General features: G+C 39.8%; 1 long non-coding RNA gene across 1 annotated transcript; it reads left to right on the forward strand.

The window, feature by feature from the left end:
* Positions 1–1,175: 1,175 nt before the first annotated feature.
* LOC149124973 (uncharacterized) lies at positions 1,176–24,785 on the forward strand. The gene is made up of 3 exons (XR_016212537.1): positions 1,176–1,384; positions 23,192–23,287; positions 23,376–24,785. It is a non-coding gene; the product is annotated as an uncharacterized LOC149124973 (long non-coding RNA).
* Positions 24,786–72,089: the final 47,304 nt, after the last annotated feature.

The following is a 72,089-nucleotide window of genomic DNA, read 5'->3' on the forward strand; positions in this document are numbered from 1 at the left end:
AACTCTGCTGCTTTCCCAGGCACATTGTAGGGAGCTGGATCAGACAAGGAGCTGACAGGACTTGAACCTGTGTCCATACACGATGACCACATTGCAGGTGAAGGTTTAATCTGCTACACCACAACATGGGTCCAGCAATCAACAGGATATATTTTCCCACAATATTTCTGTTCACTCATTCTCTCCTGCTTCTCTCTCTGGACCGCTACTTACATTTATTCAGAAGTCTAAACTATAGAACTTAAACATGTAAGGTTAACTTGTATCATTTCTTCACAATTCAAAAATAGCTAATTAAAAAAATCTGTGTAAGCAACAGCATTTCTTTTTTAAATTTTTTATTTATTTGACAGAGTTAGACAATGAGAGGGAGACAGAGAGAAAGGTCTTCCTTTCACTGATTTAACCTCCAAATAGCCGCTACACCCGGAGCTACGCCGATACGAAGCCAGGAGTCAGGAGCTTCCTCCTAGTCTCCCATGCAGGTGCAGGGCCCAAGCACTTGGGCCATCCTCCACTGCCTTCCCGGGCCACAGCAGAGAGCTGTACTGGAAGAGGAGCAACCGGGACAGAACCCAGCGCCCATATGGGATGCCGGCTCCGCAGTCAGAGGATTAACCAAGTGAGCCACGGTTCTGGCCCCAAGCATTTCTGATAATACTAACAAGTGCTTGTTGAATAAGGAAATTCTTACTACCACATTCATATTTAACGTAACAGGCAGAACTAGTCCACATGGGAAAGAAAACATACCAAGAAAATAAGAACGCAAAGTCTAGAATCCGACAAACACCACCACCATCGGCTAATTACCTGAGGCTTACACAAAACTGCACACTGCATTCTGAACAGCCGAGCTGTTTTACTGTGCTCACACCGGAACGAATCTGCTCTTCCAGGCTGTGAGCAGAAGGCCAGCAGCGCAGACATGGCATCACCCCACACACAGAACAGCGTGGCCGACAGCGCGTCAGAAGCCAAATGCAGAAAAACGGCTCCGGGCCTCGATCCGAGGCTGCGGGAGGCCGCCCCACCGGGCCCGCGCAGTATGCGGCGCATGCGCACTAAGCCGGGCCACGCCACCCCCTGTGCGCTCACGCGCACCCCTCGAGGCCTAGCGCTCCGCCCCTCCCCCGCCGTGCGTCACAGAGCCCGAGTTTCTCCCTCCTCCGGGATTGGCTGCGGCGGAGCTGACCCGCCCTCTGCCGCCAGGCCCCTCAGGGGCCCTCTGGGAGATCGCCTCCAGGTGGGCATCGCGGCGGACTGCGGAGACGGCGCTCCCGGAGCCCGGCTCGGTCATCCACTCTGCAGCGCTGGTGTGAGAAGAATGCGTCCTGAGGCCAGTCCCAGAAGCTCCTCTGTTTCTCGCGGCCAGAGTCTACTGGTTTGTGCAAGCCCGGAGGTTTGGGCTGGGGAGGCGAGCGCGGCTGTTGCTGTGTTCACCTTGGGGTCCTCCCCAGGGCGCAGATCTGGGGTCAGCTCCCCTTCTCCTTTCAACAGTTGGAGGCCGGCGCCGCGGCTCACTAGGCTAATCCTCCGCCTTGTGGCGCCGGCACACCGGGTTCTAGTCCCGGTCGGGGCGCCGGATTCTGTCTTGGTTGCCCCTCTTCCAGGCCAGCCCTCTGCTGTGGCCAGGGAGTGCAGTGGAGGATGGCCCAATTCCTTGGGCCCTGCACCCCATGGGAGACCAGGGGAAGCACCTGGCTCCTGCCTTCGGATCAGCGCGGTGCGCCGGCCGCAGCGCGCCAGCCTGGCGGCCATTGGAGGGTGAACCAACGGCAAAAAGGAAGACCTTTCTCTCTCTCTCTCTCTCACTGTCCACTCTGCCTGTCAAAAAAAAAAAAAAAAAAAAAAAAAAAAAAAAAAAAAAAAAACAGTTGGGAAAGAGAACTAGGATTTCTCCTCGAGAGTACCCACTGATTTCAGCGCGGGGCTCGAAGAACCCCTGCCGCCCAGGTCTTTAAGTCGCTTACTATTTAGTTTATTCAGCGGCTCCATTGCCCATCTAATACGTGGTGCGGTTCCCGAAGGGCACGGGGGACCGCAGCTGAGCCCGGGCGCCCGAGCTTGAGAAGTGCAGATGCAGTGAGGAAATCCGGAGGACTTGATGTTGAGAGACCTTTGTCAGATGGGGAGGGGCTGGGGCGAAATCCCTGCTTTAATGCAGGAGATCGACACAGTGCACAGGCGATCTGGGGACTTGTGCGGGGACATGGCGTCTTATTTGTACTTTTATCATGCTTGACTTGGTTTAAATGAGAATTTTTATGGACCCAAACGTGTTAAATTGATGATATATTGGTAGGACTCACATGTCAGCTAGCCCTACACATTTATTTCAGCTTTTTAAGTGATTTCTTTGCAATGTTAGTAGAGAAAATTATTTTTAGTCCTTACTATGAACAAATCTCTGTTGTGAAGTTTCCTATGTTATGGCGTACATATTTCCAGGGACCAACAATCATTGCATCAGTTCACCTTGATAAGTGGCAAGTAGGTCAGTTCAAGTGGAGGTGTCTCAGCTGCCTACCTCTGCTTCCCAAACCAAGTGCTCCAGTTCCCACAGGGTCACTGAATTCCCAATCCTCCAAGAAGTATTTTTTGTTGTTCTTATTGTTTGAATTAAATGATCTCTCTTAGGTAAGGAAATGAAATATATTTATATATATAGTAATGAAAAAATTGTTTCAGATGGTGTTATAGTACAAAGAAAAAAACAATAAGAGCTATCAAAACTTACTAAGAAAAGAGTGGACGTTTGGGCTAGTGGTTAAGTGAATGGTTGAGATGTCCACATTTCTTATCAGAGTGCCAGGGTGTATTCTAGGGGCAAAAGTAGGTCCGGGCTGCCCACCACTAGACGGTTCATCAGAGATGAGAGTCAGTGAAAGGAACCAGGTTCCCTTAAGAACCAGGTTTCTTCAAGAAGCCATCATTCTTGGGAAAGAGCATATTTGGAATCAAAGAGGTCTGCTTTTACTCCGAGAATGCTGGTGTCTTAAAGCAGTGCACTTGCATCAGCAATCATCTCTGGTGTACTGGCTGTTCAGGGGTGAGCAGCCTGGGCCACATTTTGACTGGTAACAAATGGCAGTCAGCAGTAGGGGTCTAGTCCTCACATGTTACTGGGGAAAGGCAAGCACTGCTTGTGTCCTCCAGGCTGCTCTTGGGGAGCTGACCCCATGGTTGGGATTTCAGGGATATTCCAGAAGCTGCTGAGTCCATTTTTGTAGACTCTACTTTCTGTTCTTCTGTGACATCAGATGCCTATAAGCACTTTGTTGGTACATGGAAATGGTACTGTTTGGAATCCCGGGGCTCAATGACTAAGTTGAACACAGTGGACACTGGGGATCCTGTTTCTGTGCCATTTGTTTGGGCTTCCTGCCAGTTGGGCCTCACTAAGGTCATTTGTCCTAGTTCTGGTTGATGTGAGACAAGAATCGAAGACTCTAGTTAGTCCCAGTCTCAGCAAGAAGGATTTGGTTTCTGTGAGTACTCTGTGTGAGAATTAATCTTTGGTAAAATATGGGCAACTCAATTCACCTGAAAGTCCTCTGAGATATCCCAGCTGATTTGTGCACCCTATAATTATTGTTGTATGAGAACAAAATGGGAAATACTGCATGGTCTTATTATGTATGTAGTAGATTCTGAAGACTAAGGTCTAAGACTCCCTTTGTTCTCTTAAAGCCAGTTGGAGCTCCCCACAGAAGCCCCTGGTGCAGTTGCCAGTGGGGAACAAGAACCATAAGAATATGCCATAGAAAACATCTCTCTATTAGAGTGTCAAAGGCTCAGAAATTCAGATGCAGTATTCATTGCATGAGAAAATGTTCAGCTCCTTTGCTGGGATTAGGGTTTTTTTTTTTTTTGACATAAATATTCAAGTTACATTTTTCCCTCTGCATATTCCTGCTGAGGTGTTGATGTGATAGTTTAAAATCACTTTGTTTTTTAATTAAACACAATTTTTAGTGAAAAATATCATAACTAAGAGCAAGAAATAAATTAATTTTATTAAAAGAAGAAAGTAAGATTATTTATTTGAAAGTCAGAGTTACAGAGAGAGAGAGAGGTCTTCCGCACTGGCTGGAATTGCACCAATCTGAAGCCGAGAGCCAGGAGCCTCCTCTGGGTCTCCCATGTGGGTGCACAGGGACCAAGGACTTGGGCCATCTTCTACTGTTTTCCCAGACCATGGCACAGAACTGGATCAGAAATGGAGCAGCTGGGACTTGCACCAGCACCTGTATGGGATTCTGGCACTGCAAGCACAAGCGGTGGCCTTACCTGCTATACCACAGTGCCAGCCTCAGTAAAAGTTTTTTCTTTTTTTTAAGCTGCTACAGGACTGCTTGATTTTTCTTGTGATATATGTTAAATTATATACATGTTGTATTTTGTGTCTACTTATTAAAAATCCCTTAAAAATCCCTTAAGAGCTATATTTTAATTGGTTGATTGATATTACATATTTACACAAATTTAAAACTATTTAAAACATTTAAATTTAAAACATTAAAATTCAAAACATATTTACATACATTTAAAACTATTAAATTAAGCTGTGTGCCACAGGACTTCTATAAATCTTTGATGAATAGCTAAATTTTATTGGTAAAATAAAACAAAGATTTCTTCAATTTTGTTAACATGTTTGCCTATGTTTAGTGGCTAATTAGGATCAAAGTTATATCTGTTAGATGTTTAAGATAATAAAAATATAAATAAATTATGTCAAAATATAATCGTGTTCTGTGTCTCAAGGATAGCAGTTGAACTAGAATATGCTTGTCTGATATTTCAGTTTCCATAACTAAAGTAAAAAGATTTGTTAAATATAAATTAGATGATGGGGCTGGCACTGTGGCTCAGCAGGTTAACACCCTGGCCTGAAGCGCTGGCATTCCATATGGGTGCCAGTTCAAGAACTGGCTGCTCCACTTTTGATACAGCTCTCTGCTATGGCCTGGGAAAGCAGTAGAAGATGGCCCAAGTCCTTGGGCCCCTGCACCCATATGGGAGACCCAGAAGAAGCTCCTGGCTCCTGGCTTCAGATCAGCACAGCTCTGGCCATTGTGGTCATCTGGGGAGTGAACCATCAGATAGAAGACTTCACTCTCTCTCTGCCTCTCTCTCTGTGTAACTCTGACTTTGAAATAAAATAAATCTTTAAAAAATATAAATTAGATGAATGTAAGTATAATAAATATTTTGATATCAGTTTAATGTCTTGGCTTCTTAAATTGTATAAAATAGTATTTTTGGGTCTGTTACCAAATATGCTTATATACATTGTTGATATACAGCATATGAGGGAATTATCTGTAGCCTCATGTTTTTAGCAGCTCAATTCAAAATAGCTAAGATATGTAATCAACCCAAATATCCATCAGCTTTGGATTGCATAAAGAAATTATGGTATATACACATGATGAAATACTACACAGGCATAAAAAATAGTGAAACCCTGATTTCACAACGGAAGTGGATGCAGTTGGAGATCATTATGCTCAATGAAATAAGCCAAATGTTGTTTTCTCTGACTTGCATTAATATACAGAATTCAAAAATGTAATTTATATTAATGAAATTTACAGTTTTGGATTTGATGATTGTTTATATTCTTTATATTCTTTACTCCTGAGGAACAGTGATTTTTCTAACTACTTATTGAATTCTTTATTTAGTGGAAAGTTAATCTTGCAATTATAAAATAAATTAGAAGTATGTCATTATAGAAACTCAAATAAGGAAGGAAGAGGGAGGGTAAGAGCAGGGGAGGTTATGAGGGTAGGTGGGAAATATTATTTTCTTAAAAATGTGCAAAAGAAATACATGAAATTTGTCCCCTTTATATACATTTTAAAAATTTAATTAAAATTATTCATATATGACAAAGAATTCAAGACTGCTTCAAAGTAACTAAAGGCAAAATTTCTATATGTAACAACAAACAAAAAAGAAAAAGTAAAGCAAATATGAATTTAAAAAAAAAACTTTAAAAGGAAAACGAAAAATATATAAATTACAATAAAAAAGCTATCATACTTTTGTTAAAAATGTTTTGCGTGGGGGCTCCATGGCTGCACATCCCGTGGAGCCCCACATCTTGCTTTTAGATATTTTTAAGGGAATGTTTCAAATTAAGTGGAGGGGCCTGTGTTGTAGCACAGTGGGTTAAAGCCCTGACCTGAAGTGCCAGCATCCCATATGGGCACTGGTCCTAGTCACAGCTGCTCCTCTTCTAATCCAGCTCTCAGTATGGCCTGGGATAGCAGTAGAAGATGGCCCAAGTCCTTGGGCCCCTGCACATGGGAGACCCGGAAGAAGATCCTGGCTCCTGGCTTTGCATCGGCACAGCTCCAGCCATTGCAGCCAACTGGGGAATGAACCAGTGGAAGGAAGACCTCTCTCTCTATCTCTACCTTTCTCTGTAACTCTGTCTTTAATAATAATACAAGAAAAATTAAATGGAAGCATATAAAATATAAAAGAAAACTAGGTAAGGAGTTTTAAAAACGTTTTACAATTATAAAAATGTGTTTTTCATAAGTAACTATAGGATAAAAGAGACATATTTTCACTAATGATAATAATTATCCTAAAAATAAGGAAAAATATTTTAAAAGTTGGTAAAAAATGAAATCTCTTTTGAGAGATTGCATTGACAGAGACTAGATTAAAATGATTTATGTTTACAAAACCTAACATTTAGTAGTACGCTGACATAAAACTAAAATTTAGGGGCTGGCGCTGTGGTGCAGCAGGTTAAAGCCCTGGCCTGATGTCCCGGCATCCCATATGGGCACTGGTTCTAGTCCCGGCTGTTTCTCTTCTGATCTGGCTCTCTGCTGTGGACTGGGAGAGCAGTGGAAGATGGTCCAAGTCCTTGGGCCCCTGCACCCACATCCGAGCCCTGGGGGAAGCTTGGGGAAGCTCCTGGCTCCTGGCTTCAGATCGGTGCAGCTCCAGCCATTGCGGCCAATAGGGGGGGTGAACCAGCGGATGGAAGACATCTCTTTCTGTGTCTCTGCCTCTCTCTGTAACTCTGTCTTTCAGATATACAATTAAAAAACCCTAAAATTTAGTCCCCTGTGTGAAAATAACAAGGTTTTCTTAAAACATTTTTAGTACTGGGGTAGTCCTGGTGTAGCAGACAAAGCTACTGCCTGTAATGCTGGCATCCCAAATGTGTGGCAGTTTGAATCCCAGCTGCTTCACTTCAGATGCAGTTCCCTGCTAATGGCCTAAGAAACAGCAGAAGATGACCTAAGTGCTAGAGCTCTGCCATCCACATGAGAGACCTGGAGGGAGCTACTGACTCGTGGCTTTGACCTGGCTGAATTCTGGCAGTAGTGGCTATCTGAAGGGTAAATATCTACAGATGAAAGATTCTCTCTCTCTCTCTCTCTCTCTCTCTCTCTCTCTCTGTCTCTTCCTTTCTTTGTAAGTCTGCCTTTCAAATAAATATGTAAGTCTCTAAAAAAACATATTGTTAGGAAATATTTTAAGAAGTCTTGATCTTTAATTTTAAAATAGTTGTTAATACATTTTTAGCCATTTTGTAAACTACAGCTTCTTCTTTCTTAGTTTTCATTTCATTGTAAACTCTTCCCTCATTTATTCATTTATTTGAAAGGCAGAGTTAATGGTAGAGAGAGGGAGAGACAGAAAGATCTTCCGTCTGCTCATTCATTTCCCAAATTGCTTCAAAAGTTGCAGTTGGGCAGATCCAAAGCCAGGAGACAGGAGCTGCTTCTGGGTCTCCCACATGGTTGCAAGGGACCAAGGACTTGAGCTGCTTTCCCAGGCACATTAGCAAGGAGCTGGATCACAAGTGGAGCAGCCAGGACTCAAACTCACTCATGTGGTGTGCTGGTGTTGCAGGGGTGGCTTTCCCTGCTATGCCACACCCCAGGTCAAAAGTCTCTTTGATTTTTAAAGAGGAATTTATTTATTTGAAAAGCATAATGACAGAGACAGATTTTCTATCTGCTGGTTCATCTATCTGCTGGATGGCCTTGACATCCAGGTGTGGGCCAGGCTGAAAGTAGGAGGCAAAAACATCATTTGGGTCTCCCATGGTGGGTGGCAGAGGCCCAAGTACTTCGGCAATCCATTGCTGTCTTCCCAAGCACATAGCAGGAAGATGGACAGGAAGCAGAGCAGCCAGGACTGCAACCAGCACTCTAATATTGGATAGAGACATATCAGGTGGCCTAACCTGTGGCTCGACAACTTCATCCCCTTTCCCTCAACTTTCTAGGCAGCTCTTGTGAGCATTTTTCTCCTCCCTGGTTCTGACTCTGTTATGGCCAAACCCTAAAAATGCTTATCTCAAAAGCCTTTGATAGTGGCTTGTGCTATGACACAGTGGGTTAAGCTGAGGCTTGGAAGGCTACATTAGCTTCCTGCTAATTCACCTTAACTTCAAGAGTTAAGATTATTAATATGTATTTTGAAAATTAGTTGTTTCAAATTAAGTCATTTGACCGTGATTTCCAGTTGGAAGCCCAAGAGTCCTCAAAGAATCTATCTGTCATTCAGTAGAGATGATTGCTAATTAGACACCTAGTGATATATATGGAGCATTGCTGAATTGTAGATTCATGCTAAATTTAAAGTTACTTTCACATAGATACATTATTGATGTAAGTGTTCTATCACATAGATACATTATTGATGTAAGTATTCTATAGGTTATATGACAATAATGTCTGGTAGTTCTGATATAATATTATCTTTCATGATTGTTATCTTCTTAATAAAAGACTGGGGTCTGTAAAAATCTTGGAGTTGCCCCTCCCTTCACAAGTATAGAGACCTCAAAAATTAAATAGTTTTGAAAACACTACTGTGCTTTAAAAATACTAAATATAATAAATATTTTAATACATAAAAATGGAAAATTGAAAAATTTCTAAATCTGAGATTAATCTTCTAACCAATAAGCTTTTCTTACTGTACTTATACAGACAGCAATAATATGCCTACAATTACATTGCTTTTTGTGTTTAAGATACAACTTGATTTGTAATACACTTGTTAGTTTGTTGTGTATTCTTGCTTTTGAGCATTTTGCCTGTCACCTATCAGAATTCTGCAAAAGAAAATTCACAACCAGATTATGCTGGCCTAAAAAAACATAAAAGAGTTTGTAAAAACAATTCTGTCTTTATCAAAATCCTATATACAATACATGTAACAATGTTACCTTGTTTTCCAGTAAATTGTTACTCAAATTTTAATTATGGTGATTTTAAGTTGTTTTTTTTTTTTTTTGCCATCCATAGTGCTGTTTCTTTGCTAAAAACATTTACAAACAAAAGTTTCTATCAAGTATTTATAAATACAGATTTCTGATGAAATGAACAAACTAAAAATTCTGATTAAAGAAAGCTGACAGATTTATAAAACTGTTACTATAGATCATACAAAAGAATAAATTCATAGAGACTTGAACTAGTCAAGTTGTAGGTTTCTGTTTATTTTACTTAGAACATTGCTTCTCTACTTAAATGTTTTCTCTCAAGTTTAAAGATTTACTGTGATTTCTAGAGTTTATAACACTCTGGTAGACTATGTTTTTATAAACAATAGTAAAGATATTTACTTTTCCTTCCCACTAAATTCACCCAACATTCAAAAACAACTTAATGAGAAGTTTTGGTTTACATAACAATGTAAATAGTTTCAAAAATTAATTTAAAAGTATGCTTTCATAATAGAACATAATTTAAACACTGATTAATATAAAAATAAACAAAAACGCCAGACTTCAAGTACTGGCATTTCAATGAGTAAATAAAATGATCCCTTCTTAATAGACCTTGGGGCAAGCATTGTGGTGTAGCAAGTAAAGCAGCCATCTGTGGTGCCAGCCTCCCATACCATTGCCAATTTGAATCCCAGCTATACAGTTCTGATTCAGCTCCCTGATTATGTGCCTTGGATAGCAGTGGGAGATGGCTCAAGTGCTTACGTCTTGCACCCATGTGGGATACCCAGAAAAAGCTAAAGCTACTGGCTTCAACCAAGCTCAGCCATGGCCTTTGTGGCCATCTGGGGAGTGAACCTGCAGATGGAAGATTTCTCTCTCTCTCTCTCTGCCATTCAGATAAATAATTCATTTAAAAATAGAAAAGTAAATTTTTAAAGATTTATTTATTTATTTGGAAGGTGGAATTACAGAGAGATGGTTGCAGAGAGAGAGAGATCTTCCATCTATTGGTTCACTCCCCTAATGGCTGCAACAGCTGGAGCTGGGCCAATCTGAAGCCATAGCCAGAAGCTTCTTTCATGTCTCCCAAATGGGTGCAGGGACCCAAGCACTTGGGTCAGCTTCTTATGTTTTTCCAGGCTGGAGCAAAGAGCTGGATCAGAAATGGAGCTTTCAGGACTAGAAATAGCATCCATATGGAATGCTGGCACTGTAGTCAGAGGATTTGTGCAATGAGTTGCCTGCCAGTTGTGTAGCTTAACTACCTTGATGGTAACTATACCTACTGACCACACTGGGCTTGATTATGAAACTACACTTAGACACATCTAGAGACTTTAGCCCAGGAGCAATATAATGTAACCAAATAGTGTTTGTGAGTATTCTACATTATGATAGGAGTCACTGTGCACCTACCCCCTATGTAGGATCTCTGTCCTTAATGTGTTGTACTATGCCAATTAATGGTAAAACTAGTCTTCAGACAGTACTTTATACTTCGTGTGTCTGTGTGGGTACAGTCTGTTGAAATCTTTACTTAGTATATATACTAAGTTGATCTTCTGTATAAGATAATTAAAAATGAATCTTAATGAAGAATGGGATGGGAGAGGGAGTAGGGGATGGGGTGACTTGCAGATAGGAGGGAGGTTATGGGGGGAAAACTGCTATAATCCAAAAGTTGTACTTTTGAAATTTATATTTATTAAAAGTTTTATACAAAAAGAAAACAGTTGAAAAGTTAAAAAAATGAAATTGACTGACGGTATTGACAAGGATGCTGGCATTGTTGCACCATTACTCTTATTCCACAAAGGGGATTTCAAAAATACATACTTAGGAGTCAGCATTATGGCACAGCAGGTTAAGTTGCCACTTGCAACACTGGCATCCCATATCAGTGAGTCAGTTAGGATGCAGTCTGGTGTGCCTCTAATCCAGCTTCCTGCTAATGCACCTGGGAAGGCAGCAGCAGTTGGCTCAAGTGCTTGGGCCCCTGACCCTTATGTAGGAGACACAGATGGAGTTCCAGTGTCCGGCTTTGTTCTGACCAGAACAGACTTGAGCCATTTCGGAAGTAAAACAGTGAATAGAAGATCTCTTTGTCTATCTCCTTCTTTCTTCCATTCTGCTTTTCAAATAAATATTTTAAAAATATATGTATACATATGTATATATGTATGTACAGACATACACAAAATTTTTTTAAAAAATTTATTTGGAAGGCAGAGTTACAGAGAGGCAGAAGCAGAGAGAGAGAGAGAGAGAGAGAGCACTTCCATCCACTGGTTCACTTCCCAGATGCCTGCAATGGTCAGAGTTGTGCCAATCCAGAGCCAGGAGCTTCTTCCAGGTCTCCCATATGGATGCAGGGTCCTAAGGACTTGGACCATTTTCTACTACTTTCCCAGACAATAGCAGAGAGCTGGATTAGAAGTAGAGAAGCCAGGACTTGAAGTGGTGCCCGTATGAGATGCTGGCACTGCAGGCAGAAGCTGTGCCTGCTACGCCACTGCTCTGGCCCTTACACAAAACTTTTAAAAAACACTTTACTGCGGTATGATTGATATAAAAATAGGTATTCACAGCTTGCTCTGTTGGTGATAAGCATAAACCTGTGACATTGTTACCAGCATTAAGGCCATCATAGGATTATTTTCTTATTTTATTTTTCAGTTTGTTTTTAATGTATAGAAATAGAAATGACCTTTGTGTGCTGATTTTGTATCCTAAAACTTACTGAACTTGTTTGTAAGTTCTATATATATATATATATATATATATTATTTTTTGACAGGCAGAGTGGACAGTGAGAGAGAGAGACAGAGAGAAAGGTCTTCCTTTGCCGTTGGTTCACCCTCCAATGGCTGCAACGGCCGGCGCACAGCGCTGATCTGAAGCCAGGAGCCAGGTGCTTCTCCTGGTCTCCCATGGGGTGCAGGGCCCAAGCACTTGGGCTATCCTCCACTGCACTCCCGGGCCACAGCAGAGAGCTGGCCTGGAAGAGGGGCAACCGGGACAGAATCTGGCGCCCCGACTGGGACTAGAACCCGGTGTGCTGGCGCCACAAAGCGGAAGATTAGCCTAGTGAGCCGCGGCGCCGGCCAGTTCTAATATATTTTTGATAGAGTCTTTAGAATTTTCTATGCATGAAACTGTGATATCAGCACACAGAGATAGCAGTTCTCAAGAGAGGTTTGATCATTTGAGTGCAGGCTCTATCTAACTGTTGTATCTCCCCTTCCTGACAATATATGATGATGCCTCCACATCCATGAGCAATGTCTATCCATGATGTACTATGGAGCCACCAGATCCTGTAGCCTCCAACCATAAGCTGAAACAAATCATTTCTTTCCAAAGAAACTCTTCTCAGGTATTATAGTTAAAGTAATGTAAAGTAGAATAATGCAAACCCCTGAATATTTGGATTTACTTCTGGAACAGAGTTAAATTTGATGGGGAAAAAATCTCCATGCCCACATGAGAGAAACAGGTATATTAGAAAGGTAATATGACATTTCATATAAGTTAAAATTAATTTTTCAACAAAATATATTGAAATAACTGGCTGCATTTGAGAGAAAATGTGGGTGGTTCTTCCAGGCTTTCTCCCACCAAGTTTTAGGCACTTTCACAAAGACCCAAATGATTGATATAAGAGCATTCCTGGCATATCTAATATTTTCAGCTTTGAGGCTTTAATAAAAGTGTTGAATGCAAGATGGTTATCTGTTGTCTTCTGTTTTTTTTTTTTTCTGCCCTCTGAAGTTCAGTTTCAAATTCCATTCCTGCTGTTCCAGTTTACTTCTCTACCTCATCAACCTCTTCTTACCAACTTTTCTTACTGATGCAGGATAAGTAAGAATACATCTCATTTACATCATGTAGTGCAATGTGTTTTAAGAACACACAAATGTGTTCACACAAATGTTGTAAATTGGGTGCTGGAGTAGAATCCCAGCTTCGTGACCCCCTGCAAAGTACTTAATCTGTGTTTCAGTGTCCCTGTCTGTGAAGCTGATAAAGCAGTGATCCTGTCACAGGGTTGTTGTGAAGCCTGAACATTCCTTTATTATTGAAGTACCAGGAATCTGTGCCTACTGAGTACATAAAATGGAATGGAAATGTAGTCCATTGTACTTCCAAGGACTGAACATTTGTGGAGTAGAGCATCCTGAACAAATGTAAAAACAATGATATCACTTCAAGGCAGAGATATTTCTGTATTTGTTTACTATTTTTTAAAGATTTAATTATTTGAAAGGCAGAGTTACAGAGAGAGAGAGAGAGAGAGAGAGAGAGAGAGAGAAGAGAAATATCTTTCATTCTCTGGTTCCTTCCCCAAAGGGATGCAAAATCTGGGACTGGGCCATTCTCAAATCTTGATCCTGGAACTCTGTCCAAGTTTCCCATGTAGGTAGCCCAGGCCCAAGAATTTGGACCATCTTCTGCTGCTTTCCCAGGTACATTATCAGCGAGGTGGATCAGAAATGGAGCTGCCAGGACTTGAGTGGATGCTCTTATGAGATATTGGCATCACAAGTAGAAATTGAACCCATTGAACCACAATGCTGGCCTCGAAAGCACAGATATTTAAAATAGAAATTATTGTTTTATTACAGGAACTTTAGAGGGAAAACACAGAAAGGAAGCCTGATGCCATTAATTTGGTTTTGGCCACTGTGTTTACTAACAGACTATTTGGACTTCATACAGGGTGCTGGTACCTTCAAGGGGAAAGTTAATACTGAAGTACAGATGGCTTCAGAACTAGCCATTGCTGCGCTTGGGGAAAATGGTGGTGGTGTAACTACACCCTCTGACCCAAAACATCTGGGTAAGCTTCGTGTCTATTTCTTTTTCTCCTTTCCCTCTTTGTCTCATATTGCCTGCTGCTTTTGAATTAGTTGGTGAATAATTATTGGTGGTAATTGCTTGGGCTGCATATATCACATGGGCTAATATGACATAATGAGTAGGACATGCTGCTGACAGATGGACCAAGGCACAAAGAGCCTCTAAACCTCCTCTCTATTCTCCAGACCCTGCCTGAACCACCTCCCACTGAATACCTCATACAGATCTCAAGCCTAACATTTCTGGAGTATCCATTTTTCTCTTTCACCTCAATGTGCTCTTGCAGTATTTTCTATCTAAATCAGCAGCAATTCTATATTTCTGGGTATTTTAGCCCAAAATGTGGTGTCCTCTGGACTCTCTTTAAACCGTGAACCCCCTGTGAGTTTTGTCTTCAGACTTTACTTATGATCCTCCTGCCTCTCTGGGTGCTGCTCTTCCCCACCCTCTTGCCTGAGGGGTGGTGGTACCTTCTAGCTGACCACTCTGCTGCACTCCTGTTTACAGTGGAGCACCATAGCTCTGTGTTCTTTCTAAGGCATGGACTGCCACTCTTCTGCACAGAACCTCCAGTGGTGTCCATGCCATTCTATGAGGTTGGATGTAATTTGCACCTCCCCATACCCCTTATATGCTTCCTTTGCTTGTGCAGATCTGTTGCTGGCTGCTGCCCCAGCCTTTCTCCACAGGCTTGGCTCCTTCAGGCCTCTGACCCTGCTGTTCCCTCTGCCTGGTGACTTGTCCACCTGTAATCTTCATGGTTCTGAGCCCCATTTTTCCAGGTCTCTGCTTATTACAGAGATCTTTCCTGACTATGCTAAACAGAAGAGAACACATAGTTGCACAAGCCCACACATGCACACACACACAAAGTCATTCTGCTCCCCTTACCCTGTGTGGTGTTTTCCCTGGGCAGCTATCACAAATGGTCTAAGTATGATTTTCCCTGTCTTCTGTTTGTTCTGTGTCTCTAATCTCATGATGATGGGGACCTTTGCTCACTGCTTTATCTCTAGCTTGGAGAGTGTTGCCTGATGTATAGAAGCGACTGACTTAAAATTTGTTGAATGAATGAACTGGGTTTTTATAAGCTACAGACATGAAAATCAATTGCAGCTTGTTGGCTAAATGCTTTTACCAGGATTTGAGTGCTCTTACATTCAAACATGAGTTAAACATTTCCGGATCAAACTGCCCAATTGAAAATTCTTTTTTAAAAGATTTATTTATTTAATTGAAAGAGTTACACATATAGAGAAGGAGAGGCAGAGAGAGAAAGAGAGAGAGAAAGAAGTCTTCCATCCACTGGTTCACTCTCCAATTGGCCACAGTGGCCCAAGCTGTGCCGATCTGAAGCCAGGAGCCAGGAGCCAGGAGCTTCTTCCAGGTCTCCCATGAAAGTACAGGGCCCAAGGACTTGGGCCATCTTCTGCTTTCCCAGGACATAGCAGAGAGCTAAAGTGGAGCAGCTGGGATTCAAACCGGTGCCCATATGGGATGCCAGCACTGCAGGCAGTGGCTTTACTTGCTAAGCCACAGTGCCATACTCTGAATTTTAAAAAATTCAATATATAAAAGGTAAAATGGACTGTACTCATTTTCTCTGAAAATTAAGAATTTGAGAAAAATAGCTACTATTTCATTTTTCTTCATAATTGGAAGCTTTCTAGAAATATTCACCATATGATTCTCATTTCACTCTAATTTATTATAGAGGCGCTTACTTCATTTGCTCCATCATTTACCAGTTTCAGAGTGAGCTGCCTCAAATACAAAGATGAATGTTTTACTGTAAAACAATCACAAGCATTTTGGAATGTCTTGCAATATAGAGTATTTTTGAAGTCATTGTCACCACAGTTTGGTAGTTGTGGTTGTGAAGCAGCCAATCACCTGATGTGACTGGGTGGGAGGCCTGGGCAGAATTAGTGCCCTCAGAATCTTGGGCTTGGTCCTCCTGGGCAGCTCTGCAGTCATCCTAGGAGGTATTCATTGAAAATCAATAAAACAAGCCTTACCACAGGCTGACTGTTAAGTTGTAATTTCACATCTGAATAATTTAGTTGGTTGTACTATAGGTTTCTGAGTTTTGGAAGAATTTTTTAAAATAGATTTACGTGAAAGTGTTACAATGCAGAGATCTCTCATCCACTGATTCAGTCCCCAAATTGCAGCAACAGCTGGAACTGGGCCAGGTTGATGTAGCTAGAGGCTGGAAACTCAATCTGGGTCTCCTGCATGGGTGGCAGGGACCTAACCACTTCCATCATCTGCTGCAACCAGGGTCTACAATAGCTACCAGCTGGGATTGAGAGTTGAGTCAGGACTTGAACCCAGGCACATTGATACATGATTCAGGCATCCCAAGCTGTGTATTAACCACTACACCATAGGTCCACCCTAGAAAAAATGTTTAGGGCACATTTTTCTTCTCTTTCTTAGAGGGCCAATTTCAGAATAAAAAGAGTTATTTATCTTGGATGAACTTTATGGAAGAAAGTTTATGCTTGGAATAGTCTATTTTTTTTTTTTGAGGTTTTCTACCTATTGTTTCAATGGGAAGATGTTGATATCAACGTCATTGCCTTATTTTTCAGCATTTATGTAGGATTCAGTAGCCAGAAGCACATTTTTCTCAACTTATTGGAGCTTTGGGTGGCTATAATATCCAGTGTATTTTGGACCTACTGAATTTGGAGTGGGTTAGTGCATGTGGTTTATTTGGTGGTGGTGGAGTGAAGCACACAAGCCATTTAGCAGTGGAACAAGGATTCCTCTCAGACTACCTTATTCCATTACACTGCACTTCTTTCTATGCTGCCTATTTTCCTTCAAAAATATTTTAAGAGAAAAAGGTGCTCAACTAAAGTGTTTCTCAACCTCCTTTCCTAATACTACTTGATAATAATTTCTTGCTGAGTCACGAACTGAAATACTGGGGCCAGAACTGTCATGTAGTGGGCCCAGTCTGCCTTCAGAGCCGGCATCCCGTAAGAGCGCTGCTTTGAGGCCCAGCTGCTCCACTTATGATCTAGATCCTTGCTAATCTGAGAAAGCACAGGAGGATGACCCAAGTTATACAGCCCCTGCACCCACATGGGAGACACAGAAGAAGCTGCTGGCTCCTGGCTTCAAATCCACTTAGCTCTGGCCTTTGCGGCCATTTGGACAGTGAGCAAGCAGATTGAAGACCTGTCTCTCTGTCTTTCTCTCTCTCTCTTTCTAACTCTGCCTCTTAAATAAATACATCTTTAAAAAAAGAACTGGAATATTGAGTAGCCCTGTTAAGTGAAATAATATAGGATTGCTTATCCATAGCCTCTGTTGGCTTTTGCTGGTTTTGTTTCTGTAATTACAAGTCTTGACTCCAGAAGACATTTTCCAGTTCTCATTTCTTTAGGTGGCTGTTTCTTATTTACCCTGTGTTGGCATTCTGCTAGAACATGAAATGTGCTAGAGTAACTGTCACATGCTTGCATTTAACAGATATTTAGTCAGTGGTTAGTGTTTGTCAGACACTGATGGTCCAGAGAGAGACTAGCTTGAGTTGTGAAGCTTTCCAACACAGATATTATATTTTGGTGAGTGTTAACATTTACCTTACTGAATTACAGGTACTGTGCATGCATGCATGAATTATATAGATTAAATCAGGTAGATTTCATAATGGCCCCATTAATGTATGTGCTGTTATATTAAGGTTCTCAGTAAGTTCTTTAATACTACTTTGATTTCTGTGAGCTGTTTAATATTTCCAGTTGTATGTAAGTTTGCATTGTTTAAAGCACAATAAGTAGGCCATCATTGTACTCATAGAGTTATTTGTTTGTGCACTAACCTCAACTAAAGACTCTGTAACATTGGTGGTATTTTGTGTATAGGACTTCTCTTACTACTTAAACTTAAGACATTTCAGGTAATTTAAAAAGTTTAAGGCCAAATCAGGATTGGTCAGCATCCCTCTGTTGGTTGCTGTCGCTAAGATATCGTCTCCTGCTCTTTGGTTAAGAGAATTCGTTTTTATAACTCGGTTTCTCAGAAATAATAACACTTCTTCATAATTTCCTTTTTTGAATAATTTATTTATTTATTTAAGAGATATAACTACAGAAGAGAGGGGTAGACAGAGAGAGAGATCTTCCATCTTCTGGTTCACTCCCTAAATGGCCACAATGGCCAGAGCCAGGCCAATCTGAATCCTGGAACCTGGAGCTTCTTCTAGGTCTCCCACATAGGGGCATGGGCCCGAGGTCTTGGGCCTTTTACTGCTTTCCAAGGCCTTCTTCAGGGAGCTGGATTGGAAATGGAGCAGCCAGGACTCAAATCTTTGCCTGTAAGGGATGCTGGCACCTCAGGCAGATGCTTAACATACTATGCCACAGTTTCAGCCACATTCCTAATTTCTTTCTTAAAAAATTATTTATTTATTTATTTGAAAGTGTTACACAGAGAGAGGAGAGGCCGAGAGAGAGAGAGAGAGAGAGAGAGAGAGAGAGAGAGAAGTCTTCCATCCTATGGTTCACTACCCAGATGGCCACAATGGCCAGAGCTGTGCCGATCTGAAGCCAGGAGTCAGGAGATTCTTCTGGGTCTCCCACATGGGTGCAGGGGCCCAAAGACTTGGGCCATCTTCTATTGCTATCCCGGGCCATTGCCAAGAGCTGGATGAAAAGTGGAGCAGCTGGGTCTCAAACTGGCACCCATATGGGGTGCTGGCACTTCAGGCCAGGGCATTAACCTGCTGCACCTCAGCGCCAGCTCCACATTCCTAATTTCTAAACTGGTGAGAAAGATTAAAAAGGGTTCTTGTGGTCCAGTATCATGACATAGCAGGCTTACCTGCTGCTTGTGATGCTGGCATCCCATATCTGATTGTCAGGTTGAATCCTGGCTGTTCTGCTTTAGCTCTAGCTCCCTGATAATGTGTTTGGAAATGCTTGGGACACTGCCACTTATGTGGGACACTATGATGGAAGTCTTGGATCCTGTCTTCATTGTAGCCCAATCCTGGACGATTTGGGCATTTTGGAAGTGACCCCATGGATGGAAGATCTCTCTGTTGCTCTGCCTTTTTAGTAGATAAAAATAAACACTAAACAATTATAACCATCAGTATGTAGAAGCCAGTATTTGCATTTTTCTTTTTATTTACCACCCCCACCTTTTAAAATAAATTCTATGCACTCTCGTTCCATTCTTTCTGTGTGGATGGCCCTTTCCAAATGCATGTTTCCACCTGGTGTCAAGTACTGTCATCGCCTGATAGATCTTGCCAAATTTCCTGAAACAAAACTTGAACTTACCAAGAAATATGGCTATATTTTAAACTGCTATCACCAAAGATGAACTCTTCTAAATGCTCAGTGCTCCAAAGGATTCAAGGCAGATTTTCTTTGATTTTGCTCTTGGATGGGTAATAAATATGTCAGACAAGAAAATCTTGAAATCTATAGATGAGAATTCCCTCAACTATTATAGCTTGCAAATTCCATTCCAAAAAGCAAAATATGGAAATTATATCAGAAAAGAGACCAAACCATACAGATTTCTCAATGAATTTTCCTAATGTGTAATTCTCCAAATGTCAATGTCAGTTTTCAGTGCAATTTTTTTATTTACATCTAAAATTAAAATAAACCTTCAGAATTGAGTTCTATCTCTGTTGAAGGAACACGGTAACCATTTTAGACCCTAAGACTATATGAGCTTTTCCCCCTGGGTCTCCTCTTGTTATTAAGGCAAGACAGAATGAAGGCGCAGTAGAATGGGTCTGATCTATAGGCTTAGCCAAGATTGGAGCAGGTGCTCATGAGTTTTTCAGTAGTCTTGAGGAAACTCTGCTGCCTGGTGTCAGGGTGGCAAACACTCAGCCATGGGAGGAAGGCTGCAGGCTGCGAATAGCTTCCAAGTAGCACATTTTCAGGCAACATTGAGGGGGTTAGGGAAACAAATTACAAGTGAATTCCTTTTCTTCACTCTATGATTAGACAATAATGATCAAACCAGTAACATTTTTTCTTGAAAAACGTTACATTCAAATTCTAACTGATGTAAGTTTGCTTGTGTCAGAGGTTGTAGACCTTTGTATTTCAGTCATTTCAAGTGATTTTTGGAAAATTGTTTGATGATTATAAAAGCCATAAAACAATAGGTATTTTGAAAATTAAACTTTGTTAATATAGAGAATTCAGCCATTATTAAGCTTAATTAAAGATTGATCTTAAACAACTCATGATAATTGTACCACAGTTGAAATAAAATGATTCCTTTTTTAAAAAAAAATATTTTCTTAAAGTTAAAATAGTGAAACCTACACAGGGGTAAATATTTAGCCTAGCTTTTAAGATGTCTGCATCCCATATTGGATTCCCTGGGATTGATTCCCAGCCCTAGTTCTTGATTACAGCTTCCTGCTAATGCAGACTCTGAGAGACAGTGTTGTTGACTCGTGTGTTTGAATCCCTGTTATAAGGGCAGGCTAGATAGGATTAAATTAATTAGATTCATGAGCTGGAAAATCATACCCCCTGATCTCATGCCCCTACTTGATATTACATGTATACATCCAACTGTTGATTAGATGATATAAGCACTCCCCTTTGTAAGTGAATAGAGGGTGTGGAGCATGCTGGGCCTGCCCCATGTTTTCCTGTGCCTCTAGGCCCATAGCCTTTTAGCCACCCCTACCCTGCTTTTCTGCCTATGGGCTAGCCTACTTGTGATAATTCCTAATCACATACTTTGATTTGTGCAGCTCCAGCTTATGAATTTCTCAAACATGGCTCCTGGCCTGATCTCTACCTGGTATTGACTTCCCAGCTCATGTTTCTAAACTCTTTCTCCCTTTCATAAAGCCCTCCTTTTCTTGTGTATTTTTCTCACTCTCTAAATCAAAGCTAAACTTATCATGTTGCCTATTTTCATCAAGCTGATATTTAGAATTCTTATCTGTATAGAGAGGTACCTTGTGATATTAATGATAAAATAGTTAATAATTTTAGAATACAGGTAAATGATTTCACCTGCCACCTATTTGTAATACCATGCTTGAGTTTGTGGTCCCTGGTTTTGGGCCAGCCAGTCCTGGCCATTGTGGGCATTTGGTGGGAGAAACATTGGAAAGGAGTACTCTCTCTCCCCTCTCCTTGATCCCAAATGAATAGAAAGTACATGTATTGGTGTAGAATTCATTGGGCCTAAACCTCCCATATTGGAGTGCTACATATAGCAAGTTAGATAATAAGCAATAACTTGGTTAGTTCTCAGTCTTAGTATGCAAAATGTTCTCATAGTGGTGTGGTGGTAGAGCACCAGAAACTGATAGAATCCTCCTGTCTCCCACTCTCCCAATCTGGAGATGAGTCTGAGGACCTGAGAAATGTCAACCAACATGGGGACCACTGTTATGGCATAGCAGGTAATTCTGCCACTTGCAACATCAGCACTTTGCTCCTGATTTGGGCCTGGCTCAGCCCTGGCCATTTTGGCCACCTTGGGCATGAACCAGCAGATGGAATGTCTCTTTCACTCTGTCTTACCCTTTTTCTCTGTATCTCCTTCAAATAAGGATTAAAAAAAAAAAAGTTCAGAACAACTATTTAAAAACATCAATAGCTGGGTGCTGTGAAGGATGTTGATATCTTGTGCTAGTTAACTATTATATTTGAGTCCACATCTCACTTTAAATCCTTCAACAATTTTTTTCAAATAGCCAGGTGCCCTTCAATTAGGTGCATATACATTTATAATAGTAACATATTTGTGTTGGATTGATCCTTTAATCATTACCTGGTATCCTTCTTTGTCTCTTGTGTTTGTCTCTTGTCTTTTGTGTTAAAGTCTATTTTGTCTGATGTTAGGATGACCACACTGTTTCTTTTTTAGTTTCTGTTATCTTGGAATATCTTTTTCCATCCTTTCAATTTCAGTCTGTGTGAATCTTTGCTGGTGAGGTATGATTTCTGAAGGCAACAGATAGATGGGTTTTCTTTTTTAATCCATTCAGCTAGTTTGTGTCTTTTAACTGTAGAGTTGAGACCATTTACATTCAGTGTGACTATTCTTTTTTATTTTATTTTTTTAACTTTTATTTAATGAATATAAATTTCCAAAGTACAGCTTATGGATTACAATGGCTTCCCCCCCATAACTTCCCTTCCACCCGCAACCCTCCACTTTCCTGCTTCTTCTCCCCTTCCATTCACATCAAGATTCATTTTCAATTCTCTTTATATAGAGAAGATCAGTTTAGCATATATTAAGTAAAAGTTTCAACAGTTTTCACCCACATAGAAGCACAAAGTGAAAAATACTGTTTGAGTACTAGTTATAGCATTAAATCACAATGTACAGCACATTAAGGACAGAGATCCTACATGGGGAGTAAGTGCACAGTGACTCCTGTTGTTGACTTAACAAATTGACACTCTTGTTTATGGCATCAGTAATCACCCTAGGCTCTTGTCATGAGTTGCCAAGGCTATGGAAGCCTTTTGAGTTCCAGTGTGACTATTCTTAAATACTGTCTTTTTCCTGCCATGTTTCCTTAAGTAGAGCTGTTTATGTATTTTTGTATTTGTATTTTAGCTGGGTCATTTTCTACATTGGTCTTCTTTTGTAGTTTAGTTCCTGTTTCTGTGTTTCTGCATGAAGCACACCTTTGAGCCAATGTTGTAGGGCTGGATGCAAAGATACAAATTCTTTCAGTTTCTGTTTGTTGTGAAAAATATTTATTTCCCCTTCATTCATAAATGATAGCTTTGCAGGGTTCAGTATTCTCTGTTGGCAGTGTTTTTTTCTTTTAAAACTTGCCTGTAAGGTTTGTGATGAGAAGTCCAGGGTGAGTCTGATTTGATTACCTCTGAATGTGATTTTTCATTTTCCTCTGACACATTTTTCTCTGTGTTTTTCAAATAAACTCAGCTTATGCACTACACATACATTCTTCTTTATTTATACACCTAATTCTTTGTGGTCAGGAAACACAAATCTAAGTATTGAGAACTGCAGATTTCTTCAACAAACCCCCCTGACAAGAGTCACATATTATTTTTCTGTTTTTTTTTAAATATTTATTCTCTTTATTTTTTTTTATTTGAAATGCAGAGTTACAAAGAAAGGAAAAGGAGGAGAGAGAGATCTTCCATTAACTGGTTCACTTCCCAACTTCCCATATGGCCACTACAGGAAGGACTGGGCCAGGTGAATACCAGGAGCCTGAATTTTTTTCCAATTCTCCCATGCGAGTGCAGAGGTACAAGCACTTAAACCATATTCTTCTGTTTTCCAGGTGAATTAGAAAGGAGCTACCTCAGAAATGCAGCTGCTGGGTCTCAAATTGGTGCCCATATGGGAGGACAGCATTGCAGGTGGAGGCCTAACCTGCTATGCCAAAATATTGGTCCAAGTTCTTGCTTTTTCTAAATATTTTGACTCTAAGATAGCTCAGAACTCCTGTTTTAGCTACTTTAAAAGTTACCTTTGGATATAGTATGGAAGAAGAGAGATGATAGGATGTGAAGATGGTTGCAAAAATAATGCCAATATACAGCAAAATGTATTTTTAATTTGTACACCACTGAGTCAGGAGTAGAATTCTTTCTTTTAAAATTATAACCAAGCAGTATCCCCCAAAACTTTCTATCAGTATAAAAGGAATCATGCTTCTTTGGGAAATATGATATTGAAATATTTATATAGTCAACATAAGGAAATAATGATTGTAAAAAGTAAAACAAAACTTCAAAGAAGATAGATATTGTTCTGAGGTGGCATATTACATCAAAAAATTTCAATGACTTTTTTTTTTTTCTGACAACTTTTTATTGGCATGTTTGTACTATACTTCCTCACCAAAGCCATTTGAAATGAAATCCATTAGGCAAGTTACTCCACCTCTCTTAAATTGTGTAAAGTACAGTGGCAATCTTTGCCACCTACAAGGATATATAATATGACCTCTGAATTCTCTCCCAGTAAGTGGTAATGCCTTGATGATAAATATGTTTTCTTCAGCAGAAGAACACTTCTTTTACCTTAGCTTATGGGTAGAGAAATGGGCTTCCTTAAATTTTACAATCTTGTTCTGGATCTGTATCTGCAGCAGAAGAACAAACTGGAGAGAGAACAGTTTTAGTGTATCAGAGTGTGTGCCACCATCACTCTGGAGTTACTGCATCCCCTTATTTGTGCTCACCTTTGTGATTCAGTACTTTTGGAGCAGCTAGTATCACCTCTACAAGAAAAATTCACTGGTTCACTCTTCAAATGGCCCCAATGGCCAGAGCTGGGCCAGTTTGAATCCAGGATCCAGAAGCTTCTTCATGTTCTCCCATGTGAGTGCAGGTATCCAAGTATTTGGAATAGCTTCCACTGCTTTCCCCAGCGCATTGGCAGAGAGTTGTATTGGAAGTGGCACAGCAAGAACTTGAACCAGAACCCATATGGGATTCTGGTATCACAGACAGTGGCTTTACCCACAGTGCCACTGAAAATGAGTTTTTAGGGATAGCTCAATCACCATCATTAACTCCACTTTTTCCATGTGATACACACACACACACACACACACACACACATGTATATATATGTCTTGAACTGTTTTCAGTATCATTCTGGCAAATCTGTTCTCCCTGCCTCTTTCACACCTGTTATTAATTTCTTATCTGACATATAATAGCTCTGGCACTGGCTTGCCCATTATTTTCTAGCTTTCTAATTTTGAGGTAAGAAGTTTTTTAGTTGTCTAACTTGGCATTATCCTAATCTCAAGTGAACATAAAACCTAACATGTAATTCTTGCCCCTTTCAATATCATCATGTGAAGTTGGTGAAAATGTAGTAACCTATAGGCATCAGTGCACTTTTGAGGGCTCCTTTCAATTACTTTCTCTATCTTCATATCTTAATTGCCCATGGATGGTGTCTTCATGACTCCCTGACAGAGGACCTCTCTGATGCTTAGCATAGACTAGATACCATTGTTAAATACATGTTTTAAATGTAAATGGAAAATAACACATTTATTATCTCAGAATATTAACCTCACTTTATAATTATATTCTCATTTGTGTCAGTATGTGGATTAATACTTCTGAGAACATGTTTGGGATCTAGTAAGGACTTAGTAAGTATTTTCTGGAAATGATATTCTAATCATATAATGAGGGCTATGCCTCTTCCACATGGGTTGGACAAGGTAGTTTGTAAGTTTGGGAGCCAAAATGAGCAAGAGATAACATAAAAAAGAGATCTCTGACTTGAATAGACCAGTGGTTTCCCAACATGACAGTGGAAAAATGCCATAATCTGCTATGAATCATGGACAATAAACTCTGAGAGAAGTGGTATTGGGTTGATTACTTTTTCATTTACTCTTTTCATATTCCCTTGCAACACAGATATATAGCAATCTAGTTAGTTATGTCAAGTATCTTCTTGGCCTGGAGAATTCAGAAAATGTTAGAGACAAGTAAAGAGAAAAGTAGACCAGTGAGAACTGAAGCAACACAGAGGAAATTGTGAGTTGGTAAGCAGAGATTGGGAGCAGCAGTATAGAGAGATCATACAAGGCCAGCACTGCAGCTCAATATGCTAATCCTCCACCTGCGGTGCTAGCACACCGGGTTCTAGTCCCGTTTGGGGCCCCGGATTCTGTCCCGGTTGCCCCTCTTCCAGGCCAGCTCTCTGCTGTGGCCCAGGAGTGCAGTGGAGGATGGCCCAGGTTCTTGGGCCCTGCACCCGCATGGGAGACCAGGAGAAGCACCTGGCTCCTGCCTTTGGATCAGTATGGTGCGCTGACCGTGGCAGCCATTGTGGGGTGAACCAACAGCAAAGGAAGACCTTTCTCTCTGTCTCTCTCTCACTGTCCACTCTGCCTGTTAAAAAATAAAAAAAATGAAAAAAATTAAAATTAAAATTAAAAAAAAAGAGAGATCATACAGGAAAAGCAGTAGGAAAAACTCAGAAATACCTGAGAGGTGCTGAGTTGTCAATAGTCAGGATGTATCGGAGCCATGGAGTATTTTATTTGGTTACCAAAAGGAAAGTATTATCACAGATTATAAAACTCTGGATAAACACATTACACAGTAGCCTGAGAACAATACACTCAGGAGTGTTATTCCATTATTAAGATCATTATGAGTACAGAGATAACTGCATCAAACTCCCTTCCCATGATCCACTAAATATTCAAATCACTTAGCAGTGATCTGACTTTGGCCTCTCTCAGCAAGCTTATGACCATATTGGGATTTGCACATAGGACTGAGGCAGGCACTGCCCTTCACTGTTTATGGCAGTTCACTTCTTTCTGTGAATTATCAGATCGATGTTCTGAATTTATTCATCAGACTCATTCATGCTTGTGTCTTTGATTAAACCACTCTCCATTTGTTTCTGGAAACAGTTTCCAAAACTGAGGAGGTGAACTGCTGCCCTTGATGTAGCAAGCCATGCTCTGAGTCCTGAGTGGGGCTTTCTCCATCATCTCCTCTTTCCTACTTGAGTATTTTCTCTGTTCCTCCACACCTTACACACATAGATTTGTGTTATAGGAAACATTCATTATGAAGAGAAGTATAAACATGGTCTCTTGTTATTGTTTACAATTTATCTAAGAAGAAGAAATGTCTTCACCAATCCTTTAAAATATTTAATGACTCAAAAATTGGTACTAAGATAAATAAGAAAGAAAATAATTGCTGAAATAAAAGAAAATTAAATGAGAAAATAACTATATTTAGGATTCAAAAATTTAAGTCAATTCTAGCTAGACAGTCACAAAAGCTGTGTGGAGTAGGTGAGCATTAAATTAAACTTAAAGGATCATAGAGATTTCAGTTAAAAGAGGTTTTGGGAGGACAGAGCAACAAGGTGAAAGAGAACTTGGTGTATTCTGGTCCTGAAAATAAAACAAGACCCTTTGATATATCAATATCATCATTTTAACCACCAATACTCACCACAGGGCCACTTTGATTCATATTATCACATTTTTGATTCCATCAAGAGTTATAGCTTGACCACTTTACAGTTTAGTGTCAGTTCTTAGGCATGGGATGTCCTCATGATTCCCAAGAGTGGCCCACCTCTTATGAACTCCAACCTGTAAGCTCCATGGGGGAGCTATTTATTCTGCTGTGTTCATCCCCATGGACAGTGTCTGGCACAGATTTTGATAAATGTTGAATGAACAAGTAAACACAGGTTTTACAGGATCTAATTTGGACTTTTGAAGTTGTCTCCAAATAAGTTAATATAGATAAGATCATAAAAATTTAAGCTTTTATTCCATCATTGAACTGCATCTATACATTTTTCCCCCAAAATCTTCTATTTTGATACTAGCATAACTATACTAAATTACAAGTTTTCCAACTGGATTGGCCATGGCTTCCCTGCTCACACCAGAATTAAGCAATAGTACATCATATGTCACATTTTTTAAATCTTATAGTGCCTGGGATTAAATAAATGACAGAAACATTTATCATTTCTAAAAAGACACAGTATCAGACTAGCATGGACTTTATGCTACATTTGTAACAAACACACAGGATATTTATTTCCTAAAAGTCAGTTTTTCATCCCCAGCTTCACAGATAAACCCTGCAGGCACTGGGTGTCCCTTGCAGGTAAAGGGTGAGGATGATGACTGCATGGTAGAAGAATAGGGGCAATTAACACTAGAAAGGAGAACATCATGCAATTATTTCAAAAGAATGGATCTACAAATTTAAAGAGTCAATTAAACAGGTATTCAAGGTTCTTACTTAAAAATAAATATTGACGTTTTTAATGCTGTCCCATTTGATCTGGAAGATAGCACTTTGTGGTTTATCTAGAGGACAAAAGCACTTATAAATCAATCAGTGCTAAGCAGCATCTAAAATAATACCTAAAACTTGTTCATAAAAAGTGAGGAACTCACCGAAAAATAGAAATAGGCAACTTGGAAATATCTAGGGTTAATGCTGCATGGGCCAGTATGTTCCCCTCCCCAAGTTTTTATTCTCTTTAATCCACTCATAGTAGGAAACACTGGATGATCACCTTGCATATGCCCACACTGTACTAATTGTCCAACTTTTTTAACATGATGTCAGATCACATAAGATTTAATACTATTTGTTTGTTTAAAAATTTAAATTTTTTTGCCTCCAACAAAAGCTTTTACTTACAGAATACAAACTTCATGTATTTCATAAGTACACCTTTAGGTATATAGTGATTCTTCCCAGCATAACTGCTCCCCAACCCACACTCCCACTCCTCCTCTTTCTCCCTCTTCATTTCCCAGTCCCATTTGCCACTAAGATCCATTTTGGATTAACTTTATACACAAAAGACCAACTCTATACTAAGTGAAGTGCTCAAAAATTTGCACACAAAACCAAACAAGACAGAACTTCTTCAAGAGTTGAGATAAGGGTTGTCCAGTCATTACATCTTGAAGTTAATTTCACTTTTTTTTCTTTTAGAAAATTAAAGAAGCACCCAAAATTATACAGTTTCTGCAAGCACTGAGACATAATTATAATACAACTCTCTGAGGACAGAGGTCTTGCATGGGAAGATAGTGCAAAGAGATTCATGTTGTTAATTTAACAATCAACACTCTTATATATGACATCAGTGATAACCCAAGGCTCTTGACATGAGCTAGCTAGACTATGGAAGCCTTTAGAATCCACAAACTCAGTATTTAGACAAGGCCATCAGCAAATTAGGAGTTCTCTCCTCCCTTCAGAGAAAAGTATTTCCTTCTTTGATGACCACTTCTTTCCAAAGAGATCTCACCAACTGAGGTCCTCTACGTAGGACATTTTCCCTACAGTGTCTTGGCTTTCCATGCCTGAAATGCTCTGGTATGCTTTTCAGCCAGACCACCGTGACTTAAGGGCTGATTCTAAGGTCAGAATGCTACTTAAAGTGATTACCATTCTTTGAGTCAGCTGTGTGGACTGTTTCCCATGTTGGAGCATTCACTCCTTTTAATTCTATTTATTATTATTAGACATTTAATCCTATCAATGTGATCACTTTAACACTTAAGATGGTATTTTACCACTCAGCTTCAGGGGATTTGGGGTCCATTTGTAAATTTTTAAACTGTATCCTTACAAGTAAATTAATAGGGATATATGCAGAACTATACAGCTTTACTGTTCTCTATTTCATACACTTCATACTTAACTTTAGGGACATGGTGATTCTTTCCACAGTACCCACCCTCCAACCCCTCCTCTCACCCCTCTTTGCACTCTTTTTTTTCCTGAGATTTATTTCAATTGACCTTATACACATATAAAGAGTGTATTAGAAAAGAGTTCAACAAATAGTATGAAAAAACATATAAGAAAAGAGTTCAACAAATAGTTTGAAATAACAACTGTCCTCAACAGTCAAGACAAGAGCTATTCAAGTGTCAATTTCAGTTCTACATATTTCCTTTTAGGTGCTCTATTTGTTATCAAAGGTCCAGTAGAACATATAGTATTTTTTATTTAATGAGCATAAATTTCCAAAGTACAGCTTATGGATTACAATAGCTTCCTCCCCCCGTAACTTCCCTCCCACCCAAAACGCTCCCCTCTCCCACTCCCTCTCCCCTTCCCCTTCACGTCAATATTAACTTTCAATTATCTTTATATACAGAAGATCAATTTAGCATATATTAAGTAAAGATTTCCACATTTTGCTCCCACACAGAAACACAAAGTGTAAAATACTATTTGAGTACTAGTTATAGCATTAATTAAACACCTAAGAGTAATTGTGTATTAATTACAGAGTTCAACCAATAGTTTTAAGTAGAATATAAAATGCAACTTTTGTATTGTTGTGACTTCTCCCCCTCAACCTCCCTCCCTCCCGTGGCCCTCCCCTCACCTACTCCCTCTCCCATCCTGCCCTTCATCACGTTTCATTTTCAATTACCTTCATATACTGAAGATCAACTTAGTATATACTAAGCAGGGATTTCAACAGGTTGCACTCACACAACCGAACCAGGTATCGGGTATTGTTCAACTAGTAGTGTTATTTTTGAGTTTCATAGTTAAACACATTAAGGACAGAGGTCCTGCGTGGGGATCATGAACCCAGTGACTCCCGTTGTTGATTTAACAATTGGCACTCTTATTTAAGATGTCAGCAATCACCCGAGACTCTTGCTATGAGCTGTCTAGGCTATGGAAGCCGCTTGAGTTCACCAACTCTGAATTTGTTTAGTCAAGGCCATATCACAGTGGAGGTTCCTTCCTCCCTTCAGAGAAAGGCGCCTCTCTCCTTGATGGCCTGATCCTTCTGCTGGGGTCTTGTTCACCAGGATCTTTCATTTAGATTGTTTTTTGCCACTGTGTCATGGCTTTCCATGCCTGTGAGACTCTCATGGACCTTTTAGTCAGATCCTAATGTCCCAAGGGTTGATTCTGAGGCAGGAGTGCTGTTTTGGGCATTTGCTATTCTATAAGTCTGCTGTGTGTCCTGCTTCCCCCGCAGGATCATTCTCTCCCTTTTGATTCTCTTTCATTATTTGCTTACACTGGTCTTATTTGTGTAATCTCTTCGATGCTTACCCTATCTTTTTGATCAGTTGTGTATTTATACTTATCACTTTACCAAGTGTGCTGGCATTGGTACCTGCCTCCTTGGTAAGGTTGAGTTGAAATCCCCTGGCACATTTCTAGTTCCACCATTGGAGGTAGGTCTGAGTGAGTATGTGCCGTCCTATATATCTCCTCCCTCTCTTATTCCCACTCCTATGTTCACAGAGATCAATTTTCTGTTAATTTTTAAACGCTTAAGAATGGTTGTGCATTGATTGCAGAGTTCAACCAGTGGTCTTGTGTAAAGCAAACCGAGCAACAACAACAACAAAAATACTAAAGGAACAAAATAGTGTCCATTTCACTTCAATGGGTATCATTTTAGGTGCTCGTTTAGTTGCCATCAATCAGGGAGAATATGTGATATTTGTCCCTTTTGGACTGGCTTATTTCACTCAGCATGATGTTTTCCAGCTTCATCCATTTTGTTGTAAATGCCCGGATTTCATTGTTTTTTACTGCTGTATAGTGTTCCATAGAGTACATATCCCATGGTTTCTTTATCCAGTCATCCATTGGTGGACATTTAAGTTGATTCCATGTCTTAGCTATTGTGAATTGAGCTGCAACAAATATTGAGGTGCAAATGGCTTTTTTCAACCCTTTAATTCCATATGGGTATATTCCAAGGAGTGGGATGGCTGGGTCCTGTGGTAGTGCTATATTCAGGTTTCTGAGGATTCTCCAGACTGTCTTCCATAGTGGCTTTACCAGTTTGCATTCCCACCAACAGTGGATTAGTGTCCCTTTTTCTCCACATCCTCGCCAGCATCTGTTGTTGGTTGATTTCTGTATGTAAGCCAAACTAATCGGAGTGAGGTGGAATCTCATTGTGGTTTTGATCTGCATTTCCCTGATGGCTAGGGATCCTGAGCATTTTTTCATGTGTCTGTTGGCCATGTGGATTTCCTCTTTTGAAAAATGTCTGTTAAGGTCCTTGGCCCATTTTTTTATTGGGTTGTTTGTTTTGATTCTGTGGTTTTTTTTATCATTGTGTAGATTCTAGTTGTTAATCCTTTATCTGTTGTGTGGTTTGCAAATAACGTCTCCCATTTTGTTGGTTGCCTCTTTGCTTTCCTGTTTCCTTTGCTGTTAAGAAACTCTTCAATTTGAGGTAATTCCATTTGTTTATTTTATCTTTGATTACCCATGCCTGTGGGGTCTTCTCCAGGAATTCTTCGCCTATTCCAATATCTTGAAGGGTTTCCCCTATGCTCTCAATTAGTTTCATGGTGTCATGGTGCATCTCTAGTTCTTTGATCCATGTTGAGTGGAATTTTGTAAAAGGTGTAAGGTAGGGGTCTTGTTTCATACTGCGACATGTGGACATCCAGTTTTCCCAGCACCATTTGTTGAAGAGGCTGTCCTTGTTCCAGGGGTTGGTTTTAGGTCCTTTGTCAAATACGAGTTGGTTATAGATGTTTGGATTGATCTCCGGTGTTTCTATTCTGTTCCATTGGTCTATCCATCTGTTTTTGTACCAGTACCAGGCTGTTTTGATTATAACTGCCCCGTAGTATGCCTTGAAGTCTGGAATTGTGATGCCTCCAGCCTTGTTTTTATTGTAAAGGATTGCTTTAGCTATTCTGGGTCTCCTGTTTCTCCATATGAATTTCAGCATCATTTTTTCTAGGTCTTTGAAGAATGAATTTGGTATTTTGATTGGTATTGCATTGAACTTGTAAATTGCTTTTGGGAGAATGGACATTTTGATGATATTGATTCTTCCAATCCATGAGCATGGCAGGTTTTTCCATTTTTTGGTGTCATCTTCTATTTCTTTCTTTAGTGTTTTGTAATTTTCATCATAGAGGTCTTTGACCTCCTTGGTTAAATTTATTCCAAGGTACTTTATTGTTTTTGTGGCTATCATGAATGGGGTTGATCTTATTAGTTCTTCCTCGGCCCTGGCATTGTCTGTGTATACAAAGGCTGTTGATTTCTGAGCGTTGACTTTGTATCCTGCTACTTTACCAAACTCTTCTATGGGTTCCAGTAGTCTCTTATAGGAGTTTATCGGGTCCCCTATATATAGTATCATGTCATCTGCAAATAGGGATAGTTTGACTATAGTTTGACTTCCTCCTTTCCCATTTGTATCCCTTTAATTTCTTTTTCTTGCCTGATGGCTCTGGCTAACACTTCTAGGACTATATTGAATTGCAATGGTGAGAGTGGGCATCCCTGCCTGGTGCCAGTTTTCAATGGAAATGCCTCCAACTTTGCCACATTCAATATGATGCTGGCCTTTGGTTTATCATAGACTGCCTTAATTGTATTGAGGAATTTTCCTTATAACCCCAATTTGCTTAGGGTTTTCATCATGAAAGGGTGTTGTATTTTGTCAAATGCTTTCTCTTCATCTATTGAGATAACCATTGTTTCTCAATTTATTAATGTGATGTATTACATTGATTTTCAAATATTGAACCATCCCTGCATACCAGGGAAAATTCCCCTTGGTCCGGGTGAATGATCTTTCTGATGTTTAGTTGGATTCGGTTTGCCACAATTTTGTTGAGTATTTTTGCATCTATGTTCATCAGGGAGATAGGTCTGTAGTTTTCTTTCTCTGTTGTTTCTTTTCTGGGCTTAGGAATTAAGGTGATATTGGCTTTGTAGAAAGAATTTCGAAGGATTCCCTCTCTTTCAATTGTTTTGAATAATCTGATAAGAACTGGGGTTAGTTGCTCTCTAAATGTCTGGTAAAATTCGGCAGTGAAGCCACCCGGTCCTGGGTTCTTCTTTTTCAGTAGTGCGTTTATTACTGATTCAATTTCTTGCATGGTTATGGGTCTGTTTAGATTTTCTATATCTTCACGGCTCAGTTTAGGAAGGTTGTATGTGTCCAGGAATCTATCCATTTCTTCCAGGTTCCCCAATTTGTTAGCATACATCTCTTTGTAGTAGTTTCTGATGATTCTTTTTATTTCTGTTTTGTCTGTTGTTACATTTCCATTACTGTCTTTGATTTTATAGATTTGGGTCTTCTCTCTCCTTTTTTTGGTTAGTTGGGCCAATGGTGTGTCAATTTTGTTTATTTTTTTTCAAAGAACCAGCTCCTGGTTTTGTTGATCTTTTGTATTGTTTTTTTTGGTTTCAATTCTGTTTATTTCTTCTCTGATCTTTAGTATTTCTTTCCTCCTTTTGGATTTGGGCTTGATTTGCTGCTGTTTTTCTAAATCCTTGAGATGCATGGAGAGTTCATTTGGTTCTTTTCCAGCTTCTTGATATAGGCACTAATTGCTATAAACTTTCCTCTTAGCACTACTTTTGCTGTGTCCCACAGGTTTTGATAGGTTGTGTTATCATTTTCATTTGTTTCTAGAAATCTTTTGATTTCTCTTTTAATTTCTTTGATGACCCACTGTTCATTTAGAATCATGTTGTCCATTCTCCATATATTTGCATATGGTGTAGAGATTCTTGGGTTGTTGATTTCAAGTTTCACTGCGCTATGGTCTGAGAAGCTGCATGGTATAGTTTTAATTTTTTTGAATTGTTGAGGCTCCCTTTATGGCCTAGCATATGGTCAATCCTAGAGAATGTTCCATGTACTGGGGAGAAATACGTGAACTCTGTGTCTGTGGGGTGGAGGGTTCTGAAGATATCTATTAGGTCTATTTGGTCTATGGCATCAATTAGCTCAGTTGTTTCCTTGTTGAATTTCTGTCTGGTTGATCTGTCCATTGGTGAGAGTGGGGTGTTGAAGTCCCCTGTTACTATTGTATTTGAGTCTATATCTCCCTTTAATTCCTTTAGTAATTCTTTCAGGTAGCCAGGTGCCCTGTAATTAGGTGCGTATACATTTATAATAGTAATGTCTTCCTGTTGGATAGATCCTTTAATCATTATATAGTGCCCTTCTCTGTCTCTTTTAATAGTTTTTATGTTAATGTCTATTTTGTCTGATATTAGGATGGCCACACCAGCTCTTTTTTGATTTCCATTAGCTTGGAGTATCTTTTTCCATCCTTTCACTTTCAGTCTGTGTGCATCTTTGTTGATAAGGTGTGTCTACTGAAGGCAGCATATTGATGGATTCTCTTTCTTGAGCCAATCAGCTAGTCTATGTCTCTTTGTAGTGGAATTAAGACCATTCACATTCAGTGTGATTACTGTTAAGTACTGTCTTTTCCCATTCATGTTTCCTGAAACGAGTTGTTTATGTATTTTGAACTTTTTTTGTGGGTTACTCTACATTCGCTTTTTTTTGTAGTGAAGTTCTTGTTTTTGTATTTCTGTGTGCAGCACATCTTTGAGCAAGTGTTATAGGGTTGGACACGTGGATACAAATTGTTTCAGTTTCTGTTTGTCATGGAAGATTTATTTCCCCTTCATTCATAAATGATAGCTTTGCAGGGTATAGTATTCTAGGTTGGCATTGTTTGTCTTTTAAAATTTGAAATATATCATGCCATTGTCTCCTTGCCTGTAGTGTTTGCAATGAGAAGTCTGGGGTGAGTCTGATTGACTTACCCCTGAATGTGATTTGTTGCTTTTCTCTGGCACATTTTAGGATTTGTTCTTTGTGTGTCACTGAACTGAGTGTTGCCACAATGTGTCGTGGTGAATTTCTCTTCTGGTCTACTCTGTTAAGAGTCCTGGCTATCTGTTGTATTTGTGTATTGTTATTCAGCTGCCTTTGTTTGAAGTTTTCTGACATTATTTCGTTGAAGACACGTTCCAATCCATTCTCTCTTTCCTCCCCCTCAGGGACTCCTATTATCCGAACATTACACCGTTTAATTGAATCTTGTAGGTCTCTGACCATGTTTTTTAATTTTTTAATTTCCTCTTCCTGCATTTGAACTGACTGTTTTATTTCTGGTAGTGTGTCTTCGAATTCTGATATTCGGTCTTCTATTTCATCTGTTCGATTTCTGAGGGATTCCACGGTGTTTTTTATATGGTCAATTGAGTTTTTCTGTTCTAGTATTTCATTCTGGCTTCTCTTTAGGATCTCTAATCCTTGGGCTTGTTTTTCATTCAGCTCTTAACACCGTTTCTCATTATTTCTAAGTATTCTTATTATTAATTTTCTGAATTCTTTTTCTGGCATGCTTTCAACTTCTTCTTCTTCAGCCTCTGTTATGGTTGGTTTAGCCTGCTCCATTGGCAAGTTTATATATTCTTCTATATTCTTATTGTGGTTTTTTGTTTTGTTTTTTGGCATTCCGTCTGGGTGGTTTTTCAGGTTAATTTCCCTCTGCTATAGGCTGCTGTGAGTCTGTACCAATATCCAGTGTAAGCAGGCTGCTCTACACAGCCCGAACGCAAACAGACAGGATGGCTGCTCTCTGCCCGCTGCAGCTCTGGATCCTGCCCTTTTCCCCCCTCAGGCGCTATTCAGTTTTTTTTTTTTTCTTGTAACTTGAGTAGACAGGCGTCTGGGCTTTGAGCTGCCCTCCCTTGAGCAAGAAGTGTCCTGTTGCTCCACTCCACCTTTGGGCTCCACCTCCAAAGGTTAGTGTGGAGGCAAAGACAGTTCTCCTTTAATCCCGAATGTAAACAGACAAAATGGCTGCTTCCCACTTGCTGCATCTCCGAGGAGGCGCCAAGAGATACTGGCTTACTCAGTTTCTCAATTAGTACCCCTGAATTGCGCGCTCTTTCCGCAGGCGCCATTCACTCTGTTCCGTTTTCTATTTCCCAGGGTGGATTGGGGGAGGGGCAGCAGTGGCTGTTGCCACGGTGCTGGGCGAGCGCCCCGTCTTACCTTGGCTTCCAGCACTGGTGCGTACACACTCCTGCTGGTGTCCTGCGCCTCAGGCGTCCGCGTCCTCCTCGCGTGTCCACCCTATCTCCCCAGTTTCAGGAAGGGCTTCTCGTTCCTTAAAAACTACAAATTCTCACTCCTCTTTGAGCCTTCCCTTACTGGACCTTCGGTGTGCTCCCTCCCTATTCAGCCATCTTCCGCTCAATCGAACATATAGTATTTGTACTTTGGGATCAGCTTATTTCGCTAAGTATGATGGTATGATGTTTTCCAGATTCATCCCCCCCCTTTTTTTTTTTTTTTTGTAAATGACTGGATTTCATTTTTACCACTATTTGATATTCCATGCTGTACAGATCCCATAATTTCTTTATCCACTCTACAGTTGATGGGCTTTTAGGTTGATTACATGTATTAGTTATTGCAAATTGAGCTGCAGTGAACATAGGGGTGCATATAACTCTGTTTTTAACTTTTATTTAATAAATATAAACTTCCAAAGTACAGTTTATGGATTACAATGTCTTTTCCCCCCGTAACTTCCCTCCCACCAGCATCCCTCCCATCTCCTACTCCCTCTCCTATTCCATTCACATCAAGATTTATTTTCAATTATCTTTATATACAGAAGATCAATTTAGCACAAATTAAGTAAAGATTTCAACAGTTTGCACCCACACCAAAACACAAAGTGTAAAATACTGTTTCAGTACTAGTTATTGTATTAATTCACATTGTAAAACACATTAAGGACAGAGATCCTACATGGGGAGTAAGTGCACAGTGACACCTGTCGTTGACTTAACAAATTGACAATCTTATTTATGATGTCAGTAATCACCCTATGCCCTTGTCATGATTTGCCAGGGCTATGGAAACATTTTGAGTTCTTCAACTCTGATCACACTAGCCACAAAAACAATCAAATATCTTGGAATAAACTTAACTTAGGACGTTAAAGATCTCTACGATGAGAATTACAAAATCTTAAAGAAAGAAGCAGAAAAACATACCAAAAAAATGGAAAAATCTTCCATGCTCATAGATTGGAAGAATCAATATCATCAAAATGTCCATTTTCCCAAAAGCAATTTATAGATTCAGTGTGATAACAATCAAAATACCAAAGACATTCTTCTCAGATCTGGAAAAAATGATGCTGAAATTCATATGGAAACAAGGAGACCTTGAATAGCTAAAGCAGTTTTGTACAAAAAAAAAAAAAAAAAAACAAAGCCAGAGGGATCACAATACCAGATTTCAGGACATACTACAGGGCAGTTGTAATCAAAACAGCATGGTACTGGTATAGAAATGGATGGATAGACCAATGGAACATAATAGAAACATCAGAAATCAATCCAAACATCTACAGCCAACTTATATTTGATCCAGGATCTAAAATCAATTTTCTGGAGCAAGGACAGTCTATTCAACAAATGGTGCTGGGAAAACTGGATTTCCACGTGTAAAAAATGAAGCAAGACCCCTACATTACACCTTACACAAAAATCCATTCAACATGGATTAAAGATAGAAATCTATGACCTGACACCATCAAATTATTAGAGAACATTGGAGAAACCCTGCAAGATAGGCACCAGCAAAGACTTCTTGGAAAGGACCCCAGAAGCACAGGCAGTCAAAGCCAAACTTAACAATTGGGTTGGCATCAAATTGAGAAGTTTCTGTACTGCAAAAGGAACAGTCAGGAAAGTGAAGAGGCAACTGACAGAATGGGAAGAATATTTGCAAACTATGCAACAGGTAATGGTTTAATAACCAGAATCTGCAGCCGGTGCTGTGGCTCAATAGACTAATCCTCCACCTGTGGCACCGGCACACCAGGTTCTAGTCCCGGTCAGGGTGCTGGATTCTGTCCCAGTTGCTCCTCTTCCAGTACAGCTCTCTGCTGTGGCCCGGGAGTGCAGTGGAGGATGGCCCAAGTACTTGGGCCCTGCACCCTCATGGGAAACCAGGAGAAGCACCTGACTCCTGGCTGTGGATCAGTGCAGCGTACTGGCCAAGGCGGCCATTGGGTGGTAAACCAATGGAAAAGGAAGACCTTTCTCTCTGTCTCTCTCTCTCACTGTCCATTATGCCTGTCAAAAAAATAACCAGAATCTACAAAGAGATTAAGAAACTCCACAACAACAAGCAACCCACTTAAGAGATGGGCCGGGGATCTCAATAGACATTTTTCATAAGAGGAAATTCAAATGGCCAACAGACACATGAAAAAATGTTCAAGATCACTAGCAATCAGGGAAATGCAAAGCAAAACCACAATGAGGTTTCACCTCACCCTGGTGAGAATGGCTCACATACAGAAATCTATCAATAACAGATGCTTGTGAGGATGTGGGGAAAAAGAGACACTAATCCACTGTTGGTGGGAATGCAAACTGGTAAAGCCACTATGGAAGTCAGTCTGAAGATTCCTCAGAAACCTGAATATAACTCTTTCATTTGCTGATTTTTATTCCCTTATGTAAATTCCCAGGAGTGGGGTGGCTAGGTCATATGGTAGGTCAGTAATCAGATTTCTGAAGGATCTATGTGTTCCATAGTTGCTTTACCAGTTTACATTCACACAAACAGTGGATTAGTGTATCTTTTTCCCCACATCCTCACCAGTATTTGTTGTTCATTGATTTTTGTATGAAAGCCATTCTAACTTGTTATTAATCCTTTATCTGTTGTATAGTTTGCAAGTAATTTCTCCCATTCTGTTGATTGCCTTATCATTTCCCTGAGTGTTTCTTTGGTAGTAAGGAAGCTTTTCAATTTGATGTAATCCACTTTCTGATATTGGATCTGATTGCTTGTGCCTCTTGGGTCATTTCTAAGAACTCTTTACCTGTGGCAATGTCTTGCAGGGTTTCTCCAATGTTCTCTAATTATTTGATGGTATTGGGTCATAGATTTACATTTTTAATCCATTTGAGTGGGTTTTTGTATAAGGTATAATGTAGGGGTCTTGCTTCATACTTCTGCAAGTGGAAATCCAGTTTTCACAGTACCATCTGTTGAAGAAATTGTTCTTGCTACAGGAATTGGTTTTAGCTCCTTTGTCTGAGGTAAGTTGGTTGTAGATGCTTGGATTGATTTCTGGGGTTTTTATTCTTTTCCATTGGTCTGTCCAACTGTTTTGGTACCAGTACCAGGGTGTGTTGATTATAATTGCCCTGTAATATGTCATAAAATCTGGTATTGTGATCCCTCTGGCTTTGTTTTTGTTGTATGTGATTGATTTTGCTATTCAGGGTCTCCTGTGCCTCCATATGAATTTCAGTATCACTTTAAACAATATTATTTATTTATTTGACAGTTATAGACAGTGAGAGAGACAGAGAGAAACGTCTTCCTTCCATTGGTTCACTCCCCAGATGGCCGCAGTGGCCAGAGCTGCTCTGAGCTGAAGCTCGGAGCCAGGTGCTTCTAACTGGTCACCCATGTGGGTGCTGGGGCCCAAGGACTTGGGCCATCCTCCACTGCTATTCCAGGTTACAGAAGAGAGCTGGACTAGAAGAGGAGCAACCAGTACTAGACCTGTCATTCATATGTGATGCCAGCACCACTGGTGGAGGATTAACCTAGTGTGCCATGGTGCTGGACCCAGCATCATTTTTTCTATATCTGAGAATTTTTTTGGTATTTTGATTGGTTTTGCATTGAATCAGTAAGTTTCTTTGGAAGTATGAACATTTTGATGATATTGATCTTTCAGTCTGCTAACATGGAAGTTTTTTCCATTTTTTTTTTGTATCTTGTTACATTTCTTTCTTTAATGTTTTATAATTCTCATCTTAGAGATCTTGGATATTCTTGGTTAAATTTATTCCAAGGTACTTTATTTTTTTTTGTAGCTTTGTGAATGTGATTGATCTTAGTTCTTTCTCAGCCATGGAATTAACTGTGTATAAAAAGACTGTTGATTCTTTGTGTATTAATTTTATATACGGCTACATTTGCAAGCTCTTCTATGAGTTCTAATAGCCTCTTAGTGGAGTCTTTTGGATCCCCTATACGAAGAATCAATTTTGTCTGTAAATAGGGATAGTTGCACTTCCTCCTTCCCAATTTGTATCGCTTTGATTTCTTTTTCTTGCCTAATGGCTCTGTCTAAAAGTCCCAGGACTGTATTGACTAACAATGGTGTGCATCCTTGTCTGGTTCTGGATCTCTGTGGGAATGCTTTCAACTTTTCCCCATTCAATAGGATGCTGGCTGTGGGTTTGTCATAGATTGCCTTGATTGTGTTGAGAAATGTTCCTTCTATACCCAATTTGCTTAGAGTTTTCATAATGAAAGTGTGTTGTATTTGTCATATGCTTCCTCTGAATGTGTGGAGATAATTATATGGTTTTGTTATTCAATTTGTTAATGTGATCCATCAAATTGATTGATTTGCAAATGTTGAACCATTCCTGCATACCATGCATAAATCCCACCTGGTCTGAGTGAATGATTTTTCTGATATGTCATTGGATTTGATTAGCTAGAATTTTGTTGAGAACTTTCACATCTATGTTCATAAGGGGAATTGGTCTGTGATTCTCTTTCTCTGTGTATCTTTTTCAGGTTTAGGAATTTAGAAAATGGTGACTTTATAGAAAGAATTTGGGATAATTCCCTCCATTTCAGTTGTTTTGAATAGCTTGAAAGTCATTGGATTAAATTATTCTTTAAATGTCCGGTAGGATTAAGCAGTGAAGACTTCTGATCCTGGGCTTTACTTTTTTGGGAGCGTCTACTTCTGATTCAATTTCCATCTTGGTTATGGGTCTGCATACATTTTCTGTATCTTCCTGGCTCAATTTAGGTAGTTTACATATATCCAAGAATTTTTCCACTTCTAGGTTTCCTGCTTTGTTGGTATGTAGCTTTTTGTACTAATTTCTGATGATTATTTTTATTTCTGTGGTGTCTGTTGTTACATTTCTATTTGTGTCTCTGATTTTATCGATTTGGATCTTCTCTCTCCTTTTTTGGTTAGTTGGGCCAATGGAATGTCAATTTGTTTTTTTTTTTTAACAAAACAGCTCTACATTTTGCTGATCTTTTGTATTTTTTGTTTCAATTTTGTTTATTTCTTCTCCAGTTTTAGTTATTTCTTTTCTCCTTGTGGTTTTGTGTCTGGTTTGCTGCAGTTTTTCTAGATCCTTGAGATACTTTGATAACTCATTTATTTGGTGCCCTGTTATTAGGTTCACATAAGTTACAATAGTTATAGCTTCCTGTTGAATTGATCCCTTAATCATTACTTAGTACCCTTCTCTTGTCTCTTTAAACAGTTTTTGTGTTAAAATCTATTTTGTCTGATATTAGGATAGCTACACCAACTCTTTTTTGGTTTCAATTAGCATGGACTATTCTTTTTAGTCTGCATGCATCTTTGTTGGTAAAATGTATTTCTTGTAGGCAAAAAATAGATTGGTTTTATTTTTTAATTCATTCAGTCAGCCTGTGTCTTTTAACTGGAGAGTTGACATTTATATTCAAGGTGATTGTTGATAAGTAACGAATTTTCTGTGTCATTTTCAATAAATATCCCTTTGTTTACTTTGGATTTCTTTTGTACTTTTACTTTGAGATTCTCACCCTGAGAACCATGCATTATGTAGACAAGTGCCACAATGTTTCCACTTGCTTCTCTTATTTAAAAAAAATATGGTGCAGATAGAGACAAAAGCAGAAAGTTGATAGGGAGAGAGAGTGAGCACTCACCCACTGGTTCATAACCCAACCTATTAGCAATGGCCAAGACTTAACCAGGTCAAAGCCAAGACCACAGAATTCAATCTAAGTCTACAATTCTGGTGGCAGGAAGCCCATTACTTGAGTCATTACTTGTGCCTACCTGCACCCCCACCTCGAGTTCTTCATTAGCAGTAATTTGGAAATGAGAGCTAGAACTTGTTGTTGAATATGAATACCCTCATGTGGGACAGAGATATCTTAACCACTAGGCCAAATTCCTGCTTCTGCTTCTCTCTATTTATTTTTAAAGATTTATTTAATTATTTGAAAGGCAGAGATACTCAGAGAGAGGGAGGGATGTAGAAAAAGGTTCTTTTATCCCCAAATGACCACAAGAACTGGGGATGAGTTGGGCCAAAGTGAGGAGCTTAGACCCATCCCTATCTCCCAAATGGGTAACAGGGTTCTAAGTATGTGCATCATCTTCTATTTCTTGTCCAGGTGCATTAGAAAGGACCTTGATCAGCAGTGGACCAGCTGGGGCTTGAACTGACACTTTTACTTAATCACCATCAATACAAGAACTGAATCTACCAAACATATTTAAGAATAATTTGTCTTCCTAGAAATTACATGTACTTATTGTGTTTTGCTCCCTATTTAATTCCAGGTTCATCATCTTGTGAATCTGTTGAAAGTCCAATAATGTCGAACCTGGAAAAAGGGCAAAAGCTTTAAAGAATTGTATTATATTATTCTGAGAAAAACTCTTCTTGGTTAGCATGTTTTACTTAACTTGTAAGAGTCTGAAAAAAAGGGCTAATTTGAAATGTTCTGCACAATAGGAAACCAAGTTACAAATGTCTTCAGACACCAAAACTTGAATCAGACATTCTGTAATTCCTTTCACTCACTGGGTAGATATTCTAATGTGAAAAAGTTCCAGCACCAATAATTATAGAGTGAGAACAGCCTAAGAAATTACTTAGTCAAATTTTACATTGAGAAATAAATGTCAATCTACAATCCTGAAACACGAACAATAAATTACAGCAATTAATTTTTCTACTGCATCTTATGTCGATCCAATAGAATATTTTTATAATGGTCCCTTCTGTATGTGGTAAAAGGGTACTTCAAAAAGTCTGTGGATTAATGTAATTTAGGGGTGAGTAGTGTGGTTCAACAGACTAAGCAGCCTCTTAGGAAAACTACATTCCATGTCAGAGTGCCTGGGATTGAGTCCTGCCTCATTTCCAATCCTTCTTGCCTATGCACACCCTGTAGCAAGGCAGCAGAGATGAAGGCCCAAATACTTGAGTTCCTGTCATCCACATGGGAGGCCCAGATGGAGTTACTGGTCCCTGGCTTTGGCCTGGTTGAGCTCTGGCAATTTTAGAAATTTCTCACCTGAACCAGAGAATGGATTTGACTTCCTTTTTCAAATAAATAAGTAAAAACAAAAAAATGAGTTAAAATGCGTATTAAATGATTATTTTATTATGTATACTGTTGTTTGACTAATATCACATAACACTTATTTTTTAAATTTTTTATTTATTTGACAGAATTATAGACAGAGAGACAGAGAGAAAGGCCTTCCTTCTGTTGGTTCACTCCCCAAATAGTCACTGTGCTGATCCAAAGCCAGGAGCCAGGCACCTCCTCCTGGTCTCCCATGTGGGTGCAGAAGCCCAAGCACTTGAACCATCCTCCACTGCCCTCCCGGGCCACAGCAGAGAGCTGGACTGGAAGAGGAGCAACTGGGACTAGAACTCGGCACCCATATGGGATGATAGTGCCACAAGCGGAGGATTAACCAAGTGAGCCATGGCACTGACCCCACACAATGCTTATTGAAATATAAATTTTACTATAAAAATGGAAATCCATGTATAGTTTTGCCTAATACACACTTTCCTTGAACTTTTTGAAGACCATCCACAGACATGGATTCCAACTTTTTTTTTTTTTTTACCAAAATAAATTTACGTTTTAATTCTATTTTTCCAAAAACTTTCTGACCATACCTTCTTACCTCATATCTACTGAACATGTAGTGGGCAACCTGGGCCTACTTTTGACCCCTAAAACATACCCTGGCACTCTGATAAGAAAGGTGGACATCCAAACTGTTCACTTACCTACTAACCCAAATATCCACTCCTCTTATTAGTATGTTTTAGATAGCTTTTATTGTTTTCCTTTTGTACTATCATATCATCTGAAATAATTTTTTCAATTAGCATAAATACATTTCATTTCCTTACCTGAGAAAAAGAGAGATCACTAATTCAAACAATAAGAACAACAAAAAAGGCTTCTTTGAGGATTGGGACCTCAGTGACTTGTGGGAACCTAAGCATTTGGTTTGGAAAGCAGAGGTAGGCAGCTGACACACCTGCACTTGAACTGACTTACTACTTACTGAGATAAACTGATGCAATAATTGGTGGCCCCTGGAATTACATATATTATAACATAGGAAAATTCACAATAGAGATTTGTTCATTGTAAGGGAAACAGAAAAGAAATGAGCACCTGGGACTGGCCTTAGGGTGGGCTTTTCTCACTTTAGTGTTTATTAAACTAAGAGCAAGAAATAATACTAATTAATTAATGTTATTAAAATGAAAGGGACTGTTCAGGGAACTGTGAGCCTGCCGCAGAGCTGGGTGTTGTCTGTGGTTTTTCAGAGATGGAACAAAGGCTGAGGAATTCTTTAAGCTGATGAGTATCAAGAGATTCATGTGAACTGCAGATTTAATTAACGTCTCCTGTAATATCGCATGATTTCACTGGTGTCTCAAATCAGCATGAAAGCATTGTCATTTTTGTACATGGAACTGCCTCACTGGCCCTATTTGGCCCAGGAATGTCAAACCGGCTCAAGATAAGCCATTTAACCCCAGTGACAGTTGATTGATCCATAATGTGACACAGGTAGATCAATTATAACCATTTCTTTGAATACCTGAACTTGGAACCACTAGGAGTAATAAGGGGCTCCTCTTTGGGAATAAAAGTTATGAGAAATGAATTGAGGAGCTGCTCAAAGCCACATTTTCAGCTATGTGAAGGGAGGCGTTCTGCAGTGAAGAGTGAAAGCAACATCCAGAGAGTCCAGTGTAAGGAAAGGACAGGCCCTGTGACAGTCTGGTTCTTGCATCTTCTCCGTCCTGGGGCCCAGCAGGTCTGCCTTTAGCATATTTGTTGTTAGCATTGCTGGTTCCAGCAGAAGACCAACCTGTGGGAACACAAATCCCAGCCTGGAATCATGCCCAACACCATAATGATTTCTTGAAATATTATGGATGTGAAGATGGCGGAATAGTGAGGGCGTGCACCGATAGTCCGGGAAAATTTAGTTTAATAAAAGTGGAGTTAGGATCAGAAAAAGGATCAGGAAAAAATTGCAGAGGAAACTCTTTCGGATCTAGTGGCTGTTACTCAGAGGACCTACTGGGAGAGCAAGGTTGCCCACCTCACGGAAGCTGAGCCGCAGGAGCTGCAGGGTCTGTGTGCCAGTGCAGGAAGGGGAGTGGATGTCACACAGACACCACCGGGGACAGCAGGGACACCCAGGGCTCCAAGTCCACACATCGGCGCTGGAAGGGGAGGAGCTCAGTAACCTGAGACATTGGCGGGGAAGTGGCGGTCAGAATCTAGAGGGGAGCGGGAAAGTTCACCAGACTGATACAGGAGAGAAGGAAAAAAGGTGGAGGGGTACTTGTACAGATGAGTTTCTCTCTCTGCCAACCTTGCAAAGGTTGCAAGGCTGCAAGGTTTGCAAGAGTTAGCAAGAGTTTGCAAGGTTTGCAAGAGACAAAGAGCAGGCCCCCACTCTGGATTTATATAACAACAGGGGAGAGCTAAGGAACTGAGTCACTACAATTCAGTAGCCTAGGCAACTCAGTGGGAGTCCAGAGGAGAACAGAGCCTGCACAGACTCTTTGGGTAGAAGCCAGAGATCGGAAGCTAAATACCATCAATTCTGCACAGCCTTGCGGTGCGGTATTACTTACCTCCTGAATAAATAAATATATAAATAAAAAGAGAGAGATTTACCATGCATAACCTGAGGGTGTCACCTTTGCACACCCATAACCCAGAAGAACCAAGCAGAGCTCTCAGGCCACACCCATCTCAAGCCTCCAAGGCACCTCCAACAGCAGGCAGTCCACTTAACACAGACAAAGTATAAAATAAAAAAAAAAACGCACAGTGACGAAAGAAGAATTAACTATGCCAAGCAACAAACACAGAAATCGAGGGAACAAGATCAACGATGACACTATGACGCCTCCAAATAAACAAAACACCCCAAGCCAAGATTATGAAGATGATGAGATAGAAGAAATGCAAGATACGGATTTCAAAAACTTTATGATAAGAACATTTAGAAGTTTTCAAAAGCAAATCCTTGAACTGCAGAAATCCTTATTGGACAGGATTGAAAATATCTCTCGTGAAAATGAAATTTTAAGGAAGAATCAAAATGAAACGCAGAAACTAGTAGAACAGGAAAGTGTGATAGTGAAGAGAAATCAAAATGAAATGAAGAGCTCAATAGATCAAATGACAAACACATTAGAGAGCCTTAAAAACAGAATGGGTGAAGCAGAAGAGAGAATATCGGACTTAGAAGACAGAGCACAGGAAAACATACAGTCAAACCAAAGAAAAGAAGAGGAAATTAGAAATCTAAAAAATATTGTTGGGAATCTGCAGGATACTAATAAAAAAACCAACATTCGAGTTCTAGGACTTCCTGAAGGAATGGAGAGAGAGAGAAAGGATTAGAAGGCCTTTTTAGTGAGATATTAGCAGAGAACTTTCCAGGTTTGGAGCGGGACAGAGACATCCCAATAAACATGACCAAAAGAGATCCTCACCACGACACGTGGTAATTAAACTTACACAGTGAAACATAAAGAAAAGATCCTGAAATGTGCAAGAGAGAAACGTCAGATTACTCTCAGAGGATCTCCAATCAGACTCACAGCAGACTTCTCATCAGAAACACTACAGGCTAGGAGGGAATGGCGAGACATAGCACAGGTGCTAAGAGAGAAAATTGCCAGCCCAGAATATTATATCCTGTTAAGTTCTCATTTGTGAATGAAGGTGAAATAGCAAACAGAAATTGAAAGACTTTGTGGCCACTCATCTGGACCTGCAAAAGATACTTAAAGATGTGCTACACTCAGAAACACAGAAACACGGCCATCAATATGAAAGAAGGTAAAGGAAGAAAAACCACCAGTAAAAGAGCATGGGAAGCTCAAAGCATATACTAGAAAATATCTCCAGGAAAATGGCAGGGCAAAGTCACTATGTATCAATAGTCACATTAAACATTAATGGTCTTAACTCTTTAGTTAAAAGACACCGATTGGCTGATTGGCTCAAGGAATACAAGCCAACTATTTGTTGCCTACAAGAAACACACTTCTCTAACAAAGATGCATGCAGACTGAAAGTGAAAGGTTGGAAAAAGATATTCCATGCCAACAGAAACCAAGAAAAAGCAGGTGTAGCCATATTAATATCAGACAAAATAAACTTTAATACAAAAACTGTTAAGAGAGACAAAGAGGGTCACTATATAATGATTAAGGGTTTAGTTCAACAGGAAGATGTAACTATTATAAATGTATATGCACCTAATTACAGGGCACCAGTCTATTTAAAAGATATGTTAAGGGACTTAAAGGGAGATTTAGATTCCAATACAATAGTACTGGGGGACTTCAATACTCCACTCTCAGAAATAGACAGATCATCCGGACAGAAGATCAACAAGGAAACAGCAGATTTCATCGACACTATTGCCCAAATGGATCTAACAGATATCTACAGAACTTTCAATCCTACATCTAAAGACTTCACATTCTTCTCAGCAGTGCATGGAATCTTCTCTAGGATTGATCACATACTAGGCCATAAAGCAAGTCTCAGCAAATTCAAAAGAATTAGAATCATACCATGCAGCTTCTCAGACCACAGAGGAATGAAGCTGGAAATTACCAACTCAGGAAACCCTAGAAATATGCAAACACATGGAGACTGAACAACATGCTCCTGGATGAACACTGGGTCATAGAAGAAATTAAGAGAGAAATCAAAAACTTTCTGGAAGTAAATGAGGATAACAACACAACATATCAAAACTTATGGGATACAGCAAAAGCAGTATTGAGAGGCAAGTTTATAGCAATAGGTGACTATATCAAGAAATTGAAAGGTACCAAATAAATGAGCTTTCAGCACATCTCAAGGATCTAGAAAATCTGCAGCAAACCAAACCCAAATCTAGTAGGAGAATAGAAATAATAAAAATCAGAAAAGAAATTAATAGGATTGAATCCAAAAAAAAAATTACAAAAAATAAGCCAAGCGAGAAGCTGGTTTTTTGAAAAAATAAACAAAATTGACACCCCATTGGCCCAACTAACTAAAAAAAGAAAAGACCCAAATCAATAAAATCAGAGATGAAAAAGGAAACGTAACAACAGACACCACAGAAATAAAAAGAATCATCAGAAATTACTACAAGGACTTGTATGCCAGCAAACAGGACAATCTATCAGAAATGGATAGATTCCTGGACACATGCAATCTACCTAAATTGAACCATGAAGACATAGCAAACCTAAATAGACCCATAACTGAGACAGAAATTGAAACAGTAATAAAGGCCCTCCCAACAAAGAAAAGCCCAGGGCCAGATAGATTCACTGCTGAATTCTACCAGACATTTAAAGAAGAACTAATACCATTTCTTCTCAAACTATTCAGAACAATCGAAAAAGACGGAGTCCTCCCAAATTCTTTCTATGAAGCCAGCATCACCTTAATCCCTAAGCCAGAGAAAGATGCAGCACTGAAAGAAAATTATAGACCAATATCCCTGATGAACATAGACGCAAAAATCCTCAATTAAATTCTAACCAAATACCTTGGAATAAACGTAACCAAGGACGTTAAAGATCTCTATGATGAAAATTACAAAACCTTGAAGAAAGAAATAGAAGAGGATACCAAAAAATAAAAAAATCTTCCATGCTCACGGATTGGAAGAATCAACATCATCAAAATGTCTATTCTCCCAAAAGCAATTTATAGATTCAATGCAATTCCAATCAGGATGCCAAAGACATTCTTCTCAGATCTAGAAAAAAATGATGCTGAAATGCATATGGAGGCACAGGAGACCTCGAATAGCTAAAGCAATCTGGTACAACAAAAACAAAGCCAGAGGCATCTCAATACCAGATTTCAGGACATACTACAGGGCAGTTGTAATGAAAACAGCATGGTACTGGTACAGAAACAGATGGATAGACCAATGGAACAGAATAGAAACACCAGAAATCAATTGCTGGTGCAAGGACAGTCTATGCAATAAATGGTGCTGAGAAAACTGGATTTCCACATGTAGAAGCATGAAGCAAGACCCCTACCTTACACGTTACACAAAAATCCACTCAACATGGATTAAAGACCTAAATCTACGACCTGACACCATCAGTTATTAGAGAACATTGGAAAAACCCTTCAAGATATTGGCACAGGCAAAGTTTCTGGAAAAGACCCCAAAAGCACAGGCAGTCAAAGCCAAAATCAACTATTGGGATTGCATCAAATTGAGAAGTTTCTGTACTGCAAAACAACCAGTCAGGAGACTGAAGAGACAACCGACAGAATGGGAAAAAATATTTGCAAACTATGCAACAGATAAAGGGTTAATAACCAGAATCTACAAAGAAATCAAGAAACTCCACAAAAACAAAACCAACAACCCACTTAAGAGATGGGCCAAGGACCTCAACAGACATTTTTCAAAAGAGGAAATCCAAATGGCCAACAGGCACATAAAAAAGTCTTCAAGATCACTAGCAATCAGGGAAATGCAAATCAAAACCACAATGAGGTTTCACCTCACCCCTGTTAGAATGGCTCACATGCAGAAATCTACCAACAACAGATGCTGGCGAGGATGTGGGGAAAAAGGGACACTAACCCACTGTTGGTGGGAATGCAAACTGGTCAAGCCACTATGGAAGTCAGTCTGGAGATTCCTCAGAAACCTGAATATAACCCTACCGTTCGACCCAGCCATCCCACTCCTTCGAATTTACCCAAAGGAATTTAAATTGGCAAACAAAAAAGCGGTCTGCACCCTAATGTTTATTGCAGCACAATTCGCAATAGCCAAGACCTGGAACCAACCTAAATGCCCATCAATGGTAGACTGGATAAAGAAATTATGGGATATGTACTCTTTAGAATACTATACCACAGTAAGAAACAATGAAATCCAGTCATTTGCAACAAAATGGAGGAATCTGGAACACATCATGCTGAGTGAAATAAGCCAGTCCCAAAGGGACAAATACCATATGTTCTCCCTGATCGGTGACAACTGACTGAACACCAAAAAGGAAACCTGTTGAAGTGCAATGGACACTATGAGAAATGGTGACTTGATCAGCACAGCCCTGACTGTTAATGAACAACTTAATACATTATCCCTCTTGGTATTTTTTTGTCTGTTCTACTTAATATGACTGGTTTAATTCTGTAATTAATACACAGTTATTCTTAAGTGTTGAAAATTAACTGAAATGTGATCCCTGTTAAACATAAGAGTGGGAATAAGAGAGGGAGGAGATGTGCAATTCGGGGTATGCTCAATATGACTTGACCCAAATGATAGAGTTAGAATCATACCAGAGGACTCCAATTCAATCCCATCAAGGTGGCATGTACCAATGCCATCTCACTAGTCCAAGTGATCAATTTCTGTTCATAATTGATCATAATGAAAGGACTAGGAGTCAAAGGGAGCACATAAACAAGTCTAGTACCTGCTAATACTAACTGATAGAATAAATAAAGGGGAGAGTGATCCAACATGGGAAGCGAGATACTCAGCAGACTCATAGAATGGCAGATGTCCTAAACAGCACTCTGGCCTCAGAATCAGCCCTAAAGGCATTCGGATCTGGCTGAAAAGCCCATGAGAGTATTTCAGGCATGGAAAGCCAAGACACTCTGGCAAAAAAAAAAAAGCCTGAATGAAAGATCTCTGTGAGTGAGATCCCAGTGGAAAGAACAGGTCTTCAAAGAAGGAGGTACCTTTCTCTGAAGGGAGGAGAGAACCTCCACTTTGACTATGACCTTGTCTAAACAAGATAAGAATCGGAGAACTCAGAGGGCTTCCATAGCCTTGGAAACTCATGACTGGTGCATAGGGAGATTACTGATGCCATAAACAGGAGTGTCAGTTTGTAAAGTCAACAACAGGAGTCACGGTGCACTTACTCCTCATGTAGGATCTCTGTCCTTAATGTTCTGTACTTTGAGATTTAATGCTATAACGAGAACTCAAACAGTATATTTCACTTTGTGTTTCTATGGGGGTGCAAACTGGTGAAATCTTTACTTAATGTATACTAAACTTATCTTCTGTAAAAAAAAAAAAAAGAAATTATCAACTCCCAACTTGACTCTCACTGGGATTAAACATGACAATAGGTCTGATCTGATTTCATCATCATTTAAAAAATCATCGATTATTTTTTACTTTATGTTTCTGTGTGTGAGCAAACAGTTGAAATCTTTACTTAATGTATGCTAAACTGATCTTTTGTATATAAAGAGAATCGAAAATGAATCTTGATGTGAATGGAAGGGGAGAGGGGTTGGGAAGGGGGAGGGTTGCGGGTGGGAGGGACGTTGTGGGGGGAAAGCCATTGTGATCCATGAGCTGTACTTTGGAAATTTATATTCATTAAATAAAAGTTAAAAAAAAGAAAGTAGAACTTTCTTTATAGGTGATAAAAACTGCTTGATTTTTTTCTGGTGATATGTGTTATACATGTGTTAAACTGTATACATATTTTATTTTGTGTCTAGTTATAAAAAATCCCCTCAGAACTGTGTTTTAATTGCTTTATAGATAATCAATACATAAATTAAAACTATTAAATTAAGCTATATGTCTTAGTATATGGGACTTCTAAAAATCTTTGATGAATAGCTAAAGTATGTTGGTAAAATAAAGATGTCTTTAAGTTTGTTAGCATATGTTTGTACATGTGCTTACTGGATCATATTGATATCTGTTAGATATTTAAGATCATAAAAACATAAATGTAACCAAAATTATGTCAAAGTAGAATGGTGTTCTATGTTTCAAGGATAGCAGTTTAACTAGATTATTCTTGCCTGATATTTCAGCTTTCATAACTAATGTCAAAAATTTATTGAATATAAATTAAGTGAATGTAAATGTGATAAATATTTTGATATCTATTTAATGACTTTTGGTTTTGTGAATTCTATAAAAACAGTATATTTTAACTGTTAACAAGTAAGCTTGTATAAATTGTTGATATACTGCATTTAAATGGATTATCTGAATCCCCATGTTTACAGCAGCTCAATTCACAGTATTTAAGATATAGAGTTGTCTGGCACCATGGCTCAATAGGCTAATCAGCCTGTGGCGCTGACACACCGGGTTCTAGTCCTGGTCGGGGCACCGGATTCTGTCCTAGTTGCCCTTCTTCCTGTCCAGCTCTCTGCTATAGCCTGGGAGTGCAGTGGAGGATGGCCCAGGACATTGGGCCCTGCACCCACATGGGAGACCAGGAGAAGCACCTGGCTCCTGGCTTCAGATCAGTGCACTGCGCCATCTGCAGCATGCCAGCTGCAGCAGCCATTGGGGGGTGAACCAATGGTAAAGGAAGACCTTTCTGTCTCTCTCTCACTGTTCACTCTGCCTGTCAAAGAAAAAAAAAAGATATGGAGTCAACCAAAATATCCATCAGCTTAGAGTAAAGAAATTTGGTATATATACATGATGAAATACTACTCAGCCATAAAAAGATTGAAATCCTGATTTTACAATAAAAATGAATTCATTTGGCTATGCTCAGTGAATACACCAAATATCATGTTTTCTCTAATTTGTGTTAATATACAGCACTATAAAATGTAATATATATTAATGAAATCTACATTTGAAAATTTGATGATTGTTTATAGTTTATAATACTTACATATACTTCTGAGGAACAGTGGATTTTCTACTAACTACTTGTTGAATTCTTTTTTCTAAAGATTTTATTTATTTTATTTGAAAATTAGTTACAGACAGTGAGAGGGAGAGACAGAGAGAAAGGTCTTCCTTCCATTGGTTCACTCCCCAAATTGCTGCAATGTCCGGAGCTGTGCCCATCTGAAGCCAGAAGCAGGCACTTCTTCCTGGTCTCCCACATGGGTGCAGGAGTCCAAGGACTTGGACCGTCTTCTACTGCTCTCCCAGGCCACAGTGGAGAGCTGGACTGGAAGAAAGGCAGCTGGGACTAGAACTGGCACCCACATGGTACGCCGGCCCTGCAGGTGGAGGATTAACCTACTGTGCCACGGGGCTGGGCCCTGCTGAATTCTTTATTTAGTGGAAGGTTTAGCTTGTGCTTATAAAGTAAATTGGAGGTATGTCATTACAGAAACTCAAAAACAAGTAAGGAATGAGGAGTGAGGGTGGGAGCAAGGGAGGTTATGAGGGTAGATAGGAAATATTATTTTCTTCAAATTGTACATAATAAATATATGAAATTTTTACCTTTTATAAATTTTAGAAATTTAATCAAAATTATTCATAAGTGATAAGCAATTCAAGACTACTTCAAAGTAACTAAGGGCAAAAATTCTATATGTAAAAACAACATTAAAAAGAAAAAAGTAAAAAAAAAATCTAAAAATCTCAAAGAACCAACAAATTTAAAAAGAAGAAGAAAAATACATAAAATAGAATGAAAAGCTAATATGTACATTTGTTAAAAATGTTTTGCTCATACATATTTTTAAAGAAATGTTTCCAAATAATTAGAAAAATATAAAATATAAAAGAAAACTAGGTAAGTATATCTAAAATTTTTTTAAAATATAAACATAAAATATGTTTTGATAAATAAATCTATAGAATATATTTTAACTAATGATAATTATAAATAAGTAAAAATATATTAATAGCTTATAAAAATGAAATCCTTTGAGAGATTGGGTTGAGCAAGATTAAATAAAAATGATTCTGTGTTTCTAAAACTCAAGCTTTAGTATGAAAAGTATACTAACATAAAACTAAAATTTAGTTCCCTGTGTAAAACCAACAAGATTTTCTTAAAATATTGTTAATAATGGGTGGAGCCAAGATGGCAGAATAGTGAGCGCATGCACTGATAGTCTGGGAAAAGATAGTTTAATAAAAGTGGAGTTACTGTAGTTTCAGCGAAAGGCTTGGGAATAAAAAATTTCAGAAGAAACTCTTTTGGATCTAGTGGATGTGACACAGAAGACCTACGGGGAGAACAAGGATGCCCACAGCTCGGGAGCCCAGCTGCAGAGTCAGTGCACCAGCACTGGAAGGGGAGGTGAGTTCAGTAGCCCGAGACATTGGCGGGAAAATGGCAGAAAGAGCCTAGAGGGAACGAGGCTTGAAGCCCCACTGGGGAACGTTCACCAGGCTAACTAGAGGAGAGAAAATAAATAAATAAATAAATAAATAAATAAATAAAGGGACCAGCATGGACATGAGCCTCTCTCTCCACTCAGCTTACAAAGGCAAGCAAGACAAAGAGCAAGCACCATTTTGGACATATGTAAAGCGGCGCCTGCCATCAATCAAGCAGAAAATCCTGACTCCTGAGGGGAGAAATAACAGGAGGTTAAGACCTAGTGAAGGTGTGGAGCTAATGAACTGAGACTGTGAAAATCTGAGGGTGTGGGAGAGAACTCATGGAGTACACACACTCGGTAACCTTGGCAACCCAGTGGGAGACTTCAGGGAAATTTGAGATCACAGGGAGGACTGCATAGATCCTTTGTGTGGTCCTTGGGGCAGAGCAAATATTATACCCACAGGGGCCAGATTTCATACATTGACTACCCTCAGTTCTGCTCAGCTGAGCATAATTACTTCCCTTCTGAGTTAAGAGAGAGAGAGAGAGAGAAACAACATGGGTGTGTACCTTTGGCACACCCTTAACCCTGAAGAACCAAACAGAGCTCTCTGGCCACACCCATAATAAGCCTCTAAGGAACCATCAAAAGCAGACAGTCCACTTAATCTAGAGTCCACTTAATCTAGTAAAATGAGCAAAAACACCACAGTGAAGAAACCAAAGAATAGATCCACAATGCCAAGCAACAAATATAGAAACTGAGGAAACAAGAGCAAGGAAGACACTATGACGCCCGCAAATGAACAAGACACCCCAATTCAAGATTATGAAGATGATGACATAGAAGAAATGCAAGAAACAGATCTCAAAAAATTGATAAGAACATTAAGAAGTTCTCTAAAACAAATTCTTGAACTACAGAAATCCTTACTAGACAGGATAGAAAATCTCTCTTGCAAAAATGAAATATTAAGGAAGAATCAAAATGAAATGAAGCAACTAGTAGAACATGAAACAGTGATAGTGAAGAGAAATCGAAATGAAGAATTCAATAGATCAAATGAGAAACACATTAGAGAGCCTTAAAAACTGAATGAGTGAAGCAAAAGAGAGAATATTGGACTTAGAAGACAGAGCACAGGAAAGTATACAGTCAAACCAAAGAAAAGAAGAGGAAATCAGAGATCTAAAAAATATTGTCAGGAATCTACAGGATACTATTAAAAAACTCAACATTCAGGTTCTAGGAGTTCCTGAAGGCATGGAGAGGGAGAAAGGATTAGAAGACCTTTTTAGTGAGATATAGCAGAAAATTTCCTGGGTTTGGAGAAGGACAGAGATATCCTAGTACAGGAAGCTCATAGAACCCCTAGTAAACATGACCAAAAGAGATCCTCACCACAACACGTTTTGTAATCAAACTCACCACAGTGAAACATAAAGAAAAGATTCTGTAGGTGACACTGCTGGTATTCTGAGTCTGCCCTTCCTCCAGCTCCTCCCCGCTTCCCTTTCATGTGCGAGGCTGCTTCTCAGCATTATCCTCATCCCCCACGGACCTCATCCTTCCCAACCCTGAGCCCAGCCCCAGCATTCTCGCGCTGGGCCTCACTCTGCTCTGCCCATCCTTTGTCTGCTTCCTGCAGACTCCCTTTCCTGTCTCCAGTCCCCATGCAAACTCAACTCTTCCCTGTCCCCACCTTCCCACTGCCCTCACTCCCTTCTTCCATCCCAGAGCTCCGATCCCTTGTTGGGTTCAGTTACATGGTTCCCGTATCTGTTCCACTATCTCTGCCTCTGGCCACCTTCTATCCAGTGTCTGACCACAGACGTCCACCAGTCCCTCGAACTAGGGCTGCCAGCAGCTGTGAGCACACCTGTCGGCACTGTCCTGGCTCTGTTCAGTGGTCACAGCTTGCAGGTTGATGTCTGCTGGCCACAGACAACACTGTAGCCACTGTGATAGGCAGAGCTGGAGAGACCCAGGTCATGCTTTGGAATGGAATGCATCTATATGGCCCTGACCCAGAACTGGATCCACTCACTGCCAGGAACCTGGAATCATCTCCAGAGTCCCACATCTCAGGGATCCTTACTATGACCCAGATTCTCCTCTCCCACATCTTTCTCCTGCAGTTGATGACTGCAGCTTGCACCATGACCTGGGCCACGATGCAGCCTGCTTCTGAAAGGTACCTGCCCTCAAAGCATTAACTCCCCATTCCTCAGCCCTACACACCCACAAGGTCAAGCCCCAGAACAAATGTTTAGGGACCTGAGACACCCCCCCCCCATTCACACTGTATCTCCCCTATGGCACCAGGACAATGCCACAAACTGGCAAACCCCACCCCAACCCCACCATTCCCTTTTGCCTGTTTTTTTATTAAAGGATTTATTTATTTGAAAGACAGGGTTACAGAGAGGCAGAGGCAGAGAGAGAGAGAAAGAGAAAGGTCTTCCACTTGTTAGTTCATTCCCTGTATGGCTGCAACAGTCCGAGCTGTGCCTATCCAAAGCCAGGAGCCAGGAACTACTTCTGGGTCTCCCACATGGGTGCAAGGGCCCAAGGGCTTTGGCCATCTTCTACTACTTTTTCAGGAGGTAGCAGAGACCTGGATCAGAAGTGAAGCAGCCAGGACTCAAACTGGCATGCATGTGGGGTGCCAGCACTGCAGGTGGCGGCTTCACCCATTGCACCACAGTGCTGGCTCTTTGCCTGTCTCTTGCTTCATCAACTTTACCCCTCCAATTCTGATTCAGGGAGTCTGACATGTTGTTCCTCAAGGTACTTGACAGGAGACCTGAAGTTTGACAATAATCTGGAGATCGGGAGACATGAGGAAAGCAGAAAGTAAAAAGAAAGAGAATGGTTTAGCCTGGCAAGGGAGTCTGGGGTGGGGAGTGCTGCTGGGAGACACTTGTGTTGAAAGAGGTTCTGTGAAGAGCCTTTCAGTAACTGACTCTCTCTGAGGTCCAGGTTGGGCAGATTCTGTAGCAAGGGGAAGTTCTGCATGTAGAGAATGGAACAGACAGGGCAGTTTGCTCAGTAAGCTGTGGGTGTTTGAGACTATCAGAAGTACTTCAAAAAGTTCATGGAAAATGGAGTTAAGGAAATTTACTTTCATATGGCCGGTGCCGTGGCTCAATAGGCTAATCCTCCACCTTGCGGCGCCGGCGCACTGGGTTCTAGTCCCGGTCGGGGTGCCAGATTCTGTCCCAGTTGCCCCTCTTCCAGGCCAGCTCTCTGCTGTGGCCCGGGAGTGCAGTGGAGGATGGTCCAAGTGCTTGGGCCCTGCACCTGCATGGGAGACCAGGAGAAGCACCTGGCTCCTGCCTTCGGATCAGCGCCGTGCGCCAGCTGCAGTGCGGCAGCCGCAGCGGCCATTGGAGGGTGAACCAACAGCAAAAGGAAGACTTTTCTCTCTGTCTCTCTCTCACTGTCCACTCTGCCTGTCAAAAAAAATTTAAAAAAAAGAAATTTACTTTCATACAAAAGGTTTTGAAAATCAAGCATAAATTTTTCATCATACACATTTTCCATGAACTATTTGAAGACTTCCGCATACATACTTGAAGGGCTTCAATAAAATAGGTCAGATGTTTTCCGAGAACTGGGATGGGAAAGTAGTCCTGATGACCTTTCAAGGTCACTCTTTTTTCAATGTTTGTGAGTGTTTCAGACATCCCAGAAATGGTTCTGAAGGCATTGGCAGACATCATTTTTATTCCTCAACACAACCCTGTGAAGTGTATTCCTATTTTGCAGGTAGAAAACAGAGGCTCAGAAAGGTTATAGTCCCCTCCACCACCCCAGAATGCCATATCACCCTGGGGCAGGATTCTAGTAGGAGCCACACACACAGAGCCTTGGGTCCAGAGGGCCTGGTGAATGGGACCCATACAGGTCTTTGAACCAGATGTGAGGGGCCATCCTGTAGTGGGATTTTTGTACAGAGATGAGACACCAGAGCCTTTAATAGGAAGTATTTAATATTATTTATGCCAGCATAAGGCCCAGGCAGATTTTTATCCAAAAGCCTGAGACCCAAACAGAGAGGGGGTATTTTCTCTTTTAGTTCTTAATATTTATTTATTTATTTGAAAGTCAGAGTTACACAGAGAGAGAAGGAGAGGCAGAGAGAGAGAGAGAGGTCTTCCATCTGCTGGTTCATTCCCCAGATGGCCACAATGGCTGGAGCTGCACCGATCCAAAGCCAAGAGTCAGGAGCTTCTTTCAGGTCTCCCACATGGGTGCAGGGACCCAAGTACTTGGGCCATCTTCTACTGCTTACCCAGGCCATAGCAGAGAGCTGGATGGGAAGTGGAGCAGAGGTCTTTTTCTTCATGCAGCGAAACACAGTTTCTCCAGTCTGCTGCTGATAGAGGTCCCACGAAGCTCAGCCTTTGCCACTCTGTGAACTTTTCTCACCACAAGAGCTCTCAGAAGGATGCCTGAACAGCTCAGGATCTAGAATGAGATCCCCACAACCTAAGGGATGCCTCCTTCTCATCACCTTCCTGAGAAATAGACTCAAGTATACATTGACTGGAGAGGAGGTAAAGAAGATATATATGTGGTGTTGGATCAGAATCAGCAGCAAGGTTCAAACTGATGTGGCATAGCTTGCTGGATTCATGGATATGTGTGAGATGGAACAAACATCAGCATTAGGAAGACAGGTTTCTCATGAAAGATCAATGGAGTAACCAAGAATTTCCAGAACTCTGAAAAATAACAGATGTGTGAAACTGCTGATGGAGATAAAACAAGAGAAAATAATTATAGGATACTCAATGAACTGTTGAAATTTATTACAATTTGAAACATTGGCATCTCTGAAAATTATGAACAAATTTTTTTATTTCAGGTGTCTCAGACTTTTGAACTTTGTGCCTAGTACCTGTCAGAATTCTACAGGAGAACAATTCCTAATGAGCTTTTGTTGGCCTGATGCTTGGAGATTATGACTCTCATCTGCAGAAGTAATTTTTAGTGATGGACTCCAGGTTTTCATTAAAGAGCAAAGATACAGAGAGAGACAAAGAGGAAGATCTATCTGCTGATTCACTCCCCAAGTCATCATGAGTGCAGTGGCTCGGTCGTGCAGAAGCCAAAAACCTCTATGAGTGAGATTCCAGTAGAAAGAATGGGCCATCAAAGAAGGAGGTATCTTTCTCTGAAGGGAGGAAAGAATGTCCACTTTGACTACGAGCTTGTTGAAATAAGATCAAAGTTGGTGAACTCAAAAGGCTTCCAAAGCCTTGGCAAGTCATAACTAGAGCCTAGGGAGATTACTGACACCTTAAACAAGAGTGTCAATTTGTTAAGTCAGCAGGAGTCACTGTGCACTTACTCCTCATGTAGGATCTCTGTCCTTAATGTGTTGTTCAATGTGATTTAATGCTATAACTAGTACTGAAACAGTATTTTACACTTTATGTTCTTTGTGGGTGCAAACTGATGAAATCTTTACTTAATATATACTAAATTGATTTTCTGTTTATAAAGAGAATTGAAAATGAATTTTGATGTGAATGGAATGGGAAAGGGAGCGGGAGATGGGAGGGTTGTGGGTGAGGGGGAAGTTATGGGGGGAAAAGCCGTTGTAATCCATAAACTGTACTTTGGAAATTTATATTTACTAAATAAAAGTGAAAAAAAATAAAATCCAGAAAAAAATCAAAACAACTATTTATAACCACAAATTTCTTACAAAGTGAACTAATTAAAAATTTCAGAACTTCTGATGAAAAAAACTGACAGGTTCTTGAAACTGCTAAAGTAAATCAAACAGCACAAAAACGTAAGTAGATGGAAGCTCAGAATGGTCAAATTGTTGGTTGCCCTGTCTGTTACAACATTGATGATTCTCTGCTTAAAAGTGTATTCTTGGGCTGCCGCCATGAGCTGAGGTGGAGTAGAATGAGGCCTGAGGCCACAGCGGGGTTGTCAGTGGTGGTGGCAGCAGCTGAGGCAGCTGCAATGGCCATGCACCACCTCTTCTGACCTGTATTAAACCCAGTAGCTCCATGGCCACTGCCACCCATGAGGGTCCAGCGTGGGGAAGTGCTTTGTCTTCTTGACCCACCCCCCTACATCATGGATTTGCTGGAGGCAAGCATCATGACCCCAGTGGAGCCTGTGGCCCATCCCTGTGCCCCCACCCCCAGGGGCTGGCATGAGCTGCCCCTTGGTGGTGCCATGGGGGGTCAGGGGGAGCAGTCACTACCTGAGCTCTGGCCTATCACTAGCCCCACCTCACCAACTAAGGCGGACGTGGATCCTGTGAATGACCCTGCTGATACTGGAACTTGGGGAACCATACGATATTACCATAAATCATCAATATTAATAAGCCTGTGTGGGCTCTTGCCTAATATTCAGAGAAGAATTCTGAATACTGGCATAAGTGAATGAGGTAGCATGATACGTTTTAAGCTTTTTGTTCAGTGAGAAAGATGCATAGAAGAGTGAGGGCCCTAGCAAAAAGAGAGAGAAATCTGGATTCATACTGAGTACCAGGAGTCAGCCATGTGGAGGAGCATGCAGGCCAGGAAGCATGGAGTGGGTGCCCGAAGGCCACATGCCCTGGAGGCACAGGGGCAGCAAGCACTTGCAATGGCAAAAGGCCAAAGAAAAGGAAAAAGGCCAGGCACACCATGTCTGAGGCTTTTAATCCACTTCCAAAAAGGTTAATTAACCAGATTGGCCAGTGGGCACACAGGTGTGGCCAGGTAGGGGCATGAGTTCACACAGGGGTGTGGTGAAGGTATGGTGTGGTTGAAGGCATAGCAGTTTTTTTTCCATATATCTTTATTATAACTTCCACTAAAAGTAATTTCCATTTCACTGTTATTTCAGAGTTGTACATTTAAATTTCAGTAAAGTAGAAAATGGTAGATAAGATTATAGCTTTTACAGATGAAATTTTAAAAATTATAAGTAAGTTGCTATGCTCAAAGTTAGAATAACTATAACATACATAGCTGTTACATACAGGAACATAACTGACACTGCTTGATTTCTATAAATCAAGCACAAATAATCACATCATATTTTGGACCAACATATGAGAAACTTCATAAATAACTCTTCCTATAAATAGGTATTTTTCCATAATGTGACTATATTGATTTAAGCTTGACTCTATGAATATGACTGAAATAACTCTAATTTCAATTTCTTCTTAATCATATCCATCAGTACAAATATATTTATATAAATAGCACTTCTGTTTGTATCTATTAGCTTGTACATATTGGTAACCTTTTATACATGTACAAGGATGATTGTGCAAGTGATATTACAACTTTCATTGATCACGTGGGATTCCACATATAGTTTCACCTGTACCCCTAATAAATCTTGGGCCTATGTGGCCCAGTCAACTTAAGAGGTCATATTTGCAAAATCATAGTCAAACCACTTAGTTGTAATTGATAAGGAAATTCAATGTAACCTACAGTTCATAGCTATCAACAAATCACAAATAAAGCAAGGCTTAAGCCCTCACCATTATCAGATCATTAGAAGCTTTTTGTCTAGGCCTACCTCATACTGCCTCCTTGACCATTGTTCCAGGCCCCACTACTACAAAGATTGTTTCAGCACCCTCCCCTCCATACACACACACACATGCACACACACGCATGCACACATACATACATTTTTTCCCTTTTCTTTAGTTTTCTCTTGGTCTGACTTCCTATACCCACTTTCCCCAATTAATTCCTGATACAAGCTTTGGCAAGCAGGCTCACAAAAACTCTCCTTTAGGGTATAGATGAAAGGAGGATGTTTTGGAGAAAGATGGGGAAACTTCTTAATTCATTTGTTTTCTTTTGTTTCTCTTCCTCACCTCCCTCCCCAGCCTGGGCAGTGTAATTTCAATTTGAAAGACCGGTGATGTGACCTACACAGAGGACACAACAGGATTTCACTCTTGAATCTTACCTTTCATACATTTTTACTAATTTAGCAAATCAGTCACATCACTTTTATTTTTTTAGCATTAGCCGTGTATGTCTTTTTTAAAAAACTTTTATTTAATGAATATAAATTTCCAAAGTACAGCTTATGGATTACAATGGCTTCTCCCCCCATAACTTCCCTCCCACCCGCTACCCTCCCCTTTCCCACTCCCTCTCCCCTTCCATTCAAATCAAGATTCATTTTCATTTCTCTTATATACAGATCAGTTTAGTATATATTAAGTAAAGATTTCAACAGTTTGCACCCACATAGAAACACAGAGTGAAAAATACTGTTTGAGTACTAGTTATAGCATTAAATCAGATTGTACAGCACATTAAGGACAGAGTTCCTACATGAGGAGTAAGTGCACAGTGACTCCTGTTGTTGACTTAACAAATTGACACTCTTGTTTATGGCATCAGTAATCACCCTAGGCTCCAGTCATGAGTTGCCAAGGCTATGGAAGCCTTTTGAGTTCACCAACTCTGATCATATTTAGACAAGGTCATAGAAGGCATAGCAGTTTCAAGAACCTGTCGGTTTTTTTCATCAGAAGTTCTGCTTCTGCTTCAGGAGTCTCAGTTGACCATAGTAGCTTTGGCAAGGGGACAGAACTGGCCCAGAAGCCACTGCTGCCTTATCAGGAACAAGTTCCCGTTTCAGTCTATCATCCTAAACCCAGCCAAACTCTGCCAGCAACTCAGCTGAGTGAAAAGAAACAAATTAGAATAGCTCACAGAATAGGCCTTATACAGCATCTCCCTAAAGGTGTTTATGACCCTAGAAGAGAGGGATCAGAGAAAAAGATCTGGGAGTGTGTTATCTGTATGATGGACTTTGTTTATGGGAACCCAATTTGATTTCTGTATGCATGCACCTCTATCACCTGGACTGTATAGATGACTGGTTGATGAGGTCCTTCACATGCCCCTCCTGCATGGAACCAGTTGATGCAGTACTGCTTTCATCCCATGAGGCTAATTGAGCTAAGGTGATATAGGCAGGCATACAGGTTAAAATTGATCAGGTTTGTGTGCTAGATGACCATGCCTCCACCATGCCCCCTGTGACCTCATGCCCCTAACTGTCCACACCTGTGTGCCCATCTGCCAATCAGGCTAATTAACCACTCCCATTTGGAAGTGGATTAAAGGCCTGGGACACAGTGGGCCTAGCCCTTTTGCTCTTTTGCTTTTTCTTGTCATTGTGAATATTGGCTGCCCCTGCACTTCCAGGGCATGTGGCCTTTGGGCCACCCGCTCCATGCTTTCTGGCCTGCATACTCTTCCACATGGCTGGCTCCTGGTGCCCAGTATGAATCCAGATTTCCCTATCTCTTTTTCATAGAGCCCTCACTCTCCTATTTCTCTCACTAAATAAAAAGCTTAAAAATTATCATGCTGCCTGGTTTATTTGTGTCAGTATTCAGAATTCTCTGAATATGAGACAAGAGCCCACATGGCTTTTTTTTTTGAATTATTAATAAGCAAACTGGTAACATAACGGCACCCAGATGGGACCTTTAAGGGATGTGTTACCAATATTAAGGGTCTTATCTGACTTCAAGTGAACAATCGGCTGGTGCTGTGGCTCAATCGGCTAATCCTCCACCTGCGGCACCAGCACACAGGGTTCTAGTCCCCGTCAGGGCACCAGATTCTGTCCCGGTTGCTCCTCTTCCAGTCCAGCTCTCTGCTATGGTCTGGGATTGCAGTGGAGGATGGCCCAAGTCCTTGGGCCCTGCACCCGCATGGGAGACCAGGAGAGTCACCTGGCTCCTGGATTCAGATCAGCGCAGTGCGCCGGCTGCAGCGTGCCTGCCACAGCAGTCATTGGAAGGTGAACCAACAGAAAAGGAAGACCTTTCTCTCTGTCTCTCTCTCTCACTGTCTACTCTGCCTGTCCAAAAAAAAAAAAGTGAACAATCATTTTGGTGGTTTTGATCTTTTGTCACTGACCTCAAAGAGTCAGGAATTAGAAATCAAGATCATGCACAAAAGTTTGCTAAGAATTCCTAGATGGCTGCAGGTATTGGGGGAAAGTTTAGAAACTAGGGGGAAAAGTAGGATGGTATTTTTTTTTAATTTTTTTAAAGATTTATTTATTTGAAAGCCAGAGTTACACCGAGAGAGAAGGAGAGGCAGAAAGAACGAGGTCTTCATCTGCTGGTTCGCTCCCCAGTTTGCTACAACAGCCAGAGCTGCACTGATCCGAAGCCAGGAGCCAGGAGTTTCTTCCAGATCTCTCACATGGGTACAGGGGCCCAAGGACTTGGGCCATCTTCCACTGCTTTCCCAGCTCATAGCATAGAGCTGGATTGGAAGTGGAGCAGCTGGGACTTGAACTGTCATCTGTATGGGATGGCAACACTGCAGACAGCAGCTTTACCTGCTATGCCACAGTGCCAACACCAGGATGATATTTTTATGTAAAGCCTTCACACAGTGTTTAAAAATATAATTAAAACCCATGAAAATATTTCAGGCATGAAAAGCCAAGACACTCTGGCAAAAAGACCAAAATGAAAGATCTCTGTGAGTGAAATCCCAGTAAAAAAAAAAAAAAGGCCATCAAAGAAGGAGGTACCTTTCTCTGAAGGGAGGAGAGGACTTCCACATTGACTATGATCTAGTATACATAAGATAGGAGTTGGCGAACTCAAAAGGCTCCATAGCCTTGGCAACTCATGACAAGAGGCTAGGGTGATTACTGACGCCATAAACAAGAGTGTGAATTTGCTAAGTCAACAAGAGTCACTGTGCACTTTCTCCCCATGTAAGATCTCTGTCCTCAATGTGTTGTTCAATGTGCGTCAATGCTATAACTAGTAATCAAACAGTACTTTAGACTTTGTGTTTCTGTGTGAGTGCAAATTGTTGAAATCTTTACTTAATATATACTAAGTTGATCTTCTGTATATAAAGATAATTGAAAATGAATATGTGAATGGGATGGGAGAGGAAGTGGGAGGTGGGAGGGAAGTTATGGGGGTAAAAAGCCACTGTAATCCATAAACTGTACTTTGGAAATTTATATTTATTAAATAAAAGTTAAAAAAAGAAAAAAAAACAAAAGCAAAAAACATAAAAATAAATAAAATATATATGTGATATATATATATATATATAATTGTATTTAGATCTTGTTAATTGCTCCAGTACATAGAGATTGTGTAAAGTGTTACAGCAGCTGTATATGTTTAAATTGTGTGTATTGAAGATTAAGAAAAAGATAAGTTATTTTTCCTAAATGAAATAACATTCTCCCGACCCACCCAACATACTCAGATTGTTTTCTGAAGTTGTTGGCATTTATGTCAAGTCTTTATTAAAAGCTACATTTTATAACACTGGCACAAAAAGAAAAAGTCATTTTAAGCTTGTTTGCACAGTTCTTTTTTTCTATTGGAAATGGAATTCATTGCCTTAGGCCTTTTTAAATAATGTATTATTATTATTGTGACTGGCTCTGTGCTTGAAAACCAGTTTATTTATAACCTGTTATAAGTGCTATATTCTGTTTGCAGTTAGGAAATGCAGAATTTAAAGTGGTCTCCACCAGTGCTGTGGCTCACTAGGCTAATCCTCCGCCTGTGGCTCTGGCACCCCGGGTTCTAGTCCTGATTGGGGCGCCAGTTCTGTCCCGGTTGCTCCTCTTCCAGTCCAGCTCTCTGCTGTGGACCAGGAAGGCGGTGGAGGATGGCCAAGTGCTTGGGCCCTGCACCCACGTGGGAGACCAGGAGGAAGCACCTGGCTCCTGGCTTTGGATTGACACAGTGGGCTGGCCATAGTGGCCATTTGGGGGGTGAACCAACAGAAGGAAGACCTTTCTCTCTGTCTCTCTCTCACTGTTTAACTCTGCCTGTCAAATAAATAAATAAAGTGGTCTCCCAGCTTGTAAGCAAACTGAGATGCACTATCCCCTTTCTATATATATTTAAGAAAACTGAGTTAATGGTGTCAAGAAACCAATTCTAGTAAAGTGGGGTTTAATATTACCATTTTGTAAGTATTTTATCTAATTCTTTTGGTTATTAATATGGTGATAATTGAAAGTCAAGGTAAATTCTAAGTATTAAATTTCTGATTTATTGAACTATGCCACCAGTGCTTATGTAAAAATAAATGCGGTATTGTGGTGCAATTTAAATATGTAGCTTCTCAGTTGTAACACTTTTGATTTATTCTCTTTCCTATGAACCATAGCAAAACGTTCTGCTTCTCTTATCACTACTTCTCTTATCACTGTAGTGCTGCAGTTATTGAATTTATATAAAATACATCTCAATCTTTGTTTCTTGGGAAGATATTTGTTAAGTCCTACTAGCTAACTGATGGGACAAAGCGGGGAGAATGAAGATAAATGTGTTTCATGTTTGCACACAAATGCAGAACTTGTATAACCACATGACTTCATAACAGTGATTTCAAAAAAGAAGGGATTTTTCCTTTATCTTTCTTGCAATTAATGTAAGAATACTCTAAATCTCTAAGCTTCTGAAGTGTTAGACATAGAGATGGTCTGGTAATGATGTTTTATTTAGCATGAGTTTATTTTTCCTTATGCACTCAAAGGTGACATATTTGTTCAGTTCAGTGATACTGCAGCTAAAAATCATTCATTAGCAAAACAAGAAACTGTCTCAACAGCTTGTTTGAAGTTAAATATTTTTAAAAGGAACTCTGACTGTTCCATGAATTTCTTTTTTTTAAAGATTTATTTATTTATTTGAAATTCAGAGTTACACATAGGAAAGGCAGAGAGAGAGAGAGAGGCCTTTTATCCAATGGTTCTCTCTGCAGTTGGCCACAATAGCTGGAGCTGTGCCAGTCTGAAGCCAGGAGCCAGGAGCTTCTTCTGGGTCTCCCATGTGAGTGCAGGGGCCCAAGGTCTTGGGCCATCTTCTACTGCTTTCCCAGGCCATAGCAGAGAGGTGAATAGGAAGTGGAGCAGCCGGGTCTTGATCCATCACCTATACGGGATGCTGACACTTCAGGCCTGGTCATTATCGCATTGTGCCACAGCAATGGCTCCCTTAAGTTGAATTTTGACTCAGTTTTGTACATTAAGAAGACAAGTATCTTAAAGGTTGTTTATAATTACATTCTACAGGACTTCAGTATATTATAAGTACTTTGAAGATTTGACATTCAACTGCAATATCCATGTTAATTTCTTGTGAGCCCCATGATGGAAAGACTTAAAGATAAATTTGAGAAAGATGAAATGAAATTAGATTATAAGGTTGTGTTAAATTGTTATATGTATTTTGCTTAAATTTCTGTTAATTAATTTATATCAACCAAATTGCATAAAACAAATTTTGAAGAAACCCCTGAAGTTGTGCAATATTTTCAGTGATAATTTTTATTGTATTTTCTACTTAAACATGTCTGTGTCACCAAGTAATGTAGTCAGATTTTTTTCAAGATTGTTAAAATTGGTAAATAAACTATTTTTAAAAAAAAATCATCTTCCATTTGCAGTTAGCCTTTCTTTATTACAAGGCTTCCTTCACTGAAGTTTTGTGGTAATTATGAAGGAACCAGTATTGAGTGGGATAACTCATTTTTAGAAATTTTGTATTTAATTTTGTTCTTCACATTGATGTTAAGAATTATCAATTTTATTTTTTACTGTTTTTTTTAAACTTTTATTTAATGAATATAAATTTCCAAAGTACGAATTATGGATTACAATGGCTTCCCCCCCATACCGTCCCTCCCACCCACAACCCTCCGCTTTCCCACTCCCTCTCCCCTTCCATTCACATCAAGATTCATTTTCGATTATCTTAATATACAGAAGATCAGCTTAGTATACATTAAATAAGGATTTCAACAGTTTGCTCCCACACAGAAACATAAAGTGAAAAATAATAGATGATTTTTTTTAAATGATGATGAAATCAGATCAGACCTATTGTCATGTTTAATCCCAGTGAGAGTCAAGTTGAGAGTTGATAATTTCTTTTTTTTTTTTTTTACAGAGGATCAGTTTAGTATGCATTAAGTAAAGATTTCAACAGTTTGCACCCCCATAGAAACACAAAGTGAAATATATTGTTTGAGTACTCGTTATAGCATTAAATCTCAATGCACAGCACATTAAGGACAGAGATCCTACATGAGGAGTAAGTGCACAGTAACTCCTGTTGTTGACTTTACCAATTGACACTCCTGTCTATGGCATCAGTAATCTCCCTATGCTCCAGTCATGAGTTTCCAAGGCTATGGAAGCCTTTTGAGTTCTCCAACTCTTATCTTGTTTAGACAAAGTCATAGTAAAAGTGGAGGTTCTCTCCTCCCTTCAGAGAAAGGTACCTCCTCCTTTGAAGACCTGTTCTTTCCACTGGGATCTCACTCACAGAGATCTTTTGCCAGAGTGTCTTGGCTTTCCATGCCTGAAATACTCTCATGGGCTTTTCAGCCAGATCCGAATGCCTTTAGGGCTGATTCTGAGGCCAGAGTGCTGTTTAGGATATCTGCCATTCTATGAGTCTGCTGAGTATCTCACTTCCCATGTTGGATCACTCTCCCCTTTATTTATTCTATCGGTTAGTGTTAGCAGGTACTAGACATGTTTATGTGCTCCCTTTGACTCTTAGTCCTTTCATTATGATCAATTGTGAACAGAAATTGATCACTTGGACTAGTGAGATGGCATTGGTACATGCCACCTTGATGGGATTGAATTGGAATCCCCTGGTATGTTTCTAACTCTACCATTTGGGGCAAGTCAGCTTGAGCATGTCCCAAATTATACATTTCTTCCCTCTCTTATTCCCACTCTTATGTTTAACAGGGATCACATTTCAGTTAATTTTCAACACTTAAGAATAACTGTGTATTAATTACAGAATTAAACCAATCATATTAAGTAGAACAGACAAAAAAACTACTAAGAGGGATAATGTATTAAGTTGTTCATTAACAGTCAGGGCTATGCTGATCAAGTCACCGTTTCCCATAGTGTCCATTTCACTTCAACAGGTTTCCTTTTTGGTGTTCAGTCAGTTGTCACCGATCAGGGAGAACATATGGTATTTGTCCCTTTGGGACTGGCTTATTTCACTCAGCATAATGTTTTCCAGACTCCTCCATTTTGTTGCAAATGACTGGATTTCGTTGTTTCTTACTGCGGTATAGTATTCTAAAGAGTACGTATCCCATAATTTCTTTATCCAGTCTACCATTGATGGGCATTTAGGTTGGTTCCAGGTCTTAGCTATTGTGAATTGAGCTGCAATAAACATTAGGGTGCAGACCGCTTTTTTGTTTGCCAATTTAAATTCCTTTGGGTAAATTCGAAGGAGTGGGATGGCTGGGTCGAACGGTAGGGTTATCTTCAGGTTTCTGAGGAATCTCCAGACTGACTTCCATAGTGGCTTGACCAGTTTGCATTCCCACCAACAGTGGGTTAGTGTCCCTTTTTCCCCACATCCTCGCCAGCATCTGTTGTTGGTAGATTTCTGCATGTGAGCCATTCTAACCGGGGTGAGGTGAAACCTCATTGTGGTTTTGATTTGCATTTCCCTGATTGCTAATGACCTTGAACATTTTTTCATGTGCCTGTTGGCCATTTGGATTTCCTCTTTTGAAAAATGTCTGTTGAGGTCCTTGGCCCATCTCTTAAGTGGGTTGTTGGTTTTGTTTTTGTGGAGTTTCTTGATCTCTTTGTAGATTCTGGTTATTAACCCTTTATCTGTTGCATAGTTTGCAAATATTTTTTCCCATTCTGTCGGTTGTCTCTTCAGTCTCCTGACTGGTTGTTTTGCAGTACAGAAACTTCTCAATTTGATGCAATCCCAATAGTTGATTTTGGCTTTGACTGCCTGTGCTTTTGGGGTCTTTTCCAGAAACTTTGCCTGTGCCAATATCTTGAAGGGTTTCTCCAATGTTCTCTAGTAACTTGATGGTGTCAGGTCATAGATTTAGGTCTTTAATCCATGTTGAGTGGATTTTTGTGTAAGGTGTAAGGTAGGGGTCTTGCTTCATGATTCTGCACGTGGAAATCCAATTTTCCCAGCACCATTTATGGAATAGACTGTCCTTGCTCCAGGAATTAGTTTTAGATCCTTGATCAAATATAAGTTGGGTGTAGATGTTTGGGTTGATTTCTGGTGTTTCAATTCTGTTCCATTGGTCTATCCATCTGTTTCTGTACCAGTACCATGCTGTTTTGATTACAACTGCCCTGTAGTATGTCCTGGAATCTGGTATTGTGGTGCCTCCGGCTTTGTTTTTGTTGTACAAGATTGCTTTAGCTATTCGAGGTCTCTTGTGCCTCCATATAAATTTCAGCACCATTTTTTCCAGATCTGAGAAGAAGGTCTTCGGTATCTTGATTGGTATTGCATTGAATCTATAAATTGCTTTTGGGAGAATGGACATTTTGATGATGTTGATTCTTCCAATCCATGAGCATGGAAGATTTTTCCATTTTTTGGTATCCTCTTCTATTTCTTTCTTCAAGGTTTTGTAATTTTCATCATAGAGATCTTTAACGTCCTTGGTTAAGTTTATTCCAAGGTATTTGATTGTTTTGTAGCTATTGTGAATAAATGTAGCTATTGTAAATAAATTTACAATACAGCTAAAAAGTTTGTTCTCAAGATTTAAAGTTTTTTTTTTTGTGATTTCTAGCATTTGTAACACTCTGGTGGACTGTTTTTTATAACCAAAAGCCAAAATCTTTACCTTTCCTTCCTACTAAATTCCTCCAAAATTCAGAAACTACTTATGAAAATTCTTGATTTTCATGAAAATGTAAATATTTTAAAAACTTCATTAAAACAATATTTCTGTTCATAATAAAATACAATTTCAAACATTGATTTGTCTAAAAATACACACACACACACCTGACTTCAATTGCTCCCAGCCTTTGAGTGAGTAAAATGATCACTAATTAATATCTCTTAAAATTCAAAATATCTGGTACTATAGCTTTAAAAAATCAAAGACATTTGTGATTAGGCTTCCTCCATTAAGAGTTTCTAAATCTGAGATTAAATTGAGAGAAATCAACTTTTCTTACTGAGCTTGGATTCTGAACTATAAAATGACTACAGTTAGATTGCTTATGGTTCGTTAGATACAAACTGGATCTGCTGTACTGTTGTTGGTTTGTTATGTATTCTTCCTTTTGAGCTTCTTGGCCATAGCCTTCCAGCTTCATACAAAAGTCCAGTTCCCCACTGATAAAACTCTTATGATATTCTGACATGATTCTTCTTGCCTACAGAATTGATTATGTTAATTTTATGGACATACTGCAAGTAAACAATCTGAGACTCTGTTCATAAACCTCTAGGCTTTTCATATATGTATCTGAAGGAGTTTATAACACCGACTCTTGGTTGTCACCCATGTCCACCAAACATGGGACTAAATCAGAGCAATTGTGGCCCTCATGACCAGCAGAGCAAAGAAAATATGGCTACATGAAGACAGATCAGCAGGGTTTATATCTCTTTTTTAAACACAAGGCCAAAAACAAATACCAGATGAGA

Source organism: Oryctolagus cuniculus, chromosome 8 (genome assembly GCF_051225735.1).
Source record: "Oryctolagus cuniculus isolate XC-2025 breed Fujian yellow rabbit chromosome 8, ASM5122573v1, whole genome shotgun sequence".
Classification (NCBI taxonomy): Eukaryota; Metazoa; Chordata; class Mammalia; order Lagomorpha; family Leporidae; genus Oryctolagus; species Oryctolagus cuniculus.